Consider the following 60948-nt stretch of genomic DNA (forward strand, 5'->3'; position numbering starts at 1 on the left):
GTGCAGCCAGCCAGGCTCTGTCGCCCTGCTCTGAGTACCTAGCAGGACCATCACGCTATCCACAGCTCCAAGCACCACCATAGATGGTGATGTCACCCCTGCTGTCTATAATTGTTCAATCGATAGACAATGGCCACCTCACTATTACCGCCTTCATTTCTCTGTAGTACAGGGATATAGGCATGAATCAGAATTTGTTAGCTTTATTTTGATTTCCATGCATTTTAGATGTTAATTATAGCTTCTGAAAAACTATATGAATTCAACTAAAACCAGAATCTCTAGCAGATAGAGAGGTAAGCTACAATGAATTTGTATAAAAACAAAAAAACATTGGAAGATTTATTGGATTTATTAAGCGATCATTATCTTGGTGGCAGGTTTAAAAATCCTAGTCACCATAGTCATCATAGTCATCATAGTTATCATAGTTATCATAGTTATCATGGTCATCATGGTCATCATAGTCATAATTGTTATCATAGTTATCAAAGTCGTCATAGTTATCATAGTCACCATAGTTATCAAAGTTATCATAGTCATCCTAGTTATCAAAGTTATCAAAGTCATCGTAGTTATCATAGTCATCATAGTTATCATAGTCATCCTAGTTATCAAAGTCATCATAGTTATCATAGTCATCATAGTTATCATAGTCATCCTAGTTATCAAAGTTATCATAGTCATCACAGCTATCATAGTCATCATAGTTATCATAATCATCATAGTTATCATAATCATCATAGTTATCATAATCATCATAGTTATCATTGTTATCCTAGATAACAAAGTTATCATAGTCATCATAGTTATCATAGTCATCATAGTTATCATAGTTATCATAGTCATCATAGTTATCATAGTTATCATAGTCAACATAGTCATCATAGTTATCATAGTCATCATAGTCATCATAGTTATCATAGTTATCATAGTCATCATAGTTATCATAGTCATCATAGTTATCATAGTTATCATAGTCATCATAGTCATCATAGTTATCAGTCATAATCGTCAACATAGTCATCATTCAGTTTCTAACAGGATACATGTCTATTGAATTCCTAACAAGATATGAGATCAACTTTATTTACACAATGCAATCAAAAGTAATAAAACAAAGCTATGTTACATTTCATTACATTTTATCCAGAGCGACCTTCATTCAGTATATTTGGCGGTTCATATTTACAGCATGATAGATATTACCTTAACTATGCAAGGTCATTCAGTAATAAACATTAGCTTTATTGTACAGTACTTACTCAAAAGAGAAAATATACAGCATATTCATGTGCAACCAACATCCCACAAAATTCAACAAGACCATTGCAATCCTACTCAACATATCAGTGTACACTGAGTGTACAAAACATGAGGAACACTTGCTCTTTCCATGACATATCAGGTGAATCCAGGTGAAAGCTAGGATTCCTTATTGACATCACTTGTTAAATCCAATTCAATCAGTGTGGATGAAAGGGAGGAAACAGGTTAAAGAAGGATTTTCAAGCCTCGAGACAACTGAGACATGGATTGTGTATGTGTGTGTGTGTGTGTCATTCAGAGTGTGAATGAGCAAGACAAAATATTTAAGTGCCTTTGAACGGGGTATGGTAATCGGTGGCAGGCGTACCTGAGTGTGTCAAGAACTGCAACACTGCTGAGTTTTTAACACTCAACAGTTTCCCATATTTGTCAAGAATGGTCCACCACCCAAAGGACATCCAGACAACTTTACACAACTGTGGGAAGCATTGGAGTCAACATGGGCCAGAATCCCTATGGAACGCTTTCAACACCTTGTAGAGTCCAAGCCCCAATGAATTGAGGCTGTTCTGAGGGCAAAAGGAAAGGGTTCCTAATGTTTTTTTTACACTCAGTGTATGCTGAAAACCAACAGCAGCTTCAGAATACTGCATAAATAAGTTCATAAATAAGATAATAATGTCAAAAAAAAGTCTAACTCTATATTTACAAGGCATAGATGACAAGATAGGTTTTGGATAAGTACTTGGTTTGAATGAACGGATACCTCTTTTTATTTGAAAGATATCCACAAAATGCTGAGTGTAAAGAGACAACAGTTAGTGCCTAACAGCACCATATATTAAGTACATCGTTTTCACGTCCGCAAGTATTTTCCTGACAACGGTCATACATCTAAAGCTGAAATTCAAAGTAAAATACGCAGTGATTTACATTTCCCTGCCACAGTCACCGGGATTGTCCCCACACAATCATTTCAACAGGACAAGCTTTTAAATGCCAAACTTTATTGTGAGGAATAATATAGGATTTATTTTTACGGTCAAGAAAGGAATGCATTTCCTTTGTATTTTAAATGATCTTGTCTTTGGGTTTTAGAAAAATTCTATATAAAGCATATGTATGGTGTAGCTAAATTATGTTCAAGTAAATATTTTACTACCAGCTGTTTTGTGAAGTAGGATATGAAAAAGCTTGGTGTTTAAACACTACAGTAGAGACCATGTGAAAAACAAGATTTAGATAAGAATTATATTAAGTTGGATTCAATTAATTTTACACACTAAATATTGTATTTTATTGCTGTCGAATAATTTATTAAATTAAGTAATTAACAAACTCATGAATATTCAATTTGCCTATGGACATGAAAGAAACATAATTACATCCATCTAATTATTATGGTTGTGTATAAATTGCAGTCCCTCCTCATCAGTTCTTAAATATGGATGATATGACAAATCAGGTTTGAAAAATCACAACAAGTGTTTTCTCATTAAAACGTATCCAACTTGCCACGAATGAGAAAACAACTGTCAATATACGGCCTTTATATTTCTCGCCCGATATTTATATTCATGTATTCATTTGACATGTGTTGGATTACTGCTTGTTGTATTTTAACAAACATACAAGTGTGAGCCTGCTTGTGCTTAATGCTTCATATTCCAAGGTCTAAACCAGATTACATATGTGTATATTTATGCATCCTGATTGAAAGTTTTTATTCTGTATTATCAAAAACTCGATATCTTTCAGAAAAACTCTTTCTGACTAAAGCACTACATTAAAACTCAGCTAAGTAAGAGGCAGGTGATCAAGTGAAAAGAAAGGGCTCATGGTGATAGCCGGGCCTCCGTTACACATTCGATTTTTTTCCTCTAATGTTAAGAACAAACACATAATTATTCTTCAGTCAAATACATTTAACTTGAAATATTCAGTTAGTATGGTCAGATATACCCAAACACTAAATTGCCACATCAATTTGTATGCAAGACAAAACAGACACCAACAAAAAAATGCAAAAGGATTTGACAAAAGCTTTTTTTTTTGTACACTTCTAGACTTTGGAAACCCATCAGATCTACAGTCAGATCAAGGTCTTCATTTAATTTTTCTGTCCGTTAATCCCCAACGGGGGAAATTTGATTGCACCAGCCAATACATACAACACCAATAACTACACAATAAATACACACAGACTGAAAGCACTATACTATAATTTCATTGTGTTTTTTTGTTGTTGTTACACATCATCCTCTGTCTATAACCACATTGTTCGGACGTATTGGGCCTCTCTGACTGACAGGGACAGGTTGGATGAGTAGCAGCAGGTCTCTATCTAATGTCTACAGCGCTGTGCCATCCTGGCCTTGCTCTATCTGCTCGTCACGGCTAAAGCCTCATCAAACACGCTCCAAATTGGTGCCATTTTCCCGGCTTAATCTGTAACATCACTGACCCGGGGCTCCTAGTCACAGCAGAAAATCTGTGGATCACCCCACCTGTGGGGGGTTTTGACTCATATCACGGCGGCTCGAGCAACACACCACACGAGGGGCAACAAGAGTAGAATTCACTGAGACACTCTCGCCACAGGGTACTAATGCTGTGAACAGAATGTCCAGAGAGTGAAACCACGTGTATTAACACCCGAAGAAGAGCTGAATAAACATCTAGCTTTCATACACTGCTATTAGCCTTCATTTGAAAGATGAACAGTAGAAGGTTCAAGCTCACCTAAGGAGTTTGTGGACACGGTGCTGCTCCCTTCGAAAGGCACGGTAGGAATGGGGAGAGCGATAGCGCCCAAGTTACAGCCTGCCCCCTCTCTATCTGCTAAAGTCATTTTCTCTCAAAGTGTAATTAATTTCCTTGCTCAGGCAGGCCTGCATACATGTGGCACAGCCGGCTGCAGTAGCGTAGTCTCTGAAGCTCTGGTGTGTGTAGTACTGACCATGATGCCTAAGCAATACGCATTAGCCGTACATCAGGTGAACACATGCAGCTATTGGAATATCTTGATTGATCGAAAAAGGTTGGATTGTTTTATTTTGCTAATTTAATAGTCTAATGCCATTTGGTCTGTTAATTTGTGATTTGTAAATTCTGAAGCCACTTATAATTTCTGATTCTTGAGGTGAGATTTGAATTTATTGATCTAATTTGGAATATAACGGTATAATGTTTTGTGTGTAGGCAAATCATTATTTGTAAAAAAAAAAAATTGCACACAAAATTTCAAAAGTTGTACAGCAATTTGTTGACATTATCAAAATTAGACTTAAATCTGATTGTAGGCTTATGTGTGTTTTATCACCCCTTCCTGCTGCTAAATTTAAATAATCAATGATTGGATTCAGCTTTCATCCTATGCAATTTAATCTGTTAGATATATGTTAGATACAACAAACTATTATAGAGCTAAAAAAAAGTTTTGTATATTTCTGATTATGACAAATTTAATACCTTTAATACTTCTGTCTCAATGAAATAGGACATAAGATAAGAGAAATACCTTCTCCTCTAGGTATTTTCATGCTTTATAAACTCCTACTGGTCATATTATACTCTATAGTGTATAGTAGGATCATCATCGCCTCTGTAAAGATAATATAGGATCTTTATATTTAGCTATTATTTAAAAGCTAATGTTTATATATATATATACATACAGTACCAGTCAAAAGTTTGGACACACCTACTCATTCAAGGGTTTTTCTTTACTTAATGACTATTTTCAACATTGTAGAGCAATAGTGAAGACATCAAAACTAGGAAATAACACATAACACCAAAAAGTGTTAAACAAATCAAAATATATTTTATATTTGAGATTCTTCCAAGTAGTCACCCTTTGCCTTGATGACAGCTTTGTATTCTCTCAACCAGCTTCATGAGATAGTTACCTGGAATGGTTTTCCAACAGTCTTGAAAGAGTTTGCACATATGCTGAGCACTTGTTGGCTGCTTTTACTCTGCGGTCCAACTCATCCCAAACCATCTCAATTGGGTTGAGGTCAGGTGATTGTGGAGGCCAGGTCATCTGATGCAGCACTCCATCACTATCCTTCTTGGTCAAATAGCTCGTACACAGCATGGAGGTGTGTTTTGGGTCATTGTCCTGTTGAAAAACAAATGAGACTCCCACTAAGTGCAAACCAGATGGGATAGCGTATTGCTGCAGAATGCTGTGGTAGCCATGCTGGTTAAGTGTGCCTTGAATTCTAAATAAATCACTGACAGTGTCACCAGAAAAGCACCCCCACACCTCCTCCTCCTTGCTTCACCGTGCGAAACACACATCCGTTCAACTACTCATCAGACCAAAGGACAGATTTCCACCTGTCTAATGTCCATTGCTCGTGTTTCTTCACCCAAGCAAGTCTCTTCTTATTATTGGTGTCCTTTAGTAGTGGTTTCTTTGGAGAAATTAGACCATGAAGGCCTGAATCACGCAGTCTCCTCTGAACAGTTCATGTTGAGATGTGTCTGTTACTTGAACTCTGTGAAGCATTTATTTGGACTGCAATTTCTGAGGCTGGTAACTCTAATGAACTTATCCTTTGCCTCAGAGGTAACTCTGGGTCTTCCTTTCCTGTGGCAGTCCTCATGAGAGCAAGTTTCATCATAGCCCTTGATGGTTTTTGAGACTGCACTTGAAAAAACTTTCAAAGTTCCTGAAATGTTCTAGATTGACTGACCTTCATGTCTTAAAGTAATGATGGACTGTCGTTTCTCTTTGCTTATTTGAGCTGTTCTTTTACCAAATAGGGCTATATTCTGTATACCACCCCTACCTTGTCACAACACAACTGATTGGCTCAAAAATGTACTTTCTACAAGGCACACCTGTTAATTGAAACGCATTCCAGGTGACTTCCTCATGAGGCTGGTTGAGAAAATGCCAAGAGTGTGCAAAGCTGTCATCAAGGCAAAGGTTGGCTACCTTGAAGAACCTCAAATATAAAGTATATTTTGATTTGTTTAGCAGTTTTTTGCTTACAACTTGATTCCATGTATTATTTCATAGTTTTTTTTCTCAAATATAAAATATACTTGGATTTTTTTTAACACTTTTTTGGTAACTACATGATTCCATATGTGTTATTTCATAGTTTTGATGCCTTCACTATTATTCTACAATGAAGAAAAGAGTAAAAATAAAGAAAAAACCTTGGATGAGTAGGTGTGTTCAAACTTTTGACCGGTACTGTGTATATATATATATATATATATATATTATGTGGTAAAACGTTTTTTGGTGTATACCAACTACGCATACAGAGGTATACTAGTATGAGATGGCTTTGCAAAGGAAACAAAGCAACACGTGCTTTAACATAACTAACCTCACAACGATATCAACAAAGGTAAGACAATACATATCGAGCTATCCCTGGACAACCACCCCCTATCTCATGTCTCTTTACATTTTTAGATCCCATCTCTTATGGTGAGTATGAAATGGTACAACCCTATCACATAACACCATCATCATCTTAAACATTATGGATTATTTTTCTAAGAAGAAAAGGGGCCACCAGGAGACAGACAGCGAAAGTCGAAAAAATAAATGGCCTTCTTTCCTGAGACACCAGCCATTTTAATAGAGCTGATTTATTGTGCCGTTCTTTTTGGAGGGCGATCATATGCATGTGGTCAGTAGTACGCAGTCTGTGACCCAGCCTCCCTCTCACGTTACAGCCTATTTATAACGTTCCCTCTGCCGGCTCCCCTCTTACTGCAGTTCTTTGGAACCACCTTCCCCTCCACTCCACAGGTCTCCAGTCTCCTCTCTCTCCTGTCATCTGAGAATCACTCCGGCAGCTTATCTAGGGTTCACTGTTTATCCTGCGCAGCCTGGCAACTGTCCGCATGCCCAGGATTATTACTGGAGCCCCCTTTCAACACACACACGGACATACACACAACTTTTTTATCGAACTCTTATCAAGGAGACAAATTTGGGGTGAGCTAAGGAAAGAGCACAATTTGTGGATTTTGGATATTCTGTGTTTTGTTTGACCCTTTTTAAAAAAAATATATATATTTTTTAAACTTAGTTAGCTTACTTTATTGTTACCTTTAATTTTTTGTCCCCCTCCTTATCTTTCTGGAGGGCTGTGTGTTTGCATGCGATGGATCACACACTCTTTGGCTGCCTCCGCAGCCCCCATGCCACTGTGCAGGCCCTGCACCCTGCCTTCACCCAGTCTCCGCTGACTCTCCACGGACGCACGGACCACGTCTCCTACCCTGACCTGGCCTCTTCCACCGCCACCTCCTCTCCTTCGGCCTGCATCATCTCCGGCTATCCCGGTGACGAGGGCCTGTTCGGCGGGCATCACCACCATCACCGTGGGCATCACCCGGCACAGCAACAGCAGCATCACCCGCCTCAGCACCAGGCTGGCTGGCACATTCCACAGATGCCCTCTCCTGGCAATGTGAGCTCCCGCCACAACCTCTGCCACCCCCACCCCCACTCTCACTCGGCCCAGGACAGTGCCCTCGCACCCCCAGACCTAGGCACCCCTGGCAGGAACAGTCTCTGTGCCAGCACCCCCAACCTGGGCAGCAGCACCCCCACGGGGGCCAATTGTGTGCCTGCAGACTTTGGAAGACAGACACTGTCACCTGCTGAGGCAGAGAAGAGAAATGGCAAGAGGAAAAGTGACAGCTCAGGTAAGACCAGAGGAAAGATCAACTTTTGAGTCCACATGTATCTTTATTTTGTCTTTTTTCTTCCTTATTTTGTGAGCCGCATGTAAAAATGAGTTGAGTATAATGTTGCACAACTTAAATGGGAAACTAAAGCTACATATCTTTATCTTATTCATAAGTTGTCATACATTTGAAATACTAAACATGATATAATACACTTGCAGAGCATTTATTCAAGATGGGTATAACTTAGCTGTACCTTAATGGTGTGGTTTCAAGAACGCCATAATCACTCAGACTTCTAAGGCTTTCCGTGGAGATGGATTGAGGGAGGTTTATGTTTCACTGACAGAAAATGTGGTATTATATTGTCTGAAGAGAGGTTTGTAGATGTTGGCTGACATGAACAGGGGCAATTACAGTATGTTGACTAAAGGGGAGAGCAAAGGCCAGACGATAACTCTGTGTTAGACTTCTGGCATGTTTTGGGCTAAATCCCATCGGTTTCATTTCGACACATTTTTAGGGGGCAGAAAATGAGGCTCACTGTAAAATATTAATATCATGGATTGTAAAAGACTACACCAGTGCTTCGAATGACAATAAACACCCGAGAACATTTAGGCTTTTCTTACTGTGGAGTGCGCTTAGTTCCAGGATTATTGTTGATGCAGTCATTTTTATAAATTGCACTGACTAAAAGAGACTGGGAAGTTGAATCAATAAATATATTCAATTGAACAATTTGAGTTACAGTGGCATTATGTATACCATTTGATATACAGTTTAATAGATTTGTTGCAATGTTAATAGTCTTTAAATAAAAAAAAAAATGTATTTAAAAAAACATAACTTTCAAATGTCCAGAAAAACATACTCTCTATTTCCTACCAGTTTGTTCAATGGTCCTAAAAAAAATGTAAAAACTATACAACCAACCGTACACATTTTTACTGCTAATGTTTTCGTACTTCGCTACCAAACATTTAAAATGAAGATCACTTTGTCAGTCACTATTGAGCAGTTATTAAAATATACAACGTTAAAATAAGCTTTTCCAGCATTACAGCAACACGTGAAATGATGGTCTAATTGCATTGATAAGGTTTGGAATAATGAGTTACTTACCTCAAGTAGAAACTGTCCAGGCGTGACTTTCATAATCATTGAGATTTTCTACGTTTGTGAAAAGGACCGTGGACTTTAGACACAGCAAGTGTAGAAATATCCACAAAACATATATACAAATATGGTAATTTATTACATTAAGTTAACTGGAACATACATTTCTACATTATTACATAGCCTACGTAGCGGTGTCTTTATAACTCTGAATATACTCTTTATACTATACTCTGAATATCTCTTTAATATATCAACTTTTTACTATTCAACCTTTCTAATCGATATTAGGCACTTTGTAAGTGTTAAAGTCTTTTTTTTAAAGGGAAGATTTTGTTGTCAACGTATTAGTAGGGACGGATCGGTTTCCCATGGAAACTGTGTCTGCCGTTATACCGGGTCACTGGAATGTCATCCTGCAGCACTGCGCCTGGACGGACCTCTGTCTGTTTCAACACCCTCAGTGTGGGTCACCTGGCTGTGGTTCTGTACACACCACTTGAATACTTGATTGATATTTCCCTATGTGGTCAGCGCCCTGTTTCGCTTGACTCACACAGGATACTGTTGGCCACTTCAGTCATGGATCCCTTCTGACACATGACTCATTCTAACAGACGAAACATTTTCACAAAATCACAGGGACTTAAACTACTTAAGTGGGCAATTAAATGTGTATTCTTTCTGTTTGAAATGAATGGACAGCATAGAGACAGACGGCATATAAAATAGGTTTCTTTATCATTTTTCAGAGGCTTATAACAATGCTATTTAAAGAAAGGTAGTTACCAAAATAAGGACTCATGGTATTTGGATGTAGAGGAATATCAAAAAGATGCATAGAAATGATTAACACACCTGAATATGCAAATCGTTGTAGAAGTAGCAGCACCACGACAGAAAGTTACTCAACTAAGAGAGCGCAACTTCGAAGGCAGTCACTACTATTTATAATACTGCTCTTGTTTTGACCATACTAACCTCTCATATAGTCACACATTTAGAACTCCATCCTCTATTTCCTGTTCTCCTTGGTCAAATCATTTGGAAACTAACACTTGGCCCCCAAGCTCCATTTCAATTCCCTAGTTCCAATGGTTATTGCAGCCTCATTACGTGGGCCTTACATTCTCTTCACGCTAACACCAATCATGCTGATTATTGAGCGTAGTTAGCTTATCCAATCAGCTGTCCAAATAGCACCGTGTTGCCAATTCGATGAGATAGCCCTGATTGGGTTTCACCATCTGGATTGAAACCTGAGTAAAATCAGCCTGTGAAACTTTACATTAGATACGAAAACAATAATAAAACACTTGAACCCAGATTTCCATGCAAAACATTCTCCTGGTCAAGAAATACAAATCATTTAGTGTGATTCTTTCCCTAAAGGTGGACTGCAGGGTATACACTGTCACGTGATGAGTGGTCCGGCTGGTATTTGGGTGTCTGGTTTCTGTGAAACCTGCTAATTTTAAGGGTCCCACCTGGAGGGAATATGGCCGTGCCGTTTGGTGTAACCTGGGCTGGCCTCTTGGGGTATACTTGAGCTCTGAGGGAGCTAGGGGTTAACCTGGCAGATTTGAACGTTTGGGAACACTTTAGCCCGCAGGTATAGTGCTTTATACATTATGTTATGCACATCGACATAATGTCTTACAATAAGGCTTATAATGTTCCATATCACTATGACTCAACATTTTTACTGACTCAAAAAATGGCTGTTCTTTTTGTTGTCAGGATCATTATATAATTATACGACATTGGTAGAGGGTCATCATACATGCTCATGTCAAGTCTCCTTCTGTGTATTATAGGTGAATTATAATGCAGTATACATGTAGGCTTTAAGTAAAGTGTAACCAACACATATTTGGAAAGCGCTAATAGATTTTAAACATGAAGTAATAGTAATTGCTTGAATCCTGTTTTCTTATTTTGGAGTGTATTTTTGAGTGCTGCTGTAGCAAGTGATGCTCAGGGACTAACTCGGGCATGGCTTTGCCATTTTCGTTATTGACGCTGAGGTTATTTTTGGTAGATCTAGCATTACAATATTCTACGTCACAGTGAAATTGTGTTTTCCCTAGATAAGAATCCTCAACAAAATCTACAAATGATTGGCCAATGAACTGAAAATGTCACACCGAAAGGAGTGAAAAGTATAACCATTTCATTTTGAAGTCTCTCTGTCAGAAATGTCGGCATGGGCACCAACATTATTTTTGAAAGGGTTCCCTGATCTGGCTTCAGACCATTTGGGAGCCCTAAAACTACCCAGTGTCTGGGCTCTGTATTTTCCTCCCATTATTCCCTTTTGTGTGGAGAGATGAAGGTTCCAGCAAGGACCTAATTGCTGTGGTGTAGTGCCTGTGTCGTAAAACCTTGGGACTCTTTTTAAATCGGCTTTGCGCTGGTCTCCAGCAGCTGGTCATGTTATTCTTTATTCTTACACAATGGCTGTGTTTACCAGAGAGTAAATACATCTAAGAGGTATGTTTGAATGAGGCCTGCTCTCTGGCACACCGACAGTTGGTCAACCCTGGTGAAATTACAGCCATGTTGAGACATTTTCTATTCACCATACAATGATGCACAGAATTTCAGCTACTTTACCACACTGTAAGGAAAGTCTTATACTTTATGTTGGAATAACTAGATTATATATTTGCAGTGTATTCCTGTCATGGATGCCAGTTGCGCACAATGACATATCACCACGTGCTTAGAATTTTCCTTTCATTTTTCCCACAATATCAATGATGAATGGCTTTTTGCAAACAAAAGTTGCATAATTTTCCATTCTTCTATATTTTCTATGACACGAAAAGAAGAGTAAGAAGAGTAAGAGAAAGAAAGCTTTTTTCTGTGAGAAAATATTTTGAAAGAGACACTCTTTCAGTAAGAACTTCTCTGAGTGTCTCCAGTGACGTGGCGAAATGGGGTGCCTGGTCTGGTCCGGGCCTGTAAACTCCCAGCCTATTTACAGTTTGGATTTGGGACCGCCTGTTGGGATTAACGCGACTGCAGAACAGAACTGCAGATGAATTAGCATGCAATCGCTGTTGCCTTGAAGTGCAATGTGCAACTGAAGCATATCCAAAAGGCCTAACCACAAAGTCTGGTCACAATAGGAAAGTTTGGGAACCAAATTAACAAAACATGTTCCTTCTGAGAAACAGTGAAAAATAAAAATTGAACAATATCTTTTCCTGAGGTTGAAACAAAATGGCAATGACAAGTAGATTATTAATCCACATTGGTTGTACAAATAAATCCTTTAAGTCTCAATAAAACAATTTCCTCCCATCACTCCAATTAATCAACATGTGGTAGACTTGCATATCTTTGCAAAAAAGGGACCTGCATTGCTTCATGTTCATCTGGGGAATCGTAACAGTTTGTCCTTATGTGTATGAGATCATAATCATAGGTCAAAACCAGACTGACATATGTTCGTGCTACTCTCCCTGTAGTCCATCTCATAGTCTAGCCATTCTCAGTAAGTTAAAAAGTTTGACAACATTGTTCAAAATTAAACAACACCAAATCTAAATGAGAGATAGGAAAAATATGCTTGTAAAATTGAGGTAAATAAACTGAGGCAAGATAGTTTCACAAATCCTGCAGAGCTGTTTCGTTCCATATTAAAACTACAAGGGTAGCAGCCGATTCCATTAACAGTAAGACAAATGAACTCCACATTGTAAAGAGTAGGAGCCAGCCCACTGTGTGTGTGAGAGCACAGCTGCCAGAAACAGGCACATGTGTAGACGCTTCTGGGTCCTCCCAGCCACTTACAGTGTGCATAAACAATGCCGCAATGATAAGAGGTGATTGGCAGCTCCCATTGTTTCCCATACCTGACTCCTTCCCTCCCCTGCCTGTATTTGTGTCTCTGGCTCACACCTTATTTTCTTTGAGTATAAATCTCCCTTACTGGAAAGAAAAAATGAGTGCCGTGTTTGATTTCAGAGTCCCAAGACGGGAATTACAAGTCAGATGTGAGCAGCAAACCCAGGAAGGAGCGGACGGCGTTCACCAAAGAGCAAATCCGTGAGCTGGAGGCCGAGTTCGCCCATCACAACTATCTGACGAGACTGAGGCGCTACGAGATAGCAGTCAACCTCGATCTCACAGAGAGACAAGTATGTAATGTCACCACTCTAACCTCATTCTCCCACTTATCCTTTTGGGTTCAAACATATTGACCCCATAACGCATTAATGCCGGGCGGTGGGAAAAGTCTGCCTCAGTCAGACCATACAGAGGTTTTCGGAGATACAATGTTTTCCTAACTTTAGAACTCCTGGTTTGCGTGCTGTTGTGCTCCAGCTGTGACTGTGAAGAGGGACTATCATATTCCAGATATTTGGGTCTATTCTTTCAGTCAGCCTACAGTCAAGTAATGGAGACAGGCACAAAAGCAGGAGGTGCTGTCGAGCAAGTCACTTCCTGTTTCCCCCAGCTATGACAAATTAGTCTCCGAGCGCAGGCAGAAGGGCCGCTGTAAACACAGTCACGTGAAATAAATAATGGAAGACAAATTGCGGGGAAGGAAACATGGTACAGTGTTCTGTAACACCTATTTGTGGTGTCAGAGAGAAGCGATATGTCACATGTGGCATACATCTGGCTGTAGGTAGTTTGTTATATACAGTAGGGATTAAATGGACAGAACAGACTGATTCCTGACAGTTTCTTACGTAACATCGGAGACTCAAAACCTTCAACCTTAAGTTTTCGATATTCGACAAATTGCTTCAATGTAACACTTCTAAAAGTCATTTCAAATGCCCAAATATACAAATAAACTAAGATAAAAAATATTATGCCTACCATCTAAACATTAATGTAACATTAAATAATGGCCACACGTTACATTACATCACCCTTACCACAGTGAATACCATTGGGTTATTCCATGAAGTATTTATGTAATTACCCCATAACAGCTTAGTAATTATGTACAGTTTTGGAGCACTTATATTGCGCTTAGAACATCCAATATTTTTCTTATGTCAATTTCAAATTCATAACCAACTCTTAGAGAACATGAACCGACCTGCTATACCAGAGAGTCAACATGACCCCTAAAGCATAACATGACTCGGACAGGCCTGTGTCTTACCTTCAGTAACATGGAAACTCATATCTTGTAACAAAACAAAACCACCCATACAAACCAGTCATAATAATAACATTATAAGTAATTGAGTCATTAGCCCACTGATGATAGCATTAGGTGAAATGGCATGGACTGTACAGTACTGTACAGCCTTGCCTTACTGTACTATCAATAACATGAGTGAAAAGTGCAAGCTTGCAGATGTATTTTAAGGATGATCCACTTACAGTAATGACAGTAGGAAATCTGGGTGGCCGGGGTTGGAACTCTACCCGTCAACCTGACCCGTCAACCTGATTTTATAACTATGAAACTCAATTTTGGTCGATGAACTAAAAATACCTTGATAGGTGATATATCACAAACATGTACAGTACCAGTCAAAAGTTTGGAAACACCTACTCATTCAAGGGTTTTTCTTTATGTTTACTATTTTCTACATTGTAAAATAATTGTGAAAATATCAAAACTATGAAATAACACATGTGCAATCATGTAGTAACCAAAAAAGTGTTAAACAAATCTAAACATATTTTATATTTTAGATTCATCAAAGTAGCCACCCTTTGCCTTGATGACAGCTTTGCACACTCTTGGCATTCTCTTAACCAGCTTCACCTGGAATTATTTTCAAACCGTCTTGAAGGAGTTCCCACATATGCTGAGCAATTTGTTGGCTAATTTTCCTTCACTCTGCAGTCCATCTCATCAGTATTATTCTACAAATTTGAAAATAGTAAAAATATAGAAAACCCCTTGAATGACTAGGTGTATCCAAACTTTTGATATACTTGATTTGATATAATATACTGGTACTCTATATTATGTAACATAGCAACAAAATACCAACAAAATGCATGCATCCCCATTGAGCTATAGGCTGTATTCAGCTGGCAAAGGCTTTGAAGGCGTGCTTGTGCAGGTGTGCCACAGCTCACACGTGCCCTTCTGACATGCAATCATATGGGCCGAAAAAATATCCATCACCACCACTGATGTGATCGTCAGCATGGCATGTATCGCTGAAGGTTTAAGACAAACATTGTGTGTAAAATCAAGTGACTTCCTGCCCATGTGACCCAGCTAGGCCCCACAGCATGACACCCCTCAAAATAAACCATCCGAACTAGAGATTCTGATTTTTCAACGCTGATACCGATACCGATTATTGGAGGACCAAAAAAAGGCAGAAACCGATTAATCGGCCAATTAAAAAAAAAAAAAACATTTTTTATTTGTAATAATGACAATTACAATACTGAATGAACACTTATTTTAACTTAATATAATACATCAATAGAATCAATTTAGCCTCAAGTAAATAATGAAACATGTTCAATTTGGTTTAAATAATGCAAAAACAAAGTGTTGGAGAAGAAAGTAAAAGTGCAATATGTGCTTTGTAAGAAAGCTAACGTTTCAGTTCCTTGCTCAGAACATGAGAACATATGAAAGCTGGTGGTTCCTTTTAACACGAGTCTTCAATAATCCCAGGTAAGAAGTTTTAGGTTGTAGTTATTATTTGTAAGTCGCTCTGGATAAGAGCGTCTGCTAAATTACTTAAATGTAAATGTAAAATTATAGGAATTATAGGACTATTTCCCTCTATACCATTTGTATTTCATATACCTTTGTCTATTGGATGTTCTTATAGGTACTTTAGTATTGCCAGTGTAACAGTATAGCTTCCGTCCCTCTCCTTGCTCCTCCCTGGGCTCGAACCAGCAACACAACGACAACAGCCACCATCGAAGCAGCGTTACCCATGCAGAGCAAGGGGAACAACTACTAGAAGGCTCAGAGCGAGTGACGTTTGAAATGCTATTAGCGCGCGCTAAGCTAGCCATTTCACTTCGGTTACACCGGCCTCATCTCGGGAGTTGATAGGCTTGAAGTCATAAACAGCGCAATGCTTGATGCACAACAAAGAGCTGCTGGCAAAACGCCCGAAAGTGCTGTTTGAATTAATGTTTACGTGCCTGCTTCTGGCTACCACCTCTCAGTCAGATACTTAGATACTTGTATGCTCAGTCAGATTATATGCAACGCAGGACACGCTAAATAATATCTAGTAATATCATCAACCACATGTAGTTAACTAGTGATTATGATTGATTATTTTTCACAAGATAAGTTTAATGCTAGCTAGCAACTTACCTTGGATTACTGCATTCGCGTAACAGGCAGTCTCCTTGTGGAGTGCAACGAGAGAGAGCCAGGTCGTTTTTGCGTTGGACTAGTTATCTGTAAGGTTGCAAGATTGGATCCCCCGAGCTGACAAGGTGAAAATCTGTGGTTCTGCCCCTGAACGACGCAGTTAACCCACCTTTCCTAGGCCGTCATTGAAAACAAGAATGTGTTCTTAACTGACTTGCCTAGTTAAATAAAGGTATAACATTTAAAAAATTATATAAAAATAAAAAATCGGCAAATCGGCGCCCAAAAATACAGATTTCCGATTGTTATGAAATCTTGAAATTGGCCGATTAATCGGTCAACATCTAATCCAAACGCAAGGAGAGAAAGAGAGACTCATCCAGAACCCAGTCAGTGTTGACTTTCACGTCTACTCGGACCCAATCCTCTACGTAAACCCTTTTAAGCAACAGCCTAATCATCATTTTGGGAGACGTAAATACTGGAGGCGTTGTCGAGTCAGGGAAAAGAAGAAGCTGCGTCTTGATGCCAAGGAATGTGACAATACATCAGCACATAATCCCCGCTGGAGTATAGAAATAGCTGCCAAACCTTTACAGCAGCGCCTGTATCAAGTGTCAGGCTTACCATTTGATCAATATCCAGGTCTTTTAATAGTCTTTTAATAGGACTCTACTCAGTATTCGTAACAGTCTCCAGCTATGCAAAATGTACCCCCCCACTCCCACCCCACCGCCATTTTGCTGTTCTTTTTAGAATAACTCAGCTTGTCTTTTGTGGTTGTTCCACAGGTAAAGGTGTGGTTCCAGAACAGGAGGATGAAGTGGAAACGAGTAAAAGGAGGTCAACAGGGGGCTGTAGCGAGGGAAAAGGAACTGGTGAACGTGAAAAAGGGGACATTGCTGCCGTCCGAATTCTCCAGCATAGCGGCTCTTCATCACTCCACAGACTCCCTGGCCAATGAGGACAGTCACGAAAGCGACCAGAGTTCTGAGCATGCTCACTTATGATGCACAGCAGCAGGCCACTCCTACGCAAAGTGGGTTCAGCCTCACATCTCAGGAACGTCCTTAAAAGGACATGTTATCTGGTCGTCATTAGCAAAGTTTAACGATGCTAAATAAATGTGTACAAGTGTACAAAGAAATGACGTGTGTTACTTGATCTAAGAAGATACATGTTAGGACGTTGGTTAAACCAAACTAAGATCACCAATACGTTTCAAGAACTGCGAACCCAACGCAGGAATATGAGATATTGCAAAAGGTCAATGCACATTAAGCATACATTACGAACGTGCCTGCACTCAACACTGCTCTTGGAAGCAGAACATATTCTTTGAATATTAGGACAGATTCAGAATTGGCCGAATTGTTATGAACATTCCATGTTGTGTGTCTTACATTGAAACAGGGGCAAGTTCATGCTTTTGATTTGCACTGTTGAACACTTGCCTCAATTGGTTTCTACTGTTTGTCATAAAAATTGCGATGTAATCAAATTATTATCAAGTGTGCAGGAGAATCAAATTTGCTCAGCTAATATACTGTATACTCTGAACTTAATTATCTGTCATTTTCTTACCTTCGCTCTAGCAATAATTTCTAATACACACTATACCACTCACACAGTAATAAACATTTCTGATGTTTCTTAGTGATCATTTTCTTCTGCCTGACTGGTATTTGTAAACAAAACTGACTGAATATTGCACGAACAGAGGTTCTACTGAAATGCTTCTCAGATTGAATTCACGTTGGGTTGAATAACTTTATGATGCCTCCCATCCACAGGAATCCAGGGTAATGTAGGACTATGCTGTGAACTGAGTTGACATGAATTAAACATTAGCCAACGTGTAGAGAGCTGTTGATGGGGTGCATGCCTAATTCACCTTTTCCTCAAGGCAGAGTCGGGACTTAGGACGTTTGCCAAAGCCCCACAGGAGAACCTGCGAAAGGATCATATTCTATTACAAAATCACAGAATAATTTCAAGACTTGATCTCCTTTTCAGCACAATGTGACTGTGCATTCTAATTTGGAGCTAGAACAATATTTTGGAGACTGTGAACTTTTTAGTGCAAGATAGCAATAAAGTGCTGTTTTACCAAAAGCTAACTGTGTGGTAAACATGATGAAACAGTGTGAATAAATTATAATCATACTGTACCTATTAAAGGCACAGTGCAGTCAAAATTCTGTTTTACTTTGTTTTGTGTCATATTGTACAACAGCTGATGAAACTAACACTGTAAAAGTGTGAAGACATTTGATCAGTGTTATTTCCTGATAGTAGCTGTTTGAAAATACAATCTACACAGACTTTCTAATCAGCAGGTTTACATGGGCAGGATTTTAGGTTTGCCTGGTGACATCACCAGGCAGTACGTTGGTTAATAGAACAATAGCAAAGAGCATCCCAAATCTTTCCCAGCTATTTTTTAGTTTTCCCCTCCACACTCAGACCAGACAGTTCTCGGACAGACCAGACCACTCCCAGACAGTTCTAGCAAAATACTACTTTTTTAAACTAAAAAGCTACTTTAATTGTTACCCTGAAATTATTTGATATTTTGATTAAAAAAACGGCTGCATTGGACGTTTAAATCACCCATGCAAGATTTTTTTTCCAATTAGGATTTCTAAAACTGATAACTGCTCCCAGTTGGTACACCAAATGTCACCCATCTCTCCATTATCTTCTTCATGCGCAGTTCATTATTTAATGCTCTCTGCCTTCTTTTCATGTCAGGTATCCTTTTCGAAAATGCCTCTCCTCTCCATCAAGAAAAATGTTTACATATTTTAACATCAATTAATAGGCTAATTACATTTCATGTGAACTAATAGGGCTTCGCTATTAGATACCTAACAATTATCCATGACCTGCAAATCAATGGAACGTAAGAGACACAGACAGAGTGGTCTGACAATGTCATAGCTGGTTCGTTCATAATATATATGAAAGACCATCAGACTTATTTGTTGTTAACTTTTCATTTATGGAATTGATACGATGGTAAGACGTAATGGCAGCTGAAGGCATTGTCAGTCCTGAGAGAAAACAACCAACCCCGCACCTGACCTATGATCCACTTATGATGATCCACTGTATCCCGCCTCTGGAGAGTGAAATAAAACGACACAGTTATCTCGCAGTTCAAATTACGTTTGATGACTGTGCGAGTATCACCCGGTAGTTAAAATTCCCCAGAGGATCGGTTTAGCATCACCTTGGGTAGGGGGGATTGACGGATTGAAGGTGCATACAATGGCGCAATTCATGGATGTCGTCTCATTGACCAAGGGAATTCGGTCCATGTTTTACATTGTCACACCGAACGAATCATCATTTGAAAATGTGGAGGATGTCCCGCCATATGTTCAACAGGTGAGTGAGTGAGTTGAAAACGTTGGAGCGCTTTGATGTGTGTTTATGTTTTTCGTTGTTGTTGATAATCGATATTGTGCCGCTCATGCTAGGAGTGACACACTTGGCATGTCTAAACATAGCAAAATAAAGTCTGCACACTTAGTTTGAATGATATCATACATCTTCACAGAGATGGCCACAAACAACTCACAAACCCTGCAGGAACTGTCAGGGAAGTGGTGCTATAGGGTGACAAAGTCGCTACACTGGTTTCTGCTGTAGCCTAGTTGAGCCTGTAGTCTCTTCATTTCACAGAGCTATTGCATAACATTGTACAAACACTTTCGAAGTTTATTTGCTGTTATTGTTTATGTCATATATGGACTTGAGTTTTGGCTGTATGGTTCATATTTTCACATGATATGATAGTAGTACATTTATTTTCAAATTCTCTAACAAATCCTTAGTTTTAGACAAACAATATGTATTTGCTCATGAGTGTGAGGAGGTGTGCCCTTTTCAGTCCAACGTCTGTTAAATATTGTTGAATTTTAGGACCACTTTTGACTCAAGAGCACCCAGTGCAAAATAACAGAACACACCAATACTTTTTAATGGGACATCTGGATGATAAAGGATGATAAAGGTTTAACGAAATCCTAAAATCAGCACGGTTGTTATTTGGGGGATAAAAAAATATATAAAAGCTCACATTTTAACAGGCTTCTATAAAGCCATATGAATAGAGAGAAAAAACAATTACCCAAACAGCAGGACTCCTCAGTGTCTTAATCCTGCTCCAAACAAACTGTAATGAAACAACCTAATTTACTACAGTATTGTTACAGAGTTTAATGTGATGTTTGCATGGGTGTGTCACTCTTGTTTCGGTGCTGGTTGTTGTTTGTGAGGTAGTCATCACTCCTTGCACTAGTCTGTGTTTTGGTTGACTGTATGTACAGGTGTAGGAACTTAATTTGATCACCATGTTGCAGAAGAACGTTCATGCAATGCAGGATATGTAAAACTGGCAGTGTATATGAGACTTAAAAAGGCTTCTGAAGTTTGTAAATTTCCACTTTGATATTTCATTCTTGATTTTCCCTTACGAAAAATGTATCAAACCCTACAAAAATGGGCATTAATTATAATCCACATTCCCTGTTTCTGCAGGATTATTTTCCCGCTGTAGCAAACTAGCTTACCTGTAACCGTCTTGCTTCCATCCCGTTCCTTGTCCCAATCTGGGCTCAAACTCAGGACCCTCTGATCACATTGACAAATGTCACCCACAAAGCATCATTACTTGTCCCTCTACAAAAGCCGCTGGTCTGTTGAACCGCAGTATAGCGTGATTATCATCATAGCATAAATAAAAACACTGCATCAACATTGCTTGTCCGATTGAATTCCTGCCATAGTTGAATTGGTTATGCAACAAGATACACTCTACCTGTTACTTTAGGACAAAGTGGACATACTCTCATAAGAGAGTGTACAGGGTTTGTGTCTTCCCCCTCACAAACTCGTGGCTAACTTCACTGATCTACAACCGGACAAAAATGGCCCCATTTGGGATAATACCAACATCTGTTTCACAAATGTCATTTGCCTTGCAAGATCGAAGACCAAAAACAGAGATTTATATACAACTCCCTTGACAATTTTCACGAGCCCAAAGTATGTTACAGCCTTCATAGGACTTGTTTTCATTTGTCCTGTTGTTTGGAGGAAAATGCCACACAGAGTAAACACAGTGATTGTGAAGGTCAAACACACACGTTAAGAAGGATTTTTTTAAAGTCCAAAACAACCCATTCCCTCGGCGTCCGCTTTTTCACATGGCATGAGAACCTGAATTCCTTCCCAACTAAAGTGGAAAGCTGTCAAGAACACAGCCCTGACGAGGTAAAACAATACTGTAGACATGAGAAGAAGAGGGCGCGTTCAAGCCAGAATCCAAAATGATAATCTCTCTCACACTCAGTGGGTTTGGAGAGAGAGTGCTTGCGCTCTGAGCCCATTTGTTAGATCTAGTCCGTCAGTCCTCTGCCAGATGTTGGAGTGTAGCGTGTGATCGTCGGTCCCTCGTGGTCCTCCAGCTCGCCCCAACACACACACACACACACACACGCATCCTATTCCACCTCCAGGTCTACACCTCGCGATCCACATTCCACACACTCCCTGGGTGCAGTCATGTGACCAGATGAAGGTTTAAGTAACCAGGTCAGGTCAATCACAGGAGTGACATGGTCAGTACCTCTCATTCGGTTCTTGCATACTCCACGCCTACGTAATACCTAATGCAGCAGATACTGTATGTAGCATTTTAGTCAATAAGATTCTTGCTACGTAAGCTTAACTTTCTGAACATTCGAGACGTGTAGTCCGCTTGTCATTCCAATTTCCTTGCATTAGCGTAGCCTTTTCTGTAGCCTGTCAACTATGTGTCTGTCTATCCCTGTTCTCTCCTCTCTGCACAGACCATACAAACGCTCCACACCGCGTGGCCGCGACCACCCTAACCTGGTGGTCCCAGCGCGTACGACCCACGTGGAGTTCCAGGTCTCTGGTAGCCTCTGGAACTGCCAATCTGCGGCCAACAAGGCAGAGTTCATCTCAGCCTATGCCTCCCTCCAGTCCCTTGACTTCTTGGCACTGACGGAAACATGGATCACCACAGATAACACTGCTACTCCTACTGCTCTCTCCTCGTCCGCCCACGTGTTCTCGCACACCCCGAGAGCTTCTGGTCAGCGGGGTGGTGGCACCGGGATCCTCATCTCTCCCAAGTGGTCTTTCTCTTTCTCCTTACCCATCTGTCTATTGCCTCCTTTGAATTCCATGCTGTCACAGTTACCAGCCCTTTCAAGCTTAACATCCTTATCATTTATCGCCCTCCAGGTTCCTCGGAGAGTTCATCAATGAGCTTGATGCCTTGATAAGCTCCTTTCCTGAGGACGGCTCACCTCTCACAGTTCTGGGCGACTTTAACCTCCCCACGTCTACCTTTGACTCATTCCTCTCTGCCTCCTTCTTTCCACTCCTCTCTCCTCTTTGACCTCACCCTCTCACCTTCCCCCTACTCACAAGGCAGGCAATACGCTTGACCTCATCTTTACTAGATGCTGTTCTTCCACTAACCTCATTGCAACTCCCCTCCAAGTCTCCGACCACTACCTTGTATCCTTTTCCTCTCGCTCTCATCCAACACTTCCCACACTGCCCCTACTCGGATGGTATCGCGCCGTCCCAACCTTCGCTCTCTCTCCCCGCTACTCTCTCCTCTTCCATCCTATCATCTCTTCCCTCTGCTCAAACTTTCTCCAACCTATCTCCTGATTCTGCCTCCTCAACCCTCCTCTCCTCCCTTACTGCATCCTCTCTATGTCCCCTATCCTCCAGGCCGGCTCGGTCCTCCCCTCCCGCTCCGTGGCTCGACGACTCATTGCGAGCTCACAGAACAGGGCTCCGGGCAGCCGAGCGGAAATGGAGGAAAACTCGCCTCCCTGCGGACCTGGCATCCTTTCACTCCCTCCTCTCTACATTTTCCTCCTCTGTCTCTGCTGCTAAAGCCACTTTCTACCATTCTAAATTCCAAGCATCTGCCTCTAACCCTAGGAAGCTCTTTGCCACCTTCTCCTCCCTCCTGAATCCCCCCCCCCCTCCTCCCTCTCTGCAGATGACTTCGTCAACCATTTTGAAAAGAAGGTCGATGACATCCGATCCTCGTTTGCTAAGTCAAACGACACCGCTGGTTCTGCTCACACTGCCCTACCCTATGCTCTGACCTCTTCTCCCCTCTCTCTCCAGATGAAATCTCGCGTCTTGTGACGGCCGGCCGCCCAACAACCTGCCCGCTTGACCCTATCCCTCCTCTCTTCTCCAGACCATTTCCGGAGACCTTCTCCTTACCTCACCTCGCTCATCAACTCATCCCTGACCGCTGGCTACGTCCCTCCCGTCTTCAAGAGAGCGAGAGTTGCACCCCTTCTGAAAAAACCTACACTCGATCCCTCCGATGTCAACAACTACAGACCAGTATCCCTTCTTCTTTTCTCTCCAAAACTCTTGAGCGTGCCGTCCTTGGCCAGCTCTACCGCTATCTCTCTCAGAATGACCTTCTTGATCCAAATCAGTCAGGTTTCAAGACTAGTCATTCAACTGAGACTGCTCTTCTCTGTATCACGGAGGCGCTCCGCACTGCTAAAGCTAACTCTCTCTCCTCTGCTCTCATCCTTCTAGACCTATCGGCTGCCTTCGATACTGTGAACCATCAGATCCTCCTCTCCACCCTCTCCGAGTTGGGCATCTCCGGCGCGGCCCACGCTTGGATTGCGTCCTACCTGACAGGTCGCTCCTACCAGGTGGCGTGGCGAGAATCTGTCTCCTCACCACGCGCTCACCACTGGTGTCCCCAGGGCTCTGTTCTAGGCCCTCTCTTATTCTCGCTATACACCAAGTCACTTGGCTCTGTCATAACCTCACATGGTCTCTCCTATCATTGCTATGCAGACGACACACAATTAATCTTCTCCTTTCCCCTTCTGATGACCAGGTGGCGAATCGCATCTCTGCATGTCTGGCAGACATATCAGTGTGGATGACGGATCACCACCTCAAGCTGAACCTCAGCAAGACGGAGCTCCTCTTCCTCCCGGGAAGGACTGCCCGCTCCATGATCTCGCCATCACGGTTGACAACTCCATTGTGTCCTCCTCCCAGAGCGCTAAGAACCTTGGCGTGATCCTGGACAACACCCTGACGTTCTCAACTAACATCAAGGCGGTGTCCCGTTCCTGTAGGTTCATGCTCTACAACATCCGCAGAGTACGACCCTGCCTCACACAGGAAGCGGCGCAGGTCCTAATCCAGGCACTTGTCATCTCCCGTCTTGATTACTGCAACTCGCTGTTGGCTGGGCTCCCTGCCTGTGCCATTAAACCCTACAACTCATCCAGAACGCCGCAGCCCGTCTGGTGTTCAACCTTCCCAAGTTCTCTCACGTCACCCCGCTCCTCCGCTCTCTCCACTGGCTTCCAGTTGAAGCTCGCATCCGCTACAAGACCATGGTGCTCGCCTACGGAGCTGTGAGGGGAACGGCACCTCAGTACCTCCAGGCTCTGATCAGGCCCTACACCCAAACAAGGGCACTGCGTTCATCCACCTCTGGCCTGCTCGCCTCCCTACCACTGAGGAAGTACAGTTCCCGCTCAGCCCAGTCAAAACTGTTCGCTGCTCTGGCCCCCCAATGGTGGAACAAACTCCCTCACGACGCCAGGACAGCGGAGTCAATCACCACCTTCCGGAGACACCTGAAACCCCACCTCTTCAAGGAATACCTAGGATAGGGTAAGTAATCCTTCTCCCCCCCCCCAACAAGATTTAGATGCAAGTGGCTGTTCCACTGGTTGTCATAAGGTGTATGCACCAATTTGTAAGTCGCTCTGGATAAGAGCGTCTGCTAAATGACTTAAATGTTTGTATGGGTTGTTCGAGTGTTTTCTTCTCCACTGGAAGCTGAAATAAATCCTCAGAGAGAGATGATATGTGACTGTGTAGCTTCACCATAGAGCCATCGGGGAAACATAATGCATCACAAGACATGAAAGCCCTTTTTACCACATGTCCTCTTGTTCATTTTCCAAGTCAAACATGTGAGGTTACTGTAAGCGTTCAAGGAAACACAAGACATAAAAGAGGTGCAGTTTTCATTGTGCTTTGGACTGTTGATTTCGTATTTGTTCTCCTTTGCTTGTGACTACAGGCCACCCCGTTCTTTATGGGCTTGATGGTTGTCGAGCTGGTGGTGAGCCTGCTGAAGGATGGAACCCCATTGGCCTGCGTCAGTGATGTCGTCACCTCAGTGTCAGCTGGTATCATTTCCAGAATGCCCACGTGAGTAAACTCTAACTTTCTGTTATGTTTCGAGAATTCCTATAGGGAAGCTTAAGCCTTGTGCTAAACTAAAAATAATGATCAATGGAGACTCTCCATAGAAGTAGCTTTTTAGTCCAGGATTTGGCTTAATTTGTGTCCAGGAAACTGGCTCATTGAGTTATATAGACAAGTAATAACAGCAGTGCATCTCTTATGATAATGTATGGCTGTATATGTACCATTATTTTTTGTATACTGTAAGATCCTCTAACTTTGCACCTGAAATGTATTGTGGAGAATCTGTGTGCCAATCTAAACACATTTGTCTTTTTTTCCCCCAGGCTATTTGCAAGAGGTTTTGAAATAACGACTTACATCTACGTGTGGGACAACTTGCGTCTCCTGGAGCTACCCTGGGACTCTGCCTGGGCATGGTGGCTGGCTTTCCTAGTGGTGGACTTCAGCTACTACTGGGTCCATCGCTTTGCTCACGGTATGGCCATCAGTTTGGGTTAGCTCCTGACCTGGGTCAAATCCATACAGTATGTCAAATACTTGAGGTGCACTTGATTTAGCTTGCCAGGTACAATGGAACCAATGAGACGCAAGGGTCGACACTTTACTCGAAGAGGGTTATACGTAAGACATTCACCACAGTCATAACAGTCCTAGATTTGTTATGACTGGTTTCATAAAGGTGTTATGAATGCCTTATGTACACCCCCTTCAATTACAGTGTTACCGAAACAAGCCGGTCAAGCTAAATGAAACACACATATTTAAAAGTATTGGGAAGTAGTTGTACTTGTATTTTTGGGTAAATATTGTATGGTATGAAAGGTTTGATCAAATATTAAATCTCGTCTCATAATGAAATAGCAAATAGTCTTGCATGTATTTCAATTCTATGTCCATGAGGATTGAATTATTCGAAACAAAATGTTTTGTCTTTACTGATTTCTCCATCGATGCAGCGTGATTCTATAATGCGCACATCTTTTTTTTCTTTTTGAGAGGAAGCAATTATTTGCGAGTTACGTCCAGATGTTTTTGAACTGACCAGATGTGAGAGGCTGTGATCTCTTGAGACATGGTGTCTTACCTGGCACTTCATAGGGAGAAAGCTGTAAGTAGTGATGGCTCAATAGCAGCACGGTTCTGGAGCTGCACCAAAGAAGCCCTCTAATTCTTCTCCCCATGTAGGGCTGTCTGTAACATCCTGGGATCTCAGCCCTTACCACTTAAACTGCAGTTTGTACTGGACAATGATCATCTAAGCACCCAGAACAACATCTCACATGTCCCACTGGACACAGATGTCAAATCAATGTCTATTCCACAATGGTTGAATGTCATTTCAGTGAAATGACATGGAAACAACGTTGATTCAACCAGTGTTGAATGACAATGCAGTAATAAAAATGTTTTTCTCAACTTGCCTGGCAGCTGCAACATTGTGTTTGTGTGCTAAATTGTAGCTCTATTTATGTCAGAGGCACATCAAAGCCTGCTCCAGATCTTTCTCTATTTCAAATATGTCTGGCTTAAAGTCCAGTCTGTCCCTTTGTTGACATTTGAGTCATGGGTAAATATAAACTGTGTTTTTGAAGGTGGGTAAGACACCTACCAACTGTATTGTATGATAGAAAATTACCCCTGCCAGTGCCAACCTGCCTGATTGAGTGGTCTGCCTGGCTATAAAACATGTAAACAAACCTCCCACGGAGGTTTATTATCCTCAATGGAAGGTCGTTAACCTTAGCTAAGCAGGTTTTTATTGTGACATATGAAGGTAGATGACACTCTTCTCAGGCTAAGTGGATTGTAGCGATAGGTTACATAAATATCAGCCGCAATTCTGCCTATTTTACCTTATTTGTATAGTCACCATGGTGATTGATCTCAATAGCATTTCACTAGTCCTGAATTAGAATTTGTACAGTATATTGTAATGAAGTGCTTGTGTATGTCATTCTCTCATTCTCTCCATTGTTTAAAACAATTATTCATACAATATTATATAGCTCTGGTTTATGTGGTCAGATTTTATTTTTGAAGTGTGGTATGATATTTATGTCTCAAAACTTTCCACTTACTTTCATTTCCTCCACTCCAGCTTTGACTTGCTTGTATGGAACTTAGTGGGGTCACAGCTCATTCTCTGGTGCCTGGCACTGCACTCAGTCAGGATAGAAGGACAGGAGCTTTCCCCCTTCGCTACCAGAGGGAGCTACCTCTCTCACCGCAGGACAGGCCAGACCCAGTCTTCATTCACTCTTCATTCTGGCCCGGTGAGGTCATCTTGGTTAACCAGTTGTTGACCTCCTGTTGTTGACCTCCTGGCCTACTCCAGGGTAGAGTTTGACCAATGCAAAGTTCTCATTTCCATATTGGTTGTTGTCTGTGTAAGTGAATGTCTACAGTATATAAGGCAGTAGACATGTATCTGTGTTTAGTTGTAATAGTCACTAAGAGACACGGATACTTTAGCTCTTGTAATTCCACAAGTATGAAAGCTAACAATGTGTATCTAAATGTAATTTCACGACTTTCCTCTATTTTACAATGTTCTGGTATGACACATCAAACAGTTTAAATCGTAAATGTCTGCATCAATTGAGCATGTGAAAATGTATCTGCAATTCTATTCTGTCAAAACACATGACCTATAAATCTCAATACTGTGTTAAAAGTGAAATTACAATAGAAAGCTGTGAAGAGGGCAGAGTGAAATCCTCCATTGGGAAATGTGAATCCTAATTAGTAGAACTGTAAAATACCAATGTGGATTTGAACAGTTTTATGGCCATTTCATAGTTTCCCCTCATGTCACTTGAAAGGACAGTCTCATTATAATTGAATGGAAAGAGCTTTGAAAGTAAAAAGCCGGCCACTCTTCGCTGATGCCGTCTTTATTGAGAAGACATTACTTGCCCTTGCTCTGGGCAGCCAGTTAGCTCTTGGGGATAGGGACCAGATAACAAAATGGCCATAGTCTCCAGGCATTTAAGGTTAGAGGCCCTCTTAAAACTGTCTGTAGGCATTCTTCATGACATAGCTAATACAGAGTAAAGTGAATGGCAAAATAAAGCACAATTAATATGTAATATATTTTATTCAATCCCCTAGTCAAATCTTGGTTAAGGTTCAATGAGAGGCACTGTCACAGGGGAGCTACCAGTTGGGGTGTCGCGAAAACAGTAGGTTTTTAGCTGCTAAAACGCATACAGTCGTTTTTGCCGGCGTGAGCAGAGAGCAAGCCACTTTCTCAAGTGTTCTCGGCCATTGAATAATCCACAAATATAACCTTAGAACCATTCATAGTACTCCCAGTCCCAGTCTCACCACTATTTCCTCACTGTGCTCTGCCTTTCTGTTAGGTAGTTCTGCATTTCTAACCCGGTGTCATTTTCCAGTCACCACCTCTGTTTTCTCAGTAAGTCTATGCTGGCATGTATCTCTGCCAGTAGTCCTGCCAGTGCAATCTGTTATTACTCTAACTTTGTTCTAACAGCAAGGCCTCTCGCCTCATCAGCAGACTGGCAGACCATTGAAAATATATTATTTAAGGATGCTTGCATCCTTTGTATGCTGACTCACTTCTAGAAATATCTTCTAAGATAAGCTGCATAGGGAAGCACTGTACCGTGTTTTGTTTTTCATTTGACCTCTCCCAACGTGATGACATTTGCTTATTATTGATTGTCTTTCACAGTCTTCTTTCCACCCGAGAAATGATACAGTCCAGAGGCAGTTATGTTCAGAAGGCAATATGCTTTTTGGTGGTACAGAGTTGAAACGGGAAGTTTTTTTTGGAGGACTTGACTTGTTGACAGTCCTGTTGATTCTGTTTATTCTCCTCTAACCTACAGATATAGGATCTTAATTTGATCACTCTTTTGTTACTGACAATTTTCAGAGATTTGTGTGATTTACATAAATTCACTGGAAACCCACACTAACACATGGTTATTTTAACAGTATTGCACTTTTCATGTAGCCTAATTTTGGCCAACTAATAGCTTAACCACCCATCAAGCAACATTATGGACTAAACATTCAAATCCTGTTGCTGTGGGATTATAGGGGAAATTAAAATCCTACATCTGTATAAATCACACTAATAGCTAGTATCATCCCAGAACACATCTGTATCCAGCCAGCTTTCCTAAACCACAGATCAGAACCACAGGTCTCCCTCACATTGGTTCTACGTGAGATCATGGATATAGAGGAGTTTCACCACACCAGCTTTCGTCTGTGTACATCACCAGCTCATTCATATCAAAATATGTCCCCATCGGAAGATCTGTTTGCTCTGTTCTCATCCATTAGTGGCTACAGTAGTATTAACACATACTCATGTTACTGTACAGGGACACTTGGTAAAGTACTCCATGTATGCTGTAAAAAAAGAAAAATGGACCCAAAAGCAGTTTAATTCCTATTTACCTGTCACTTAGTCGCCATTATATGGGGGTAATATTACCGTAAATATAAAAAAAATCTTCCTCCACATCAGTTCTTTCTCATCAAAAAAAAGCCACGACTCATAGTCTACACTGTACTGATGACCTCCTTCACCTGAGATAATGTTTTCCAGTGTGTTGCACCTGGGTGCCTGCGTTTCACTCTCTATAGCATCCTGTGGTGTGTGTGTGTGCATGCGTGTGTGTGCGAGTGTGTGTCTGGCCGGGCCGTCCTCTCTCTACAGTACCATAGCCTAGCCCTATGGACAGCAGCAGTTGTCAAGACAAACAGATCTGGTCGTCGTTGCGCTGTACCGGGGCTGGGGTTGCTGGGGCTGGGGCCTCCCTGAGGAGGCTCTGCTGATCTGAATGTTATTGTTTTAAAATGAGCTCCTTTTGGCCGTGCGGCGGGGCGGGGGTTAACCTCCTGGTGGCCAGGGCTTCATAACTATTCTCTGTGACTGGAAGTTCCTGGCTCGGCGCAGGTTGGAGGGTTGGAGCGCGTACAAAAGAACCAAACCCGGTCGGTCAGGATGTGGGCCGTGCTACAAGAGACCCGGGCTGCTAGCACCTCTGGGACCCAGGGATAATATCAACAATGGCTAGCAGGCCACGAAGCTCAGCTCAGCTCAGCTCAGCTCAGCTCACTGTCTGAGAGTGCGTGTGGGGGGGTATTTGTCTGTACAGTATGTGTGCTTAGAGGGGCTAGACTGGGCTAAGTAAGGAAATTCAGTCTTCCTGATGAGCTAAGTGACTGAGCTGAGCTAAGCGCTCTGTGGCCCAGGAGTCTACTGCCTTCATGTTTGGTCATTTGCGACTGTCCTCTGTCACTTTTGTTTTTGTAGGACAGACTAGTTTCCCTAATGATGTTGGCAGGAAAGGTGAATCATGGTTTAGTGGGATACCTATCAAAACAGAGCTTGGACACGTTGGTGATCAGGTGTAAATAATGTACTGTATGTATACAATAAACATTTTCATTAATATGTCGTTTCTTTAGCAAGATTAGTTTGGATTTAGATGAATAGACTTATGTTGCAGTGGCACTAAGACATGAATTACAGGTTATGAATCGTATGTGCTTGATATAGAGTCACTCACAAGTTACTTGTTGATTGGGAGAAACTTAAGTAAGAATTCCTCAGAATTTAGAATTCTCTTTAAGTGGGCCTGACTTTGTGTGTGTGTGTGTGTGTGTGTGTGGGTGCGTGCGTGTGCGAGTGCGTGCGTGCTTGCGTGTGCGTGAGACTGGGGATTGAGGACAGCATGAAGTATTGCAGTGACAGGGGGGAGCCAGTCGGCTGTCCCAGGGTAGGGGTTATTGTGTTATAGTTGGCACTTCATGTAAGGACCTCCAATCCAAACACTGAATTCCCTTTACAGCCCATTACGAACATGATTGACAGGGCACCCAACCACTCGGTGGACTGCCGATCAAAGACAAAACATTATGCCAAGGTCTGGTCACGGAGGGTGGCAATTCAAGCAGTCGATTATTATTGCTTTAAAATAGTCTGTGTTCTATTGATAGGCTATAACAGATGTCCCACTATAGCTGTAGGTGACCTTATTATCTTGCTGTAGGTTGATAAACTAAAGGGGGAAAAAATAAAAAATATATGTTTTATTGTCACCTTCTGGATAGGTGCAGTGAAATGTGTTGTTTTACAGGGTCAGCCATAGTAGTACAGCGCCCCTGGAGAAAATCAGAGTTCAGTGCCTTGCTCAAGGGCACATCGGCAGATTTCCCCCCTTGTCGGCTCAGTTATTCGAACCAGCGACCTTTCGTTTACTGGTCCAGTGCTATTATTAATACATTACTTAGTAATCACCTGTTGTTGCATCTTTCTGGAATTACACAATGTTTAAATGGGACCTTGGATTGCAGTACTCTGTGTTTATGACATATCTTACATAAGCACAGTCCCTGGAACTGTAGTTACAGGTTAAATATGATCTTGTTTGATTGAGGTCCAACTCGCTATCACCTAGAGCTGGGCAATATGGACTAAAATCCATATTGCGATAAATTGCCTGAACAATCAATAGAATGCTACGTATATAACAATGTGCACTGCATTTGTTTTTTGTATTGTCCTTTAAACTACTAGTTTGATGGTTCAATTGTACCATTAACAATCACCAATAGCAAACTGATTTCATTTCCCATTTCTCTAGCCTAGGCTACTTATCGTTCTGAACGACATCAGCAAAATCATCTGTGGTTCATCGTCCCAACTCTACTCTCACCTCAGTCCACACACCCGTGGGACCTGAAGCCATATGATGCACATTGCAACACGTTAGTGGCACGTGTTCATTTGAGTAGAGTGTAAATGTCTGATCTTAACCCACTACCATTCAAACCAAACCTACAGAGAGTCTTCCCTGAAAAATACAGACCTGACCATGTTATTATTATTTCCATTGACTGTCTCTGTTCCGTTTTGCATATTAGCGCGTCATTATCTACTTATCACTGATATTCAAAAAAGGTGCAAAGCCCTACTTGAGACCTGTGGATGTGCGGTCCTCAGCGTTTCTGCTCTTGGTGGGAAAGGTTCTCTGTGGCATTCGTTCTCATCATTAAAGGAGTTCCCTCCTGAATAGGACCAGCCAAACTATGTGATGTCCGGCTGAGTCGCAGGATGAGGACATGGCTTGCAACGAAGCCTAGCAGTTCATACCTCCTACTAGTGACACCCAGCATTAATCTTAGCCCGCTCCGGCCCCCCAAACCAAAAAAAAGGGGGCTAGCAAAATTCGAACAATGGCTGGATTATAACTTCTTCTGTGTGTGTAACAGTTGATCTAGTTCCTCCACGGGCTCTGACAGGAAGAAGTGTAAAAGCACACGTTAACGACTGGAGTTATTACACATGTCGATTACTCTTTTTCTCTCCTTCTCATTCCTCTTTTACCCTCCTGTTAGGTTTATAGTGGGACTACAGATTGAATTCTGTTCTGGAGAGTCGGGAAATGAAGTTTGAAATTCAGTCCAGTAATGTCATTGAACTTTTCAACCTTAAATTGTACTCTCGCTTTTTTAACCATCTGTCCTCCCACACTGGTTGATAGCTTGTTGACGTTACAGAGGTGTCGAGTACTGGCAGGCAGTTTTTCTCTAAGAGGTGAGAGGGCTCTCCCTGTCTCCTAGGCTTTGGGAGTTCCTCATAGACAAGGCTTGCTGATTTTGATGGTTAGTCCATAGCTTCTTGGACGTTTCATTTTTGGCGTTCGAGGACCGACCATGGCATTCCTTTCACAGACACATACTGTACACACCTTCACACACACTTTCTACACGGCGTGTTTGTTCAGGTGGCGTCTCTCGACCCGTTGGGTTTTATGGCTCTCTGTTTCGATAGGATTCACAAGTTTATTAAACACTGATAGAGCCATACAGTACCTTCAAGATGTCTCTTTAGAATGAACTCTCGTAATAGAATGGATGGAGAGCTAGCCCAGTGAGAATCTGCTCATCGTACGCATGACTATATTTAGCAGGCAAAAAAATGTGCCTCCCTACATTTTCAAAACTCAGCTTTGTTGTCAACTTTAATTAGAGTTGAATTAGTCGTTTGTGTTATCATTTATCGTGTAATCATAGCACAATTGCACATCAGGGCTCCCACATGGGATTTTAATGGGCATTGAGTAACTTTCACTGCTTTTAATGAAAAGTATACGTTACTATAGATAGCCTATATAGGGGCTTTGTGGTCCAGCAAAGGTTCCTCTACTCCCATGTAGATGAAGCCAAAGCATTTGAGGGGTGCCACTGCCAAAGAGCACAGAGAAATGGGTGGTCCGGAAACAGCTCGGCGATCCAGTGAAACTTAACAAGCGTGTTGCTTTGGATGTTAAAATGAAGTGTAATAGTAATATTAATGTAGCAAGTATCACAACACAACAGAGGAATGTAAAACTGCAGCACGGGGACATGGCTGGATGGTCAACAGCTGTAGACGAATGCTTTTATATCCTCGTTGTAATAATATCGTAATGTCCTCCTATGGTTTGCTAGATTCTTGTTTTGCTATATTTTCTAAAGACTGGCGATGAGTGTTGTTAGTTGTTTTAAAAATGAGGGTTGCTAATACTTTTTTATTCAATTCAATAATGCAATTCATTCCATTCATGAATTCAATTTCTTCATTTTTTTATTTAATAAATTCAAAGTGTGTGCAAGCGGAGTGCAAGCGATGACATGCGTGTGTCAAAATGCAACTTTTTGTGCGATTTCTACATAGTGCACCTTTAATCCTGTACAGTACTGTTTGCACTTTGCAATTGCTCCTCATGGTCATTAACAGATTGAAAGCAGGTCACTTTGTAACAGTATGAGATTAAGAGATTTAATTGTTAGACAGTGTTACAGTATGTGACGCACTGTCTATCTGTTGCTAACTCTGTGTGTGTGTGCGTGTGCGTGTGTGTGCGCGCGCATGTGTTCCCACGACAGAGTTGAACTTCCTGTGGGCTGCCCACCAGGTCCACCACAGCTCAGAGTACTACAACCTTTCCACAGCCCTCAGACAATCCCTCACACAGCAGTTCTCATCATGGGTAAGAGCCCTACTTAACCACTGGAACAAATATGCTATTTTATTCTATTGTATTGTGAACAACATACTTTTGTGTGATGCTGGGGATGGCAAAATTTGATAAAGAAAATCAGGTTTTATTGTCACACACCAGATAGATGCAGTGAAATGTGTTGTTTTACAGGGTCAGCCATAGTGACAATTAGGGTTAAGTGCCTTGCTCAAGGACACATCGACCGATTTTTCACCTTGACGACTCGGGTATTCGAACCAGCGACCTTTCGGTTACTGGCCCAGCGCTCTAAACGCTGGGCTGCCTGCCGCATTAGAAATGCAGATAAGTCCAACATTTGCTCCTTCACCACAATGAATGCTGTGTTATGCAGGAAGTATGGTATACTGTTCTTTATCCATAGTCATTGAGTACGTTTACATGTACACTAATAATTTGATATTAAACTGATTAACTGATTATGGCAGTAGGCTGAGTTTGACATGACTCTGCTTGCCTTAATCGGCATACGGGAATAAGTATACGCAGTCTTTTGAATGATTAGGACATGTAAACACCTTAATCGTAGTTCTAGTGGTGTATTTGATATGCGCATGTGCTAGCACCAGCCAAGCGTGCCTCCCTCTTTAGAGCGAGTGAAGTGTATTCAGAACAACTGAAAGTATGCATCTTTGAAGTAGTTTCACATACAAACTTTATATGTCCGAAGTCGGAATCAAATAGGCTTTTCAAAAAGAACATCGTCGCTGTGGTAGAATGTTTATTTTGATTGGTGATTTCGGATGTGTCCATGTAAACAGGATTATTAGGGAAATTGTTTTTTCTTGCAAAGCATCTAAACGATTAAATTGAACTATTATATTCATCTGACTATCCACAATGATCATCTTTTTGCGTCCTTTTAACGATATTCATTGTGTCTGTCCTCAGGTGTTCTATCTCCCCATGGCGTTGGCAGTACCACCCTCGGTGTTTGCTGTTCACATCCAATTCAACCTGCTCTACCAGTTCTGGATCCACACTGAGGTAGATGCAGCCCACAGTACCACCCAGTCTCAGGTTACCATTATCTCTCCTCATTTCGGCCCGTTTGCTTATTGTCATGCATAGTGAATGCTATTTAATGATGATTATTCATGTAGTCAATATTCTACAAGATTCATTATGCATATTTCCCAATTACTGTGATAGCGTAAACTGTAAAATAATTCCGGGATAAAGCTACTTTGACTGAAAGTTATCTCACTCTAGTCCCTATACTAACTGCTGTTAAGGGGAGCTCAAGTCAAACCTGTGTTTAATTAAAAATAATGAGATTTTATGAAATACTCCAAACAGAAGCAAGACCAGTCGTTCTCCTTTAAAGTGATTGGTAGTATCATTTTTACAATCCCCAATTGTCATTGGAATGAATGGAGTTGGAATCACTTCCATCTTTTAGTACACTATTAGTGAAAACAGTCATAAAATCACAATTTTCTGAGGGGTATAATTTATGATTCCTTTATAGACTTTTTTGATGTTGAATCATTTATTGGCACACGATTCCCAGAACTGATCTGGGAATGAAAAAGTTTGAGTGAAGCTGCAAAAAACATTTTCATTCAAGATGAAACTCTGGCTGTTGCCAGACCACTCATTACATGGAAATAATGAATCATTTAAACATCATTTCCCAGACTGACTGTACGATCAGGGGTAGACTTTAACATCAAAATGTCTGTCAAAGTTGCACCCAAAGAACAATCTGATTCCTCTGAAATATGGCATGATCTGTAATGATTTTCTGTGTGCGAGGGTGTGTGTGTGTGTCTGTCTGCTTAATAGAGTGATTGAACAGCCATACGTGTTTGATTGTGAATGACGGAGATATTGTTTTGTGCATGCATTCGTTTGTTTGTCTGGAAGGAAGTGTGTGTGTTCATATTAGCTAGTAGCTACAAGCATGCCTGTATGCATATGTGTGTGTTCAAGTGTATGTAAGAGCATTATCAACAGTGTCAACTGCTTTTTGGTCTTGGCACCGCTCTCCATCCTAGTGTTGCTTTTACTTCCATTTTATAAATATTCTTCTCTCCATCTGGGAATTTGGCCACGTCACGATTTCTGTCATTAGACCGAACTCATCAAATAAGAAAATGCTTTAGTCTTGTAAAAAAGGGTTCAAGCCAGATACATTTACTTGCTACTGTATGTTAAACAAATTGCTCAAAAATACCCAAGGAGTGCACCAAGGAGTGCACTATCAGTTAAAACATCCATTTGCAAGAAACATTTTTGTATTATTTTTTGTTTAATGTATGTACATTCTCTGTCTTTCAGGTGATCAGAGATTTGGGACCTCTGGAGTGGGTCCTAAACACCCCTAGTCACCACAGAGTTCACCACGGTAAGAAAGAAAGACTCTTCTTCTCTCTCAAACACACACATTCTTACCATATTTGACGTGAGCTGATCAGTGCAGTATTGGCGAAAAAAGAAAAATGATGTTTTGCATTTCATTGGCAGGGCGAAATGAATATTGCATTGATAAGAATTACGGGGGAGCTCTGATAATATGGGACAGACTATTCGGTAAGTAAAGGTTCACAGGGTGATTGCTTGTTGTAATATGGCATTGTCATTATAACTACATTCTCTTATTTTGATTGATCAGGGACCTTTGCTCCAGAGGGCAATACAGTTGTCTACGGTCTCGTACACAAAATAAACACATTTGAGATCTTCCATATTCAGGTTAGTCCCAAGAGAAAATACAAAATACAAGATCGTTTTCTTATTGGCTGCGTTTTATTTTGCACACTGTAAGATATAAACTACTAGACTATAAAATGCATATACAAGCTATCAAAGAGCAAATTGTCATAGTGTTTAGACTGAGCTGACGCTGCATGCAAACTGTCTGATTGTCCCTGTATTACATCAGTGGAATCAAACCATTTGTAGAGCAGTTACTCTCAATCAGTATATACAAGTAAATGTTACCACTGGAACAGCCATGCTGTAACCATAACATTATTACGCAACCTTAAACAAACCTCCCAGCAGAGGTGAAAGAATCCAATAAAATGAAATACTAGAAGTTGTGTTTGATTATTTTCACTGCCCTTACCGCTGGCAACCTACCGCATCAGCAATGCCTCCCAAATGGAGGGACATTCTCGGCACAGTATTAATTAACGCACAGATTAGCATTGACAACCATGAAATGTAGTAATATCAGGGCTTTTATAGTAAAACTGCTTATGTTATATAATGTGACTGTAATGTGATGGTATATCTTTTATATTTTCCCTTTAGTTCCATTACTATAAATACTTGTGGAGGAGGTTCAACAGATACAAGAAAATCTTCAATAAATTGGGCGTCCTCTGGAAAGGACCCAGTTGGAAACCTGGCAAACCAAGGCTGGGGGATCACGCAGAGGTGCCCGAGGTACTGCCACATTCAAAATGAAGTCATGTTTTGTCATTAGAGGGACAGAGAAAACGAGAGAGCGATAGAGAGAGAGGGTGTGTAAGACGTGTGGAATTATGGAGAGACAGAGTGTGAAGAGGGAGTTGAAGACAGTGTTCTAGCATTTGTGGTGTATCTGCATTCTCAAAAGGGACACATTTGACACTTTCATACTTCATTACCTATCACTATGACGTAAAGAAGAGAAAAGTGTGTGTGTGTGTGTGTGTTACTATAGTGCCAATCAGGAGCCCCAGCGGTTGGCTTTGAAATAGCGCTGATGGTGGCACATATTTAGGCCCTTCACACTTAAAAAAAACTCCACCCCTCGACTTTATGATTAAATTGGCCCCTAAACTCTTGCATGGTGATTCTAAACATGTGGAGGGTGCTGGAATTTGCCTGAAATATCTTGAAAGGCTTGCCATTGTAGGCCGAGACGAGTGCGTTGATATTTTCTAAGGGGAGAGTGAGAGAGAGAGAGTCAGGGTCGAATGTGTTGGCTTTTGAGGCTAAGCAGAGCTGTGGGCTGGAACACCTACAAGGGTAGTAAAAGTGAAGGAAACTCACTCACCCAAGACCCCTGGAAAACCCCTGCAAGAAACCTGTACCAATTTAACATGTAGTTCTCTACAATTTGGTGTTTTAAACAAAGTTTTAAAGTACATACAGTATAGATGTTCTGTAGTGAATCATTTCAAAGTATCTTATTATGTGCGTAAAGATAAGCCATGTTAAAAAAATCGCAGCATTCAGGAATCATGTTATATTGTCTCATCTTTTGTGTAGCTGTATTAAATTACTGTTTTACAATTTTTTTTATTATGTCATTGATAGGTTACTGGAGAAGAGCTGCCATTCAATCCCAGTTGGCCTCTGGCTCTGAAAGTCTATGTCTGCATACATGGTCTAATGTTGTTGGGTGTTTACCAGGATCTGTTTGAGTCAAGGCTGGTATGTATTGTCAATCCCAAGAGTTTTTTGAAATGTGTTTATACCTTTATTTAACTAGGCAAGTCAGTTAAGAACAAATTCTTATTTTACAATGACGGCCTAGGAACAGTGGGTTAACTGCCTTGTTCAGGGGCAGAATGACAGATCTGTACCTTGTCAGCTCGGGGATTTGATCTTGCAACCTTTCAGTTTCTAGTCCAACACTCTAACCACAAGGCTACGCTGCCGCACCAAGTTACCAGTCATAGATAATCAACTGGGATTGAAAACACATGGGCTCTATCTTATTTTAGCCATTTTAAATAATGTCATTTTAATTTTCTCCGAAGGAAAGAAGTCACAAACATTCTGTTTATTTTAGCTTATGACATTCTTCATTGGGTTGTTTTTCTACAGTATTTACCCAGAAAAATAGTGACTCGGCTACCATCAAGTCAGAATGACTCACTGTCAGTCCTCTTTAAAATAACCTTTGTCTATTATTTTCCACTCTCAGAGCCAAGACCCCCCCCCCCCTCTTTCAAAAAAAATTCAAGTCAGGTTCCTCAGTAGTTATCTTTGGACTGCTTTTTTCCCCAGGCATAGTTTTGGTTAGCCAAAATGTGCTGTCCCACCCAGCCCTTCAAACTGAGACAAAATGGCCTGTCTTCATGTGATTCCTACCTCCATGGTGTTCCCTTAGTTGTGGTCCCCCCTCCACATAGGCCCACAATCAAAGAGTTCCCTCCTCTTATTGGCCACCAGCGCATGAAACAGCAGCATAGCAGCTGGTGGTCTAACAGTGAACACAAACGCCTTAATTGCCAAGTCAACCATTTCCCAACCTAAATAGCCTTTAGGATGCTGTAATCAGAATTTCCAGGGAAAATAACAAAGTTAGGACCTTGGCCTGGCAATAACTCATGTCCATGTATGTACAGTGACTTGCGAAAGTATTCGGCCCCCTTGAACTTTGTGACCTTTTGCCACATATAAAACTGTATTTTTTTGTGAAGAATCAACAACGAGTGGGACACAATCATGAAGTGGAACGACATTTATTGGATATTTCAAACTTTTTTAACAACTCAAAAACTGAAAAATTGGGCGTGCAAAATTATTCAGCCCCCTTAAGTTAATACTTTGTAGCGCCACCTTTTGCTGCGATTACAGATGTAAGTCGCTTGGGGTATGTCTCTATCAGTTTTGCACATCGAGAGACTGACATTTTTTAGCACTCACTTCCGTCATCATGAAGTGCTTTGAGAGACTAGTCAAGGACCATATCACCTCCACCCTACCTGACACCCTAGACCCACTCCAATTTGCTTACCGCCCAAATAGGTCCACAGACGATGCAATCTCAACCACACTGCACACTGCCCTAACTCATCTGGACAAGAGGAATACCTATGTGAGAATGATGTTCATCGACTACAGCTCGGCATTCAACACCATAGTTCCCTCCAAGCTTGTCATCAAGCTCGAGACCCTGGGTCTTGACCCCGCCCTGTGCAACTGGGTACTGGACTTCCTTACGGGCCACCCCCAGGTGGTGAGAGTAGGCAACAACCTCTCCACCCCGCTGATCCTCAACACTGGGGCCCCACAAGGGTGCGTTCTGAGCCCTCTCCTGTACTCCCTGTTCACCCACGACTGCGTGGCCACGCACGCCTCCAACTCAATCATCAAGTTTGCGGACGACACAACAGTGGTAGGCTTGATTACCAACAACGATGAGACGGCCTACAGGGAGGAGGTGACGGCCCTCGGAGTGTGGTGTCAGGAAAATAACCTCACACTCAACGTCAACAAAACTAAGGAGATGATTGTGGACTTCAGGAAACAGCAGAGGGAACACCTCCTTATCCACATCGATGGAACAGTAGTGGAGAGGGTAGTAAAGTTTTAAGTTCCTCGGCGTACACATCACAGACAAACTGAATTGGTCCACCCACACAGACAGCATCGTGAAGAAGGCGCAGCAGCGCCTCTTCAACCTCAGGAGGCTGAAGAAATTCGGCTTGTCACCAAAAGCACTTACAAACTTCTACAGATGCACAATCGAGAGCATCCTGTCTGGCTGTATCACCGCCTGGTACGGCAACTGCTCCGTCCACAACCGTAAGGCTCTCCAGAGGGTAGTGAGGTCTGCACAACGCATCACCGGGGGCAAACTACCTGCCCTCCAGGACACCTACACCACCCGATGTCACAGGAAGGCCATAAAGATCATCAAGGACAACAACCACCCGAGCCACTGCCTGTTCACCCCGCTATCATCCAGAAGGCGAGGTCAGTACAGGTGCATCAAAGCTGGGACCGAGATACTGAAAAACAGCTTCTGTCTCAAGGCCATCAGACTGTTAAACAGCCACCACTAACATTGAGTGGCTGCTGCCAACACACTGACTCAACTCCAGCCACTTTAATAATGGGAATTGATGGGAAATGATGTAAAATATATCACTAGCCACTTTAAACAATGCTACCTAATATAATGTTTACATACCCTACATTATTCATCTCATATGTATACGCATATACTGTACTCTATATCATCTACTGCATCTTTACGTAATACATGTATCACTAGCCACTTTGTTTACATACTCATCTCATATGTATATACTGTACTCAATACCATCTACTGTATCTTGCCTATGCCGCTCTGTACCATCAGTCATTCATATATCTTTATGTACATATTCTTTATCCCCTTACACTTGTGTCTATACGGTAGTAGTTTTGGAATTGTTAGCTAGATTACTTGTTGGTTATTACTGCATTGTCGGAACTAGAAGCACAAGCATTTCGCTACACTCGCATTAACATCTGTTAACCATGTGTATGTGACAAATAAAATTTGATTTGATTTAATTACACCATGGGTATAGATGCACAGCCCTCGTGTCGCTACAAGATGCATGGCCCTCGTGTCGCTACAAGATGCACAGCCCTCGTGTCGCTACAAGATGCACGGCCCTCGTGTCGCTACAAGATGCACGGCCCTCGTGTCGCTACAAGATGCACGGCCCTCGTGTCGCTACAAGATGCACAGCCCTCGTGTCGCTACAAGATGCACAGCCCTCGTGTCGCTACAAGATGCACGGCCCTCGTGTCGCTACAAGATGCACGGCCCTCGTGTCGCTACAAGATGATTTCAGGTTGGGTAATTGTACGATGAGAACAGACAGGTAAATTGACCAAGTCGAAACGCTAATTCCTCAAATCCAACCAATCTCTTGTCCTGAAAATAATAATGGTAGTGATGATAACCATAATAATAATAAAAATACTTTTAAAAAATTCATTTTAATCCATAGAGACGTGAAGGAGAATATAATAATAATAATAATAATATAGAAAGAATAACATTATCAGTCAAGTGCTGGAGTCACTGAAGCACTAACAGGTGGTGAATTTCATTTATTTTCACTCAGTGTTATCGTTGAAATATTATATGGGACAAAATCAAAAATGTGCGCACTGAGCCGGCATGAAAATCCAATCATTTAAGTTGTGTCTAGGGTCCATTCCCCCAGGGTAGAGATAGCCAAAGTAAAGATCATGTAACCTCACTGACCTGCTTTGTCTCCTGGGTAACAGTACCAGTGGGTAGAAGACAGCATAATGACCTAATAAAATGTAATAAATAAATCAAATACAATGACCAAATAATACAATGCTGAATAGATTGGTAATTAGCTTACAATAACTGTGTAGTTACTGTATTACTGCCAATTTAGACCTCGCCTTAAGCGTTACTGACTCTAGTGATGGTTAAGTTTACTGTGTGTCTTTGGAATCCATGTAATGGAAACGTTTTAGTATAGTTGATTCATAACCTCTTTTTTTGCCCCAATTGAATACATACAGTAGCGCCTCGCCTATACTTTCCCACGTGTGGGTTAGGGGAATATGGGCTATAACGATTATAGGGCCTGTACCATATAAACATTAAGAAATACTACTTTATTGCTTCCTGTTGATATGTTGATGCCATATATGGCCTGTTGGGAATGTACATTGTTGTGTATGTACTGCATGGAAGGAGACCAGTGAGGCTTGCATGTCAGGGCCTCTGGGTGGAGTGTTGAAGATCCAACCCCTGCTCTGGCAGACCAATCGAGTCCCTTAGGAGAGGCTAGTCTTTTACAGCTGTCTTTTAGGTTAGGAACTTAAGGCCATGCATTTTCGCCACGGATGTATCCATCCACAGGTTGGGGTTGTGTGTGCGAACAAAACGCAAACAGCTCACCAAGGTCAATGTCAATGTGTACAGTATAGGACTAGTGTTCTTCATAGTGTTTGCTTTGGCTTGATGTGTAGCGCTACTGAGAGCTATGCACCGCAACGTCTTCCACTCTGGTCAAGTCCCTTAGCGGGACTCAACAGACATGGTCAGAGGTAATATGCCTATTATATTGAGCGTGAGAAAGGGAAAGGGGATACCTAGTCAGTTACACAACTGTAATGACTTCAACCGAAACGTGTCTTCCGCATTCCACCCAACCCTTCTGAATCAGAGAGGTGTTGGGGCTGCTTTAATTGTGTGAGTAAAAGTTACTGGCAAGACTCTACACTACATTGTGTATAGGACCTAGATGTAATATAAATGCTTACTGTGTATAGATGTGTAGTCTGGGCTATTAAAAGGGACATGGTTCATGACTTCACTCGTAGTCAAATCTCCAGTGCCCATAATTCACCATACAGATGCAGGATCTTAATTTGATCCAGTTTGCTTCAACAGAAAAAGAATCCTAAGGCAAGAGGAAACGTGAATTTTTATGTTGATTATAATTTATGGACATTTTTGTAGGGGTTGATACATTTTTTTGTAAGGGAAAATCAAGTCTGAAATTTCAACGAGGAAAGACAAACATCAGAAGCCTTTTTAAACCTGAAATACACTTTTAAGTTCTATATATCCCGCATTGCATGAAAGTTCTCCCGCCACAGGATTTTCAAATTAAGATCCTACATCTGTACTTGATGTTTATTGTATTTTTCCCATAACTTTTTCTCGTGATAAGCATTATTTGTGTGTTTATGTTATAGATGCTATCCCAGCTGACTGTTCTGATGATGACTGGCTACATTCTACTCAGTCTGACCTCCATTGGCTTCATCATTGACCAACGGTACTGTACTGTCACATATCACTGTTACTGTACTGTTATCCATCACTGTAAATAGCTTGGCATTTGCACACACAGATTGGTCCACTTCAAGGTTATGTGGGCCACCCAATTTAAGTCGAACAATTTCGAAAATTGACATGGAAAACACTTCAATAATGACTGATCAATAGATTCTCTCATATCTATTAGATTTCAATACCATGACTGAATTGACTTGAATCAAATGAGTCGAAATGCCACTTCAACCAGTTCCTTATTGGCGGTTGTTATGTTCTTTCCCTATGCAGGCCAACGGCACCCATGTTGGAGTTGCTGCGCTGTGTTCTGATGATGATGCTGCTGCGATATGGCTACATGACTGCACCAGCACCACTGTTTGTGCCCATTGAGGTAGGAGACTGACCATGCTGCTATTACAAACCATTTTTAGAAACCCCTTTTGGAGAATGATACGATGTGCTAATCTATCATTTATGCCCTCGTCTGAGGGCATAGAGGTGTGATAACGGTATCCTACTGTAATGGAAAGCTAGAGATATAAGTAGGCATTTATCCACACCATTTCATTGTTCCAAACATTTTACTAGAAAATACAGACATACTGTATGTGACAAGGAGACCGAAACATACTTTCAGAGGTAACAATTAGTGTAATACAACCCTATTAACCAATCAATAAGAATGTTGTTTTTAACGACGACCATGTCAAAGAGTGTCAGAAAGTAGTGCAACTAGCAGAATGCCCTCCAGGCGATGGAGGGATGCGTGGGGCGTGGTGTGTGGGGGGAGTTGCCACTTTGATGATGAGCGGAGTCGACAGCCAGTCTTTAGGGGCCATTAGGTCTAGTTAGAGCATTGGCCCTTCCTGTAGCCAGCCATGCTCTGTGGATGAAGCTGCACTGTGTTTAGGTGTAACAGTAGGCCAATACAGTAGTGTGTGTCCCTGTATGTGTCCAGTGTGCCTCATTGCGTTTGTGCGTGTGCGTTAGCATGTGTGTGCGTGTGTGTGTGTGTGAGAGAGAGAGAGAGAGAGAGAGAGAGAGAGAGAGAGAGAGAGAGAGAGAGACTATGTGTGTGTGTGAACCGTCACTGGCCCCACATTTACCTGCGATGTATGACACTTGCGGTGGAGTTCTAGACCATGGCTGACCTTTCATTACTGGCCTCTCTCTCTCTCTCTCTCTCTCTCTCTCTCTCTCTCTCTCTCTCTCTCTCTCTCTCACTCTCTCACACTCTCACACCCTCTCTCACTCTCACTCCCTTGTTCCCTGCCATCCCAGGCAGTGCGAACTGCAACACTTGGAACCAATTAGTCTAGTCTGCCGCTAACCAAAGCTGGCTGATGAGATTCGCACGTGAGCACTGCGGCTGAATCGTTACTTTTATTGCGTGACTCCACATCTGCACACTCAGGTGTTCAAAAAGGAGACTGGAGTTTTTTCCCCAGACCCTTTTTTTTTCAAGATGATAAAAACAGTTGAAAAACGTTTTCATTGTGACTTATTCACTACATGCTACATGGCAGTACTTTCTCCATTGTTTTATGTACTCTTTCTGCGAATGAGTCATTAGGTCCTATTCAATGTCTCAGTATTTCAGTTGGAGCGTAATAAATGTCGCCTAAGCAAGTGGTGCCCATTGAAAAGCATTACAATTTTCATGAAACGTTTCCTGACTTTGTACCTCGTTCCCCATTACTACAAGTGAGGCAGCAAAGAAACCGAGGTACAGTAATGATATATTGTCCTGACGTGTGAGGTGAACGGCCAACTCAGTTGCTGGCGGGAGGCGTTTTGAAGTCGCGCCGATCAATTAACGCTGGGGACTGAAAGTAATCACTCATTCGATTCCACTATTAAAAAAGAACTACAAAAAAAATAGGTTGAGTTGAAGCACTTAAAGCCCACTGGCGTGATATACAGCACCCTTAAAGCTCACTGTGGTATTTATAGTGGCTCTGGAGATTTCCCTTGTAAAGCTGCAGGCTTGACCTGTAAACCAAGGCTGGGGTACCTCTCACCCTCCCTTCCCCACCCACACCCACTGTCTGAGTGGCACACATGGAGCCAGGCTGTATTAGGTAGAATGGTGGTGTGTGGGCGGGCGTAAAGTGTGTGTGTGTGAGACAGAATATATGTGTGTGTGTGTGTGTGTGTGTGTGTGTGTGTGTGTGTGTGTGTGTGTGTGTGTGTGTGTGTGTACACTTCCGTTCAAAAGTTTGGGGTCACTTAGAAATGTCCTTGTTTTTGAAAGAAAAGCATGTGTCAATTAAAATAACATCAAATTGATCAGAAATACTGTGTAGACATTGTTAATGTTGTAAATGACTATTGTGGCTGGAAACGGCAGATTTTTTAATGGAATATCTACATAGGCGTACAGAGGCCCATTGTCAGCAACCATCACTTCTGTGTTCCAATGGCACGTTGTGTTAGCTAATCCAAGTTTATCATTTTAAAAGGCTTAATTGATCATTAGAAAACCCTTTTGCAATTATGTTAGCACAGCTGAAAACTGTTGTTCTGATTAAAGAAGCAATAAAACTGGCCTTCTTTAGCCTTTATAATAAAAGCTGAAATAAATAATTCTCTCTACTCTTATCCTGACATTTCACATTCTTAAAATAAAGTGGTGATCCTAACTGACCTAAGGCAGGGCATTTGTACTCGGATTAAATGTCAGGAATTGTGAAAAACTGAGTTTAAATGTATTTCGCTGAGGTGTATGTAAACTTCCTACTTCAACTGTGTTTATATTTTTATTTACTGTTTGTGTTTGTGTGTGTATATAATGTGTGTATGTGTGTGTGTGTGTGTGTGTGAGAGAGAGAATATATATGTGTGTGTGTGTGTGTGTTTATATGTATGTATGTGTGTGTGTATGCGTGTGCCTGCAAGCTTGCGTGTGTGTGTATGTGCGTGTGTATGCCCGGTGATGTACACCGCATGTGTGTGTTTGTGCGTACATGTATCCGTGTGTGGTTATGATTAGGGGCTGAGCATTGAGACTTGGGAGGACTGGCCTGTAATGATGTAACATATGTTTTTTAGGCTCATGGTCTGTCTGCCTGAAGGTGTAAGGGAATGTGCTGTAGAGCCAGATTGGACTCACAGTCATTAAGGAGCTACTCTACCAACAGGTTAACCCCCTGACTAGTGAAGTCATAGCAATTTAAGAGAGCTAATAAAAATGCACCTGTCCTCTCGTGGACTGGTGCATTGGAGAAGGATCCTCTGATGGGCTCTTCTCAGCCCTGCTGTGAGAATGATGAGTCACTTTGTATTCAAAATGAGTCACTCACTGCACTATCAATGAGAAAAAGGTTGTTGTCTGTAGTCGAATTCAGTATCATGAGCAGGCTACTTTGCCAATGAGGGTCTGTTTGCAGTTGGCACTTTTTGCTGTGAGCAGGGCTCATATAACAGTATATAACTGAATCCACAAGTATGCCAGAAATAGTCATCACTTATTCATTCATCATATTTGATCTCCTCCTCTATTTTGTGTAACACTTATTTATATTTTCTCAATATTTTTGAGGGGGTTGAATTTGATCAATATTAGAACAATATTATCAAGTTCACGTGAACACCAAAGCTCACCTCAGCTTATGGCAGCTCTTATCTAGCCCAACACCTGACCCATCTACAAAAACAACATGTCCCATAAACCCATAGTTCCACCCATTGTTGACACCCCAACCCTGAATGAAAAGATAAGACAGCAATCAGTGAAAATCCACTGTTATCTGAGAGATCTGTTTCCACTAGCTAATTTTCAGGGGTGAGAGGTTAACGTTCGAGCCCTTTGAGAGAGAATGCCTGGTAGCAGAAACACACTGAAACGCCTGAGGTTAAGGGATCATTTGGGGCTATGGAAAGTCTGAGAGAATGACATCATCTGAATGCTCTCAGGGATGGAAAACAAATCTCCTCTTTGGCAAAAATGAATGGATTTGAAAGAAGTGTGGGCTAATAGTGTTTTCTCCAAGTAAACAGTCCAAACTACTGCCTGTGTGAAATAGTATCCGTCAATGTGCTGGGGTTCACGTCACTCAACAGTAAGAAATGGTTTATATGTGTTGTCAAGGCTCATGCCGGGTAAGGCCATGAAAATCTAAATAGATTGCTTGTTTTTTGTGGTAATTCATGAAAGCCATTTCTGAGTAGGAGTGCTGATCTAAGGATCAGGCGCCCCGTCCATATAATATTATTAATTATGAGCTAAAGGCAAAACTGATCCTAGATCAGCACTCTTGCTCTAAGACACTTTATGAATAATGTCTTGATATCCTCAAAAACCAAAGCACACCATAATGGTTGTCTTAGGAGTTTAAATAATTAATTGACCCTTAATCGTAAATGATTCATCAATGAAATACAAAACCATTACCAATAATATACAACATGACTAGATTTACAATTTACAATCCAAGGAAACACTTATGTACTTACAGACTCATACGCCATTTCTCCTTGAAATCCAGCTGTTGTCTCACTGGTCCAAATTCCATGCCGCAACAACAATGCTCTCAAAACAAGTTCTGTATGTATTAGTCACAATGTAATAAACTGAAGCCATAGATACAGACAGACACTGGGGATAGAAAAAAAGGTGCTGTTTAGAACCTAAAAGGGTTCTTCGGCTGTCCCCATAGGAGAACCCTTTAAAGAACCCTTTTTGGTTTCAGGTTGAATCCTATTTGGTTCCAGGTCAAACCCTTTCCCCAGAGGGTTTTTACATGGAACCCAAAATAGATCCTTGCTCACAGTGAATCATATAATGCAAGGCAATCTTTGTTGCAGGGGAGCTTATCCCTCCCAAAAAGAAACAGAAACACAGACACGCACACATGCAAACACACGCACACCCACAAACACACATACTCACTTTCTAATCTAACCAATGTAATAACATTGAGCATAACAGTGAGCTCCAAAAATATTGGGACAATGACAATTTTTTAAATGATTTTGACTCTGTACTCCAGCACTTTGGAATTGAGAATGTTAGAGATGCACAGATATCATACCCCGAAGACATGCTAACCTCTCACCATTACAATAACAGAGGAGGTCAGCATTTCATATCACACTCCCAAGACATGCTAACCTCTCACCATTACAATAACAGAGGAGGTCAGCATTTTATATCACACTCCCAAGACATGCTAACCTCTCACCATTACAATAACAGGGGAGGTTAGCATTTCTGGGGGGGTATATTTGTCCATCTGTAACTTTCTCCTTATGTTGTTCTTGGGAATTCGTCACAGATGTTTTGTCATTTACTCATGAGGAGGTAGATGAGGAAAAATAGGATGACGAGGAGTAAAGGAGGACCACAAACCCCTACGCTAATCTGTCATGCTATTCCAACCCCAGTACTAAATCAAATCAAATGTTATTTGTCACATGAGCCGAATACAACAGGTGTAGGTAGGCCTTACAGTGAAATGTTTACTTACAAGTTCTTAACCAACAATGCAGTTTTAAGAAAAATAAGTGTAAGGTAAAAAAATAGATAAATAAGAAATAGCCTGCGTAGCCATTTGATTCGCTGTTCAGGAGTCTTATGGCTTGGGGGTAGAAGCTGTTAAGAAGCCCTTTGGACCTAGACTTGGCGTTCCGGTACCGCTTGCCATGCGTTAGCAGAGCGAACAGTCTATGACTAGGGTGGCTGGAGTCTTTGACAATTTTTAGGGCCTTGCTCTGACACTGCCTGGTATAGAGGTCCTGGATGGCAGGAATCTTGGCCCCAGTGATGACCTGGGCCATACGCACTACATTCTGTAGTGCCTTGCGGTCGGAGGCCGAGCAGTTGCCATGCCAGACAGTAATGCAACCAGTCAAGATGCTCTCAATGGTGCAGCTGTAGAACTTTCTGAGGACCCATGCCAAATAAGTTCAGTCTCCTGAGGGGGAATAGGCTTTGTCGTTCCCTCTTCACAACTGTCTTGGTGTGTTAGGACCATACTAGATTGTTGGTGATATGGACACCAAGCAACCTGCTCCATTACAGTCCCATTGATGAGAATGGGGACTTGCTCGGTCCTCCTTTTCCTGTAGTCCACAATCATCTCCTTTGTCTTGATCACGTTGAGGGAGAGGTTGTTATCATGGCACAACACGGCCAGGTCTCTGACCTCCTCCTCTCATCGTTGTCGGTTGTTGTGTCTGTGACTATCATTAATGTGATGACATGCTATTTTATCAAATTGATACCTAACATTTAATTGATTACGAGATTTAATTAAATCATGCAACAATTAACTCATTAATAACCTGGGGCACCACGGAGAAGTTTATTTAAGGAGTTCCGTCTTCCGAATGAACTCTTAGAGATCTAAAAAATCTCTTACATTTCAGTCATCAATCAGTCATGAATTATTCTTTACCTTCTATCAGTCTCATCTGAACTTCGTAAAATTATTGGTTATCTGCACGAACCCTAGTTTCCATAAAGAATCAGCAATATACAAATTGTCTTAACTATTTATTTACTAACTAAATAATCACGGAAATACATCACAAACAAACAGTAGATATTGGTTACTAACAATGACAGAAAAGGGGCTAAACCGGTATGACGGCTTGGTAGTCAAAGGAAAGGGGTGGGGACTGAGAGAGCTGGAAAGACAAAATGGATTCACTACACACAGTCTATAATTATATTCATTGAAATGCTAATCCTTTGCACGTGAACGTCTGCTCATTCGAGAATAATTGCAATGTGTATATATATTTACGCCCGTATGTTGTTGTTGTCTTCTCTGTTGGAATCCTCGATCGTCCTGTAGGGTTCATCAGAGTCTCTGGTTAACTTTCCCAGAAGTCACAATGTCTTTCAGGGTTGTAAGTGGTTAGGATGGATACTTCAGAGTATCATTCAGAAATGTTATTATGGAATAGACGCTTCGGCTGTTGTCGGTATTCTTGTCCTAGACTTACGTAACTTCTAGCTCCAGACTAGTAATTATACGTCTAAGATTTGCTCGTATTCTGTAGTGATCGATAGTCTCAGAGTTGAACCATTTCCAGCCGTGTAGCCAATGCTCCACGTGGTATGTTCTTGTCCTTTGGTGGAGTTGTAGTGCCAACTATTTAAACATGTTGTGTCAGCTGCATGTTTTCTAGTCTGATGTGAATTTTATCCTCTGTCGAAGAAGGGGTGGTTCTATGACGCCTAAATGTGATGTCTGGACTCATGGGGGTGTGGCCACTGACTAGTTCATCTTTATATGAAAATCCATACTCTCATTTAGAAGGTTAATATTTCATTACACACAAATAGTTTCATGTTTAATCACATACGTTTCACAATATTTTAGAAATGGGAAATGTACACTTTAAGAGATACCATTTTGTGTGTTTCCTGTCCTTCATGAAATCACAAAATAAAAAGCACTCGTCATAACTGTCCCTTAAGTGTCCATGGACCATTTCGACATTCTCAAAAGTGGAAATATTGTTCAATTCTCCCATTTTGGGGATTTAGGAGTTTGTCCAAGTCTCTTTGTTCTGGTAGACTCTCTCAACACTGCATGGCAGTTTCTAACAGGTATTTATGACCTGTCGTAAAGTCAGAAAACTGTGGAGAGACAGAGAGAGGGGCGGGGGGGCTATGATCCTCCTCCCAGGGCACGTCATGATACGGTGATCAGGCCTACCACTGTTGTGTCATCGACAAACTTAATGATGGTGTTGGAGTCCTGCCTGGCTATGCAGTCATGGGTGAACATTCAGTACAGGAGTGGACTGAGCATGCACCCCTGAGGGGCCCCCGTGTTGAGGGTCAGCATGACAAATGTGTTGTTACCTACCCTTACCACTGAAAATGTCAGTGAAGACACTTGCCAGTTGGTCAGCGCATGCTCAGAGTGCACATCCTGGTAATCCGTCTGGCCCTGTGGCCTAGTGAATGTTGACCTGTTTAAAGGTCTTACTCACATCGGCTACGGAGAGCATGATCACACAGTCATCCGGAACAGCTGAAGCTCTCTTGCGTGCTTCAGTGTTGCTTGCCAGTAATTTAGCTTGTCTGGTAGGCTCGTGTCACTGGGCAGCTCACGGCTGTGCTTCCCTTTGTAGTCTGTAATAGTTTGCAAGCCCTACCACATCCGACGAGCATCGGAGCCGGTGTAGTACAATTCAATCTTAGTCCCGTATTGATGCTTTGCATTTTTTTAGGTTCGTCTGAGGGCATAGCAGGATTTCTTATAAGCATCCGGGTTAGAGTTCCGCTCCTTGAAAGCGGCAGCTCTTCCCTATAGCTCAGTGGGGATGTTGCTGTAATCCATGGCTTCTGGTTGGGGTATGTACGTACTGTCACTGTGAAGATGACGTCATCGATTTTATTGATGAAGCCAGTGACTGATGTGGTATACTCCTTAATGCCACTGGAAGAATTGTAACCTTTATTGTAACCTACAAATTGTAACCTACAAATTCTTATTTACAATGACGGCCTACCCCGGCCAAACCCTAACTCTGGACGACGCTGGGCCAATTGTGCGCCGCCCTATGGGACTCCCAATCACGGCCAGTTGTGATACAACCTGGAATCGAATCAGGTTCTGTAATGATGCCTCTAGCATTCTAGAATCCCGGAACATATGCCAGTGTGTGCTGGTAAAACAGTCCTGTAGCTTAGCATCTGCGTCATCTGACCTCTTCTTTATTGACCGAGTCACTGGTGATTCCTGCTTTATTTTTTGCTTGTAAGCAGGAATCAGGAGGATAGAGTTATGGTCAGATTTGCCAAATGGAGGGTGGGGGAGAGCTTTGTATGTACGCATCTCTGTGTGTGGAGTAAAGGTGGTCTAGAGTTATTTTTCCTCTGGTTGCACATTTAACATGCTGGTAGAAATGAGGTAAAATGGATTTAAATGTCCATGCATTAAAGTCCCTGGCCACTACTAGCCACTAGCCAGGATGGTTGAATGTGATCTTGCTCCAGGTTCCTACAGTACAATACGCTAACAGAGTAGAGGATGAGAGGGAGGAGAAGACAGAGGTGGAGGTGGAGCGAAAGAAGGGAAGGAGGGTAGGGAAGGATTGTTCTCTCTCTCTCTTACAAGCCCCTGGAGTTCCATCCATCTTCGCCCTTCTCTGTGGAATCCCATTGAACTGATTTATAGAACGTCCGCTGAGACTCTAGTTCTAGGGCTTTGCCTTGGCCTGATTGCTCCATCAAAGCACACCGGGCTTGATTTTGCAAGGCAGAAGTCTCCCCCTCTTTCCCTCTCTCTCTTTCTCGCTCCTTTGTTTTTTCATCCCTTGTTTCTGGACCCGCTCCCGTCGCGACGCGGCTGCCAACTTTCCGCCTGCGCTCTCCGGAGTGGGCCGCCTCAACGCTGGAGCCACCCAGAGCATTATGGGTATTAGTAAGATCGAGACTTTCATGGCTGAGGCTTACAATGTGTGTCCCAAATGGCATCCTATTCCCTATAAAGTGCACTACTTTTGACCAGAGCCCTATGGCCTTATGCTCAAAGGTAGTGCACTATAAAGGAAACAGGGTGCCATTAGAGACATGATCCTAAACTTCCATGGCTGTGGCTTTAGAATGTGCCAAGCCTATGGCTTTTGCAGTAATGACAGTGTAATAGTGTGTAGACACACAGCCAGGAGGTCGGGATGGTGAATTATCCTTCACTTTCGCTGACCCCAGAACAGTAGAAAGGGGAAAGGCCTCATGGACCAAATAGGTTTGTAGTGACCTTGGATCTGTCCTCTGACATCCTTGGAGAACATAGTGCCTATAAGAGTGGAAAGAGTAGACTGAGACACTGCATGAGTCCATTTGTGACTTAATCATGACTATTTTGCTACATTACTACTGCACAAGCTATATGTGTGTTACGTGGGTGTCTGCGCATGCGTGCATACGTGCATTTGTATGTGTGTCCCCGTTTATCTGTGTTTCTGTATGTGTGTGTTGGAGAGTGTTTCCCATGGCTCTTGTACAGTTGTTAAGCACCAGACAGAGTAGCCTCTCTGGAGAGACATTAACCTGCTCTGCATCTCTCTGTTGACTGGGTTCAAAGACAGGAGTCAAGTGTGTCTGCTTATAGTGAAGAGGGAGGAACTAGACCCAGCAGGAGAGGAGCATGTGTGTGTTTGCTACATATATGTCCATGTGCCTACCTTCGAGCATGTGTGTGTATTTGAGTGCATGTACAGTACATTCGGGAATGTATTGAGACCCCTTGAGTTTTTCCGCATTTTGTTAAGTTACAGTCTTATTCTAAAATAGACTAAATCGTTTCCCCCCCCTCATCAATCTACACACAATACCCTGTAATGACAAAGAAAAAACAGTTTTTTTTTTTACATTTTAGCAAATTGAATAAAAAATGTAAACTGAAACATTACGTTTACATAACTATTCAGACCATTTACTAAATACTTTGTTGAAGCACCTTTGACAGCGATTACAGCCTTGAGTCTTCTTTGGTATGATGCTACAAGCTTGGCACACCTGTACGGTATTGGTTACCCAGACTATTTGTACCCCCCTTTACACCACTGCTACTCTCTGTTGTTATCATCTATGCATAGTCACTTTAATAACTCTACCTACATGTACATATTACCTCAACTAACCGGTGCCCCCGCACATTGACTCTGTACTGGTACCCCCCTGTATATAGTCTCGCTATTGTTATTTTACTGCAGTTCTTTAATTACTTGTTACTTTTAGTAAGCATTATGCTGTAAGGTTATTATCTTCTCTGCAGAATCTCTCAAGTTCTGTCAGGTTGGATGGGGAGCGTCGCTGCACAGCTTTTTTCAGGTCTCTCCAGAGATGTTCGATCCGGTTCAAGCCAGGGCTCTTGCTTGGCCACTCAAGGACATTCAGAGATTTGTCCCAAAGCCTCTCCTGCATTGTCTGTGTGCTTAGGGCCGTTGTCCTGTTGGAAGGTGAACCTTCGCACCAGTCTGAGAACCTGCTCCAGAGCACTCAGGACTTCATCATGGATCTCTCTGTACTTTGTTCCGTTCATCTTTCCCTCGATCCTGACTAGTTTCCCAGTCCCTGCCGCTGGAAAACATCACCAAAGCATTATGCTGCCACCCCATCCTTCACCGTAGGGATGGTACCAGGTTTCCTCCAGACTAGAGGTCGACCGATCAATCGGAATGGCCGATTAATTAGGGCCGATTTCAAGTTTTCATAACAATCGGAAATCTGTATTTTTGGACACAGATTTGGCCAATTTTTAAATGATTATTATTATTATTTTTTACACCTTTATTTAATCTTTATTTAACTAGGCAAGTCAGTTAAGAACACATTCTTACTTTCAATAACAGGCCTAGGAACGGTGGGTTAACTGCATCGTTCAGGGGCAGAACGACAGATTTTTACCTTGTCAGCTCGGGGGATTCAATCTTGCAACCTTACAGTTAACTAGTCCAACGCTCTAACCACCTGATTACATTGCACTCCACGAGGAGACTGCCTGTTACGCGAATGCTGTAAACCAAGGTAAGTTGCTAGCTAGTATAAAACTTATCTTATAAAAAACAATCAATCAATCATAATCACTAGTTAACTACACATGGTTGATGATATTACTAGTTTATCTAGCGTGTCCTGCGTTGCATATAATCGATGCGGTATCATCGCTCCAATGTGTACCTAACCATAAACATCAATGCCTTTCTTAAAATGAATACACAGAAGTATATATGTTTAAACCTGCATATTTAGCTAAAAGAAATCCAGGTTAGTAGTTCATATTAACCAGGTGAAATTGTGTCACTTCTCTTGCGTTCATTGCATGCAAAGTCAGTGTATATGCAACCGTTTGGGCCGCCGAATTTGCCAGAATATGACCTAATTATGACATAACATTGAATGTTGTGCAATGTAACAGGAATATTTAGACTTATGGATGCCACCCGTTAGATAAAAAACAGAGCGGTTCCGTATTTCACTGAAAGAATAAACGTCTTGTTTTCGAGATGATTGTTTCCAGATCCGGCCATATTAATGGCCTAAGGCTCGTATTTCTGTGTGTTATCATGTTATAACTAAGTCTATGATTTGATAAAGCAGTCTGACTGAGCGATGGTAGGCACCCGCAGGCTCGTATGCATTCATTCAAACAGCACATTCAGGCGTTTGCCAGCAGCTGTTTATGACTTCATGCCTATCAACTCCTGATATTAGGCTGGTGTAACCGATGTGAAATGGCTTGCTAGTTAGCGGGGTGCGCGCTAATAGCGTTTCAAACGTCACTCACTCTGAGACTTGGAGTAGTTGCATGGGTAACGCTGCTTCGAGGTTGGCTGTTGTCGTTGTGTTCCTGGTTCGAGCCCAGGTAGGAGCGAGGAGAGGGACGGAAGCTATACTGTCACACTGCCAATACTAAAGTGCATATAAGAACATCCAATAGTCAAAGGTATATGAAATACAAATGGTATAGATAGAAATAGTCCTATAATTCCTATGATAACTACAACCTAAGTCTTCTTAACTGGGAATATTGAAGACTCATGTTAAAAGGAACCACCAGCTTTCAAATGTTCTCATGTTCTGAGAAAGGAACTTAAATGTTAGCTTTCTTACATGGCACATATTGCACTTTTACTTTCTTCTCCAACACTTTGTTTTTGCATTATTTAAACCAAATTGAACATGTTTCATTATTTATTTGAGGCTATTATTTACTTGGAGTTTGGTGGGCTTTCATGTGTCCATTTTACTGAGGAGTGGCTTCCGTCTGACCACTCTACCATAAAGGCCTGATTGGTGGAGCGCTGCAGAGACGGTTGTCCTTCTGCAAGGTTCTTCTATCTTCACACAGGAACTCTGGAGCTATATCAGAGTGATCATCGGGTCTTTGGTCACCTCCCTGACCAAGACCCTTCTCCCCCGATGGCTCAGGAAGAGTCTTGGTGGTTCCAAACTTCTTCAATTTAAGAATGATGGAGGCCACTGTGCTCTTGGGGACCTTCAATGCAGCAGAAATGTTTTGGTACTCTTCCCCAGATCTGTGCCTTGACAAAATCCTGTCTCGGAGTTCTACAGACAACTCCTTCAACCTCATGCCTTGGTTTTTGCTCTGACATGCACTGTCAACAATGGCACCTTATATAGACAGGCGTGTGCCTTTCCAAATCATGGCCAATCAATTTAATTTACCACAGGTGGACTCAAATCAAGTTGTAGAAACTTCTCAAGGATGATCAATGGAAACAGGATGCACCTGAGCTCAATTTCGAGTCTCAAGGCAAAAGGTCTGAATATTTATGTAAATAAAATATTTAATACATTTATGCTTTGTCATTGTGGGGTATTGTGTGTAGATTGATGAGGGAAAAAATGTGTTTTAATACATTTAAGAATAAGGCTATAATGTAAAAAAAATGTGGAAAAAGTCAAGGGGTCTGAGTACCTTCTGAATGCACTGCATGCATGCATGCATACATACCTACACATGCGTGTGTGTGCACTCGTGTGTATCCCTGCCTGCGAATGAGGGAGTATGTGTTTGTGTCTAAGAATCTCCTAGCCCTGTTATGCAGATGTTTGAGTATTGCATCTCTCTCTCTCTCCCTCCCTCTCTCTCCTAATGTGTACTGTAGGCAGGCAGGCTAGCCATATGGACGGGAGGGGAGCTCTGGAAACATCCCATTACAAGTCATATATCACACTCCTGACAGCACCCATTTTGCGCTGTTTTCATTTCAATCATGAGTACAGCTGCATGGGAGAACTCAGGGCGCCACCATGTTAACCCCCTACTGCCCAGGACTGCCACAGGTACCCCAATGTAGGGAGGTTGGGAGTCAAAGGTATGAGAGGAAAGGCTACCCTCTCACCTGGTGGCAGCTTTCTTGACTATTCAATATATCACTTTATTTATCACATGATGGCCGAATAGTCAATGCAGTATCGACATTACTGTAGTAGTGTATCCTCCTTGGTCAGAAACATATCTTGATTTGGACCCAAGAAAACAGAAACTACTCAGAAATTAAGATCTACCACATGCATTTCGATTTGTCCTGCTCTGAGCCCATTTGTTTGACTCATTGGTGCTCTAACGAACTACCCTCTCTTGAAATCAAAACAAAGTGAGTGAGAGTGGATTTGTTGAGATTCCTACTTGGTGAACCAGTGTTCTCTGTTCGTAGTGCTTATTTGCAGACGATCAAACCCCCGCTTCCGCATGTAATCTATCCCACATGCAGTATTTTCCCAGAGAAGTCTATTAAAACGGCCAACAGAGAGATGGGAGTAGAACCAATACTGTACTCCCGGTCGCTCCAACAGACAGCTCGGCCTGTTATGTGATTTGTGGGGTACTCCTGAGGCCTTGCTTCACTTTCGATCCCAATCCATCTCTGGGATGGGTACAGCTCACATCACAACGTCATGTCTCTGTAAAGTTCTGCAGTGTAAAAAGGTATGTCCGCCCTAGACGTTGAGGCTTTGGTCTCAGGCCCGGGTTGCCTCCCTCTCCTTTTCTCTTTTCTTCAACCCCCCCTCCTCCTTCCTTCCTTCCTTCCTTCCCTCCCTCCCTCCCTCCCTCCCTCCCTCCCTCCGTCCTCTCCTTCCCTCCCTCCGTCCTCTCCTTCCCTCAGTGGGGAACCTGTTGCCAGGACAGGTAGTGAGGGGCGGAAAAGCGGGGGGACATTCCAGGCCCTGTTGTGCTCTCTCATTCCCTCCCACTCTCCCTCTCGGAGGAAAACAGCTGTGGCGTCCAGAGGAAACGCTGCTTTTTTCCCATCAGGCCGTTGCCTGTGATGGACAGGGGCCTGGTTTGGCTTGCTCTGCGAGGTAGGATGCAGTTTATGGGCCAGATCACAGAGGGAAAGGGGGTCGGGGGAGGAGGGACAGGCGCCACAGGACAGCTTTTGGCAGAATGTTCTGGCATATTCCCCCGTGGCGTTCGACTTCTTGACCCCAACATGAGAGCATCATGGGAGATGATTTTGCCCTACTCCTTAACCTTTGCCGTTCCTTATATGTCCCGTGCTAATATGTCTGGCTCACAGTTCTTCTGTGTCTTCTTTCAGTCATGTATTAAGTGAAAGATGATGCTGTGTTTTTATTCTCCTTTATCAATTGTGGGTCAGATATAATATCGATCGATCCTTCCTTACTATCCTATGTATCTAGATCTGTCAGTCTGACCATCACGTGCAGTGTACATGAATGAATGCATACAATGGTACACCAAAAATGAGGGTAAGAGAATGAAGCAAATCAAATCTACTTTGAAGCAATCCAGAGTATTTTGGAAACATACGTTTAAAAAATTAATGTTTGTTTGGGGTAAGTGCTCACGAACAGCCCAACAAGATGTAGGTGTAAAATGAGTCAGTCAGTACTCACAGACACCTAATAAAGTAAAGAACACATTGGCCTAACGCCTCTCTCTCTCTCTCTCTCTCTCTCTCTCTCTCTCTCCCTCTCTCTCTCTCTCTCTCTCTCTCTCTCCCTCTCTCTCTTTCTGTAGGCCTTTGTCTCCATCTCTCTGCTGTACTGGGGCCTGCAGACATTCAGCCAATTGATTGCAGTCAAGAAGAAGACAACATGAGATTGTCAGGTCCCATTGGCTTACTGTACCTGGCTCCATCAAATGTTTGAAGGACTTTAGCCATGACTTTAGGTAGCCACACTTTTCCACATATTAACCAACATACAAGCTTCTATGAATCAAATAATATATATAATGGCCATGTCTTGCCTCATAATGATATTTGTTAATGTTTCGGACAAGCATAGTGTGTATGAATGGACATAGGCACTATACCTTTATGGCCATGCTTATTGTTTCTACGTTTCTTATGGAAGGTAGCTTTTCTGATTTTGTTCAAATTGTACTGTTATATGGTGCTATTCAGTGATTGATTGATGACAATCAATGTAATACATTCCTGTTTAGTGAGCCATTGAGAATATTATGAATGCCTTTTAAAACTGTCTTCACCTACACCTTTACCTGTACAACAAATACCTCCTAAAACTGCAGGGTAACTTTTCCTAGGATCCCTTTTTTCATGAAATGTAATACTTCTTAACTCTATATTTTTCAGTTCCATTTTTGACTAAACAGTTTTCTGTTACCAGTCTCACTCATCATTTTAGCTGGTCTGTAGGCCAGCAGTACAGCATGCTCGACTAAATTAGACAAGTTTCAGGAAAAAAACGATGTATTAGATATACATGTATTTTAAATAACTAAAACTATGATTCATTCGTATTAGGGTATTTAAATAAGTAACACTATAGAAGCATTCTCTACTTCACTACCATGGTCTGGAAAATAGTTTCAGGATTCTGCACCAGGTGGCACTATTGTTGCCTTAAGCATGCGTTCATTTTATAGATAAGGTTGCCCCTAGATTCTGATCTTGGGCCAGCTTTGTATTTCCCCAAATAATAGTTAAGGTATGGATTGGAGGAGGAAGATCTGTACCTGGTGTTGCCTAATACAGGTAACTGACAAAATAATAGAAACGCTTGAGTAAACAAGGGATTCAAAGTATATTGAAAACAGGTACTTCCACACAGGTATGGTTCCTGAGTTAATTAAGCAATTAACATCCCATCATGCTTAGGGTCTTGTATAAAAAAAGCTGGGCTGCCCATTATTTTGGCTTCCATGCCCATGCCCCCATAGGATGACAATGCCCCCATCCACAGGGCAAGAGTGGTCACTGGAGTGGTTGTGGGGGCGATACGAGAGAGAGTGTTTTCCACCACCATCGACAAAACACCAAATGATGGAATTTCTCATGGAAGAATGGTGTCGCAT

At 41.8% G+C, this 60948-nt stretch overlaps 2 protein-coding genes across 3 annotated transcripts; both read left to right on the forward strand.

The window, feature by feature from the left end:
• Positions 1-6854: 6854 nt before the first annotated feature.
• Positions 6855-17997, forward strand: LOC118367418 (homeobox protein MOX-2-like). The gene is made up of 4 exons (XM_035750876.2): positions 6855-7243; positions 7394-7959; positions 13036-13208; positions 17137-17997. The coding sequence occupies exons 2-4, from the start codon at positions 7413-7415 to the stop codon at positions 17353-17355; spliced, it is 939 nt and encodes a 312-aa protein (XP_035606769.1). The 5' UTR covers positions 6855-7243; positions 7394-7412; the 3' UTR covers positions 17356-17997.
• Positions 17998-19476: 1479 nt separating this feature from the next.
• On the forward strand, positions 19477-60256 carry LOC118367419 (alkylglycerol monooxygenase). 2 transcript variants are annotated; one of them, XM_035750877.2, is made up of 13 exons: positions 19477-19738; positions 25491-25621; positions 25945-26096; positions 34538-34641; positions 35563-35658; positions 36955-37021; positions 37141-37206; positions 37289-37368; positions 37933-38067; positions 38926-39042; positions 44086-44168; positions 44456-44558; positions 59647-60256. In XM_035750877.2, exons 1-13 carry the CDS (start codon positions 19619-19621, stop codon positions 59725-59727), a joined length of 1335 nt encoding a protein of 444 aa, XP_035606770.1. In that variant the 5' UTR covers positions 19477-19618; the 3' UTR covers positions 59728-60256. The 2 variants fall into 2 exon arrangements, with proteins under 2 accessions (XP_035606770.1, XP_052350184.1); XM_052494224.1 differs by lacking the exons at positions 19477-19738; positions 25491-25621; positions 25945-26096 and adding an exon at positions 27655-27894.
• The last annotated feature ends 692 nt before the right edge of the window (positions 60257-60948 follow it).

The sequence above is a fragment of the Oncorhynchus keta genome, chromosome 34, assembly GCF_023373465.1.
Source record: "Oncorhynchus keta strain PuntledgeMale-10-30-2019 chromosome 34, Oket_V2, whole genome shotgun sequence".
NCBI lineage: Eukaryota > Metazoa > Chordata > Actinopteri > Salmoniformes > Salmonidae > Oncorhynchus > Oncorhynchus keta.

Bases quoted from the DNA above. Each gene is read 5' to 3' on its own strand.
- LOC118367419 (XM_035750877.2), top strand. From the start codon at position 19,619: ATGGCGCAATTCATGGATGTCGTCTCATTGACCAAGGGAATTCGGTCC. The intron at 34,642-35,562 runs GTAAGAGCCCTA...GTCTGTCCTCAG, and splicing joins CACAGCAGTTCTCATCATGG to GTGTTCTATCTCCCCATGGC. The intron at 44,169-44,455 runs GTACTGTACTGT...TTCCCTATGCAG, and splicing joins GGCTTCATCATTGACCAACG to GCCAACGGCACCCATGTTGG.
- LOC118367418 (XM_035750876.2), top strand. From the start codon at position 7,413: ATGGATCACACACTCTTTGGCTGCCTCCGCAGCCCCCATGCCACTGTG. The intron at 7,960-13,035 runs GTAAGACCAGAG...GTTTGATTTCAG, and splicing joins GAGGAAAAGTGACAGCTCAG to AGTCCCAAGACGGGAATTAC. The intron at 13,209-17,136 runs GTATGTAATGTC...GTTGTTCCACAG, and splicing joins TCGATCTCACAGAGAGACAA to GTAAAGGTGTGGTTCCAGAA.